The sequence below is a fragment of the Dermacentor andersoni genome, chromosome 2 (genome assembly GCF_023375885.2).
Source record: "Dermacentor andersoni chromosome 2, qqDerAnde1_hic_scaffold, whole genome shotgun sequence".
NCBI classification, from domain to species: Eukaryota; Metazoa; Arthropoda; class Arachnida; order Ixodida; family Ixodidae; genus Dermacentor; species Dermacentor andersoni.
Window position 1 is genome coordinate 161,308,073 of NC_092815.1, and position 72,089 is coordinate 161,380,161.

Sequence of the window (72,089 nt, forward strand, 5' to 3'; positions counted from 1 at the left end):
GGTGTATACTTCCATAAGCATATGTCCTGGGACACGCATATTAAACACATTATTACCAAACTTTCGAGGTCTGTCGGCATTTCGGCTAGATTACGTTTTTTTTTTTGCCACTCCATATTAAATAACTGATTTACAACGCGTTATTTTCGACCAACTTAAATAGTGCTTTCTTGTATGGGGCAAAACAACGTCATCCAATTTACAACAATGGGGTGCACTTCAGAAAAAAGCCCTTAGACACATAGCTGGAGTGCCCTTAAATGCACATACAGAGCAGTCTTTCAGGCGGTGTAATGTAGTACCTGTTCCTAAGCTTTATTCATATAATATGGACATACGATGTAAACACAGAATGAATACTAGGGAAGTTGAAGTTGAAGTTTATTCATATGAAAAAACATAGGTACATAAATGTAATATCGAGACGAGGGTCCCAAAGTAATGATACTGAAAACGGGACCCTCGGTTAGTAACTACAACAGAATTGTAACATAGTTGGCAGCATAACAGTGGATAGCATAATAATATATTAGTTGCAAGAAAAGCAAATCATAACGAAAAGAAAAAAGAACAAAAACCAACCAAACTATGCTCTAATCGATATAGTGTAACAGATATAACAACGGGAGTGGCAAAATTTATACAATCGTTAAAGGCAAAGAGCAAAAAAAAAAAAGAACGAACAAAGAGGGAAAAAAAATGTGGCGCAATGTGAACACTGCAAAAAAAAAAAAAAAAAAAAAAAGAATGGGTGATACTTATTAGTTAGGCGACTGAAAATACAAATATTTGTTAGGAAAAATTATCAGAGGTTAGCAACAAATCTTTTAGCGATGCTTTGAAACGCTGAAATGTAGGTAGTATTTTAAGCGAAGCAGGCAAACGATTCCAAAGTGTAATAGTAGCGAATGTAGATGTTTTTTTTACCATAGTTAGTACGAACTGATGGTAACAGAAAATTATCATTAGAAGCGAACCTAGTAGGGTTTGTATTTCTAAGGGAGCTGCTTTGAATATATTGAAAGGTCAGCTGGGAATCAAGCAATTTATAAAACATTATTGCTGAATTGTAGTTGAATAATCTTTTTATACATAGAATTCTGTGCTGCTCAAGCAGGCCCATAGCATTAGAGCGCGGTGAACTGTGGGTGATGATACGGATTGCTCGATTTTGTATATGCTGAACTGAAGACAAATGACATAGATATGTATTATCCCAAACGATTAATCCGTAGTTAATGTGTGAATGAATGAACGCAAAGTAGAGTGAAAGCAAAGCAGAAGGAGAAAAATAGTGTCGTGCCTTGATAAGTGCACGGATACCAAAAACGCATTTCAGCTTGACGTGATTGATGTGCAGGTAAAACTTCAGATGGCTGTCTAGGATAACCCCTAGAAATGACAGAGTCGCTAACGGGGATAGAATGATTGCCTAAGGTTAACGAAGGAGGAATAATTATAGATTTTTGGTGCGAATGGAATACTAAAAACTTCGTTTTAGATGGATTAATGACTGGATCCTTGTCATTACACTAATTCATTAGGTGGTCAAGGGTTTTATTTATTTTGATTACTAGAGAAGAGATACACTTATCAGCTATAGATATAGTTGTGTCGTCAGCATATAGAACGTAATGACTTAAGTCAGTGACGTCTGGCATATAATTAATGTAAAGAGAAAAAAGCAAAGGCCCCAGTATTGAGCCTTGTGGTACCCCTTGGTTAAGTTTTTTAGAACTGGAAAAGGTTTCACACGCATAACCAATAAATTCCCTATCAGACAAATAACTTTTTAAGAAGGCCAGGGCAGGGCCAGTTATTCCATATGCTTCCAATTTACGAAATAAAATCATGTGATTAATAGTGTCAAATGCTTTAGTAAGGTCTAAGAAAACTGAACCAACGAATTCATTATTGTCAAGACTATTCTTAATAAAATCAGTTAAGCAAAGTAGAGCTAAGTTGGTGGAGCTTCCAGACCGAAAACCAAACTGGCAGGATTTAATTATATGGAATTTTTCCAAATACTTGCTTAATCTCATCAAAAATAATTTTTCAATTACTTTACTTACTTAAGACATTATAATGTCGTTATCGCACTTGAAGATTAGGTCACCTATATAGAAAACAGGCATCAAAAAATATTGGAAAGTCCCGTTTTGTCGAACGAAATATGGAGAACAAATGCTTCAACACAGCATACCCGTACTTCAAAAATTTTTTCATGAACGAGAGGTCGATGTCACAACTGTCAGCAAAAACACACTGCTCTCGATGTTTGTGACGCATTCATGATACCATCTGTTCTATGGATGTGCTTGTCTGAAAACTAATATGCATCTCATTATGGGTATTTGATTTGATGCATATAACCCTGCAATTCTCTGTATCTTATTTATTCTTTTTCCTACAGAGAATATGTCAAACAGTACTACGTACCTGAAATTTTAATATTTAAATGTATGCTGTTTAGCTTTTTACGCTCCTTGCGATCACATTATGTGTGAAATGTTAGGAGTATCCCTGGCTTATTCTACTGTATGCCTTGTAAAGGGGGTCCGAACCTCCTTCATGTGAATTACTTTCACTTTTTAGTTCGGATTTTCCCCATTCAGCATGGAAATAAACTCAATTTCAATTTCAAGATCGACTACTCAATCGGGATGACTTGCTAAGGTTCCCCCAGGTTTTAACAGCCGGACTCACTTGTACTCAGGCTCACGAAAAATTTACTCAAGCATGCCCACTCGGACTCAGGCTAACCAAAAATCTACTTAGTCAGGCTCAGTATAACTCAGACTCAGATCTCTAGGATTGACTGGAGCTCACTTAGACTCAGACAGATAGGCCTTTACAGTTCTGGTATGAGTGAGCCTCAGAGTCTTGTCTCATTATTTGTCCGACCTATAGTGAGAATGCAAGGAGCTCGCTCATTGTGCTCATTGTTGCTCGCTCGTCCTTTCATGAAGCCTCCATTCAAGACCCTTTGCGCGGAGGACGATCAGAGGTACAAAATGGAGGAGCACTTCTTCTTTTCATGTGGCTGCTTATTAACGAACACGACCGGTAGCTTTTGTTGCACTGAATGTAATTAGGGGAAAAGAGGAGGAAGTGCTCGTGGGGAGGGTACTGAATACGAGTGAAAAATCATGGTGGCCGCGTAGTCGTTAATAAAGCGCCCCTAACTTTGCGATTACCGCAAATAAATATATGTATATTTATTGTAGATTCATGTACAGCACCCCTATATAAATACTTTGAGCGCAGCTTAGTTAAACAGGTTTTTGAAAATTCGAAAATAGTCGCAGATTTAGTCCTATACTTCCTAAACCAACAGGTTATATCCCCTATGCTTTCCTTGCTTCATTGTTTCTTGACTTCACATGCTTGATACTAAATGGATGACGCCGCTTTGTCTGAATCTTCACGTATTTCCCCATACCCACAATTTATCAGCGAACACGTATTACCCCTACCGACCTCAACACGAGCTCGAATAACAGTGGCCCCCATACCCAGAAACATGGATCCGGAATACAATAAAGCAAGGCGAAAGACACGCGCACAACATATTAGAAGAATGTATGAAAATAATCCCATGTACAACACAATATACACGGACGCAGCCGCGTATTCGAACGTACCCTCGAACGCCAGTGATGCCCAAAAGAACGTCCGGAGGTACGCAGTCGTCGCAATCGCCTTCACGAAAGCACAGCAACAATTTACGGCATCCGTCAGGGCAGGTACTCCGGCAGCTGCTGAAACTTTCGCCGTTGCAATGAGCCTCGCTCACGCGGAACGCACGCAAAAGAGCGTCACCATAATAGCAGACTCACAAGAAGCATATCGCCTGCTTCTCAGCGGCCACGTGACCAAAACATGTCACTCAATAATACCGACGAAATTCGCCCATCATCACCGGATCGTATGGTGCCCAGGTCACACAGGCCTTGAGGGGAACGAACTGGCCGAATCGCTAGCCCGAGGTATTATTAACCGGGCCGACTCGACCGGGACGGTCCCAGGTAGCCACTGTAATGACCCCAATCCAACAAATGCCCGGGAGATTCTCGCTCATCAGCGTGCAACCAGAAAAAAATACCCTCCCGCTCACCCACAACTCAGTGGAGAGGAAGCCGCCAGCTGGCGGAAAATTCAGACCGGGGTATTCCTCCACCTTAAATTACAAAATGACATGTTCCCCACTCGCTACAGGCCTGACTGCCCGTGATGCGGCGGCATACCAACAATTCAACACATTACATAGGATTGTGAATCACATCCGTTTATAAAACACACCACACAATGGAGCAATGGGGGGCACAGCTAAAGAGCTCAGATCTGGCCGGACAACAGTCCTTCATAAGACAGGTCAAGCGGGCGGCCGAGGCCAGCGGGGCCTTGGACAAAAGGGGCTCCGACCATTGCGCGTAAATAGTCTAAGGCAATAAATCTTTCTCTCTTTCTCTTTCGCTCAGTGCAAAAAAGAATTGCTAAAGAACCACACACAATGCGACAGTGCTAATGCTTTAAACACCAACCCCAGCGTCAATAAAATATTTGGTTTTCTTTAACAACAAGGAAAGTGCACTTGACGTGCGCGAACTGACAGCCCCTTTGCTCCTCCCCCCACTTCTCTCTCTATCTCATTTTTCTACTCCCCTTTCCCTTGCCCCAGTGTACCGCGCCTCTCCTGCTCCTTTCGACTTATCTCTCTATCTTATTTTTCTACACCAGCCCCGCTGTCAATAAAATCTTGGCTTTAAGTCAACAATAAGGAAAGTGCACTTCACGCTTGAAGTTTAGTTTTTACTCATCACAATTCCAACCTTGCAGACTGGTCTATTTACCTGGGTATCCACGCTAACAGGGTGTGCCAGGTAATGACGTTAAAAGGTGACAAACAAAAGAAAGACCCTCATCATCACCAAGACGTCGCTGCACACAGGAAGTCGCGCTATATTATGGTGACAGTTAGCCGTTTGACCAAATTGTTGAGACCCATATTTATTTCTGCTTTCCTCTCCCTACTTGAAGGCCATCCCCATCTCTCGGCCCACAAAACTGTGAAGCCACTTTCGTATTTCATGACGGCGTCTGGCCTGTGTGGACGCCTTTGACTTGGTGAGGCACTCTGCACGCGTGCGCGAACTGATCGCGTCTTTCCTCCTCCCCCACTTCTCTCTCTATATCATTTTCCTACTCCCCTCCCCATCCCCCAGTGTAGGGTAGCCAACGAGACGCATTTCTGGTTAATATCCTGCCTTCTCTCCTTCCTTCCTCCTCCTCATCCTCTTACTGTTCAATGACAGACATAATTATTTGGTGCCTACACGCTATTAAACGACCAATAGCAATATTCATGCCCACAAGATTTATCGACGTGAGTAAACGGATGAAAAGAGCAACGAATGGCAACGACGGCACGTAAAGTACTCGGGAGGACGAAACTGATTCACGAGAAAGAACCTGTTTCGAAAAAGATTCAGAAAGAAATAAAGGCCTTCTTGCTACTGCGAGTTAAACCATTAAAGACCAGCGTGACCATATGGTCCCGTTAGTCTTCACAGTGGATTTCAATTAATTAAGATTAGCAAAGCGGTACCAAAATCACCTTTGACGTGCCATTTGACAGATTAGAGTTCCCTTTATAGATACCAAGTGGCAGCAGCTGTCAGTCGTTTTGTGGGAGCCCCTCGCATAGGTGGGAATAAGTGTTGCTCTGCTAGTAGCGTTGCCATGCATTGCTGCAAGTTGTAAGTGTATTTTTTTTTTCACTAATTGTTTAAGCAATAGTCAGATATCCTTACCTCCGTATTGCCCTTTGAATATGTGACTTTCGATGAGCATTTGTGAAAGATTAATGTTTGATTTATCCATGAACGAACGTGTTATCTTGCGCGTTGCCATATGGTCACGCTGGGCCTTTAGACTACCAAACTTTTTATTTTTTAACTGCATTCTCATCTCTTGCACGTCTGCTGCCGCGTTCTCGCAGTGGTTATTTTTTATTTTATTGTCTGAAGAGGTAGATGTTGGAAAAAATAGTGAAGATAGTCGTATAGGAAGATGACGTCGTGTCAGTGATTTATATCGAGCCGCCAGAGGCTAGCACCTATTCGGATGAAGACTCGAGCGATGAAGACTCGGGTGGGCTCATTGACAATCTAAGCAGGTGGCAGCCATGAGCCGGCGCTGAAACGCGGAAAGCCTACCCGCTTCGGGTATAAAGTATGGTGCCTAAATTCCAAGAACAGATACCTTGCAAACATGAAAGTGTATCAAGGCAAGCAGGGGAGATCCCAGAACGTCTGAAAAATATGAAAAGGACTTCGGAAGAGCAGCGGCGCCACTTCTTCAAATGGTGGAAGAACTCGCAGCAGAGATGCACGACCTTCCTTTCTTTTTTCTATTTTCATAATTTATTCACAAGCATGACGCTACTCAGGCATCTCAAGGCACAGGGCTACGAAGGCGCGGGCACAGTGAAGCAGAACCGTGTTCCCAAAGAGTGCCCTATCGCTTGACCAGAATTCGTCAAGTACCAACCTCGCGGGCACGAAGATCCCGTGCTGAGCGACAATGGGATAATTGCTGTCCGCTGGATGGACGATTCTGTAGTAACGATCGTATGCACCATTCACGGCGTGAGCCAATGTCATCTGCAGACAGGTACTCTCGTGTTGAGAAGAAGCGAATCAAGGTGGCCCGTCCAAACACTGTTGCTCAGTACAAGTTTTATAGGAGGTACGGACCAGATGGATGCAAATGTAGGCGCCTATAGGATTGCAATCCGTGGCAAAAAGTGTTGGTGGCAGATTTTCACAGAACTTTGTAATGTATCTATCAGCAATGCTTGGGTGCTAATTCGTAGCACAGGGCTCAACGTCACGCAGGTGGAATTCCGCAGGCAAATTGCACAAAGCTACCTGATGCAATGGAACAATAAGCCTAGAGGACCTGGTCAACGCAGAATTCCAAAGACTGGTGATGTCCTGAATGGTACACGGTATTACCAAGTGGCCCACTTTGTTGAAACAATACCTAATGGCAAGTGGTGGAGGTGTGCATGAGATAATTGCAACAGCGCGGTGCACACACAATGCATAAAGTATGACGTCGGCATGTGTATTTCATGATTTATACCATATCACACTAAATAAGTGCTCGACTATTCGCTATGTATGTTTTTTGTGATGTTTCCTGGCTTGAAATAAATGTTTTTAACTTTGCGTATTTTGCTGTAGCGTAAGGGCTTAGTGTGACCATATGGTCACGGGCTATATTTCAAAAACTAATTAGGCAAGAGTAATAAATTCTTGCATGTGAGTTATCAGTATAAAGGTAAGCTAATATATTAGATTTATTTCAAGATAGCAAGAAAAAAATGAAACCGGTCCCTAATGGGTTAAGAGGATATTTCGGAAGCTCAAGAGCGTTGCTATGCCTGTACACGAAGACTTGCTGCGCGAAATGGTCGCGATAGCAACTTTTTAACGTGCCAGTTGAAATTCGCGTGCTATTTTTTTAACCAGGTTTCTGAAAAGATATGTATATAAGTTCACGTGTTTTAAACAACACGTCTGTTGCGAATCAGCGCTAGTCCTTGGGCTTCCCTTCTCCATCTGTGTTCAAATAGACGCTGCTCTTCACAATGAATTTTGCCAACCTTTTCAGCTCGTTCGTTTCTTTATGAGTCAATGACCTCTTATTTCCGGGTTCCATTACATTGTCCCCGTCTCATTTCAACATTTATTCATTTTGTCGTTATTTTTCTCATCGTCGAGGTACGCATTCCGTAAATGGCCGCAGCTTGCGAACCTTGCACAAGAGGCGCTGGTGCAGCCATGCAAGCTGACCGTTCAATCACGTCGTTTCTCTTCGCGCTATCGCCGCAGCACCCAAACAGTTATTCCTGTTTTAACCGCAGCGCTGTTCTGGTGACTTTCAATAGCTTGCTATGCTCGTCTTTCCTGTAAGGTTTCATTTTGTTGTCTTTGCTGTCGAGGTTTCTCGGCCTCACACACCTTATTGTTAATGCTGACCAGCTGCAGACGTCTAGATACAAAAGCATGATTGATCAGTTTTCAGTACAAACGCACCTAGGCCTCCAATGAAACTTTACACTTCTAAACACACAAGTTGAACTTTCTTCAAGCGTTACTTATTTCTATCCATCAATGTGGAGGGTAAAATGCGTCCGAACGTTTACCTACGGCACAAGGAACTCTCGAAGGCCAGCTTAGAAACTTCCTATGTAAAACTCGGTGTTCTGGGCAGCTTGGCTTGAATAACACTAAAGCAATAGAGTTACTTATCGGGGCTAAAAATCTTCGAAAAGCTTTCCAAAGTTGCCGTGAATATTGAGCTTTTGCGTTGTCGGCGTAACTACAACTAACCTTCTGTGAAAAGAAAAGGCACGCTATGAATCACGGAGTACACTGGCCGCTAAGTGCGCCAATCTTTAAAAAACATCTTTTTTTCCCGCGCAGTTTTCCAAGATGCGAAGTACTGTATCAAGGCTCGAATGACCAGTCTAGGTTGCTCACCTTGAGTAGGTCACGCGGAGGTATGAAGTAATTGGGGTCTCTTTAGCAAGTTGTTTATGAGGCGACCGCAATCAGCACAAACGTTATCTTGACCTTTGTTAACTACCAGGCAGACAGAAAATAAATCAGGTAGGTGCAACGTCACCTCTAGCATCACAACAAAAACGGCATGATAGATAGCCTACGATTTTAGTCACAACATTCTTGCAGTCTCAAGCGTAATTGTTTCGACAGCCCAAAGCAAAAAGAGAAAAACTAAGTAGTCTGCCTTGCTGCGCAATAATTACAATATCTCCTTATACAAAGCGCGACCAAACGTTTATTTCTCGGCCTGATTTACCGAAGAGATCAAGGGACACGAACACGGCCTGGTCAACGGCGAAGCAGAGCGAGCGCGAGCACCTACATCATTATTCTTTCGCGTTTTTTTTGTTGCTGGCGTCCCACATTTGTCACTACAATAACCTCCTTGCGAACAACTTGCTTAATGTCCTCGCAGAACTGGGTCAATCGTCGCGAATGCACCTGGAAGAATGCGTACGACAAGGTTACAGCGACGCCGGTGCGGTAACAGTTGCAGCCAAGTAAGCATCATGTATTCATGACTACAAGACGCATCCATAACCACAACGCACTATGATGCCCGGATGAGTGAAGAGGACACGATGTATTGCAGCGTGTTCGATCGAGGCTACACGAGTTCCTGTCCTACATGATTGTGCCTTCAGCGTCTGGAGCATGCGACAGACAGCTTGAAAAAGTAGACGCTCAGAAAACGATAGTGAAGTAGACAGTGTTAAAAGGCGGAAAACAGCTACAGAAATTCTGAGAACTGTCTACTAATGCGTAAGCATTGTTTGGTTCGGCTGTGACTTCGTTTCTGCTGAGTTTTGCTTACTTCCTTTTTCTAGCCTATTAGCGCTTACCCGTGGCCTTTCCGGTCACAAGGAATGCTAAGGCTTTAGTTGACAGTTGTCACATTTCTCGCCGCATCCGGTCCCTTCAATGCAATCGTACCAATTGAGCCGGAACGCTGGGCACGAGCGCGCCTCGACGGGGCGGAGCAGTCGAAAGGGAACGCCGGCTGCCGAAGTAGCGCGTGAGGCGTTCCTTGAGGGGAGTCTGCATCGCCGCAATGCCGTGTCACCCTCGCTGTCGTGCTTGTGAGCCTGACCTAACCGCGTTCCTTGTCCACGCAAGGTCTCGCCTTCATTCTGACTGCGCCTCCTTAAGGTTCAATGAAATCGCACCCAGCATCTCAGCACGCTTACTTGGCCGCGAGGTGTTCATAACTCGAAGGACGCTCAGCAGCGTTGAATTGGACTTTGGACACCCTCAAAATCTCAAGTTCGCCCACAATCAAGTTGCAAGCTGGCCCACCCCCAAATCTGAAGTTGGCTCAGCCTCACGTTTCAGTTTTCCCAACCCTAACTTTCGAGTAGGCCTACCCCAAAATTGAAGTTCGCCCACCCCCGAACTTCAGGTCGGCCACCCCCACCCCATAACTTCAAGTTGACCCACCCCTAAATTTATTTTGGCGGGCATGCAAATTTCAAGTGGGCCCAACCGAAATTTGAGTTCGTCCAACCCCAAGTTTCAGTCGGCCTACTCTTAAATTTGAATTATACGCATCCGAAAACAAAAGTTGGCTCACCCCCAGATTTCAACTTGGCCCATCCCCAAATCTAAGTTCCCCGCCCGGAAATTTTAGTTGGCCCAGCTCCAAATTTCAAGTTCGCACATCCCCAAATTTTAGTTCGCTCACATTCAAATTTCAAATTGGCCCACCCCCAAATTTAATTCGGCCCATTTCCAAATTTCAAGTTGGCCCACACCACATTTCAAACTGGCTTATCCCCAAATTTCAGTTGGCCCACCCGTACTACAAGCTTCCCCATGCATTTTCTCAGGAGCCAGCCCTATATGTATGGGTATTCGCTTTCAAGCATTAAATTCTTTCAGCTTCCGCTGTCGGCGACCTTCGAGCGACCTTGAACCAATAACCAGAACCACTGCTGGAGCACTCATGCGAGAACATCGGGGCAAGTTGCGATATCAGAACCAGGTCATCCGGGCAACCAGTCCAAATTTAAGGAAGTGTGGTCTCTGGCCCCCACCTTTTGTACAGGACATCCTTACATGCGCTAGTTACTGTCGAAACTAGCTATAAAGTATTGCTACCGAGTTCTTTCCAATGTTTGTTCACGATATCACTTAAGCTGCAACTTCTAGTACGCTGAAGTTTTATGACATTTCTAATAGCGACCTTGAAAAAGCAGATGCACGCCAGCGTACACTTCATTGTAATCTTTTGACGCAGAGACAAGGCTGCCTGTGCTGTTCTGAAAGCCAGCGGTCCGTGAGTTACATGGCGTAAATGTTGCGCCGCCTCGAGAGATGGAGGCACGCCGTGTGGCGCCTCCTTGAGGCGGTTTTCTTCTTCTAGATGGGCAGCGTGCTTGGTCTTCCTGTCGTCTTTTGTTGCCTGTTATGCCACCTTCAGCCGGTTTTCTTTTTCTAGTTGAGCAGCGTTCCTGTGGACCAGTGCACAGTAGGGCGTGGTGTGGTGGGCAGTAGTGTGGTGGGGTGTGCCTTGTGAACATGCACTACACCCGCTTTAAGATAGTGGCTAGTTTCATCTCCAACCAACCTGCTATGCCGGTTGCGATTTCTTGCTCGATTACGGGAGAGCCACCAATTTTTTCATTTTATTTTTGCTTTAGATTGTTCCTTATCGCTTAAAAGCTATTATTCATTACAGTTACACTATCATAAAGATAAAATGTCATAAGTTTGCAAATTACGCATTTTTGCGCAGATAGAAAGCAATACACTTCTCGCGTGACAAGGCTGGGGAGGTCACCAAAGAATGTTTACGCATTAAAAGCGTGGTCAGAAGAGCGAGTAGATGCCCACGAGAAACGAAAAAAGGTAATGCACACAATGACGAAATCTGAAGCCATAAATACAGCGAAAGCGCGAAGCGCTTCACGAGACGTCGCGAAACACGAAACGCTCGCGCGGTAACGAGTGCACGGACTCGCTTGAACCGTTCCACTCGGATTGCTCTCAAAACAAAGCGACACGGACCCGCCATGCTCGACGTGACCTCCGAGAATAAATGTAAAACAAAAGCACCGTGAGATGGGCGGTGCAGGGACAAAAGCAATCATGCAAGAAGTGCATTAAAGGAGCTGTATTTGTGAACGCGTGCGCGCGATTTCTGTTTTCGTATTCTCTCATCATGTATATTGCTGTTTGATACTACCAGAAATGTTTTTTTTTGTTTTTTATCCATGAGACGAGCATACACTGGCACGTGCTTGCAATCCGTGCTTCTCCGCAGTGTTTTTCGTCGCTTATGCCGTTGTTTACTCTCCACGGAGGATGTCGCTCTCGAGGCCATCAGTTCCGACGCAGCGACAAGCGGCTGTACGGACGAGTTGATCAATTTTCGATGCACTCTCACCGTTCGCGCTGAATGCAAGAACGCACCGCGGACAACAACCATGCTCTCCGTCTGCTTCTTTAGACGACCGGATATGCTTGTCTTCCTGTGAAAGAAAAGAAAAAAAGACGAATTCTTTCAAATTCGAGAGAGGTCTCAGTCGAAGGTACTTTGGCTGAAATGTGTTTTCCTTCGCTTTGTGCCTATTTCGACGAGAGAAGGGGTGGCGGCGGAGGCTTCCCTTCCGACGGAGCTTGTACGTCACTCTTGTTCCTTTGGTTGCCACAAGAAAATGTTGTGCTAACAATTGAGGTTGCCGATGCGGCGGTGAGTTCACAGAAGGCTTGCAGCTTGGGTTCTGACAGGACTCTCTTTGTCGGGATGAGTTGCTGGTGACGGCTTCCAGAACTTACATTGCTCAGCTCAATGTGGACTAAAGTTATATGAGAAACACATCGAAAGCCCCACTCATTGAGGGTGAAATAAATGAGAAAGAGATAACGGTAAACAAATCCTGGTCCAAATGCAACTCTTTTACTGGGTAGTCGATGAGTTACTGTTGGATGACACGCATTTTTATGTTTTGTATTTGCATGTTCAGGCCTCGCTTAAAAATAATGCTGGCGTGAAATAGCTAGGTGCTAAAAAAAATAAAAGAAAATACTACCTACAGCTGCCGTGCCATTACAAATATTAACCGTTTTATCAACGGTTCTATGAACCTTTAGTAACAATGGCGTACTACCTTTATCCTTATCTTATTGCTATAATCTTGGTCTATTATTTTTCAGTTTTTCATCGCTATCTCTACCTCAATATAGATCCATGATACATATTGTTTAATGCTAACAGCACCTGTTTTTCTTTTAAGGGCAATCTTCTTTTGTCTAAGGTACACACTAACTATGGAAAACGAGCTATTCTTTTTTCTGCTATATCACTGCGGAACTCCCTGCCTAGTGATTCAAAACAATTGATCTCCCTTTCAATCTTTAAAGATCAATTAAACGACTATATATCCGAATAAAAAAATTACTGTACTAATTAACTTCACATTGTGTTTTAGTATCTTCGCCTACTTTAAATTTATCGTGAATACGTTTTATCAGGGTATCAATTTTTGTTATTTCGTGTTCGTTTTACTTTACCTTTTTTTTGCTTCCTTTTGTAACTTATTTTTTATTAAAGGATCATGCATGACATCAGTGAACTTATTTTGTCTTTCATCTGCTTATTAAATTTTCAACTACGCTTTGTTACGTTCGCCTGCTTTTCTTCTCGATTTACAACTAATCATAAGGGGATCCTGACTGAAGTTGTTACTCTGGGACCCCTGTCTGCATAAAACTGTTCTTGTACTAATTTGCTTATCAATAAAATTGAATTGAAATTGAAATTGAAATTGCTAAACAGGTCATCTTCTTCAATAATCACTGTCAGCTTAAAGCGCTGATTGCGAAAAGTCTCATGCAGATGGTAAGAAAGACGTCCAAAGTTCGTTTGCACCCTAACAACGCAGAAGAGGTGACTGTGTGATGCGCTGGTGACTGTGGTGCGCTGTGATTAGCGGGTGGTACTTTGCCGGCACATCTACTTTATCGAACCGAAAATATTTCTGTTAACGTCTACTGGCTGTCTCGGGAATAAGCTTTTCGCAACGCTGGCATATAGAGCTTTGGCGAGTAGGAGTACTTGAGAAGAAAAGTGCTCTCTAAACGCATTTTTTATGCCGCTCCGCTGTAGTTAGTGGTTAGTTGTTTATTTTGAAGCAGCAAGACGTGTCGGTGTATCCGTTCATGAGCTAACCGGAGCTGTATTGTAAATATTGGAAGCTTCACTGCTTTGCACACGCTTGATAGTTTTTACCTATTCATCTACCAGGCGCACGTGACGTGACCACTAGCTAGCCTGGCCTGGCCATACCTGTAGTGGCGTCAAGGATAAACGAAGCAAGGGGGGAAAGAACTCTAGGCAAGATTACATATGTATATGGTGGGACTTAGCGTCCCGTAACTACAGTTTATTATGACGGGTGCTGTAATGGAGATCCTCGAATTAATTGTGGCTACTCGGGGTTCTTTGACGCGACTCGAAAGAATGACACAAGGGTCTTTGCATTGTTTCCGTCGGAATCTGACAGGCGCGGCCAAAAACGCGAAAGTTACCGCGGTGATTGTAGTCGAAAGAACAATGCTTCAGCTCTTCAGAAAAATTTCGATCATATAGCCAGGCTGGATTCTACCGCCATGTCGAAGCTGACAATGGCTCAGACCTCAACTTTGTAAGTAGATGGCTCCGACGTAAAATGAACCTGCAATAATTGTGACTTTCAACAATGTTTCTTGTGCTACACTTATAAGATCAGCACCACCGCAATGAGCACTTGGTGCTATCTGGAATGCAAGAAATTCTCCGTGTTGAACATGAGCTGTGTTATGCACAAACTATTGTATTTATGTCAAAATATAAAAAAACAAAATGCGCTACCGACTGCATTAAAGGGCACGCGCTGTACTAAGCGTGCACGATGCTCTTCAGCTGTGGTTCATGCAAACTTTTAGGTTTTCCAGGAAGTGGTTGTAAGCAGGTGACATACTTAATGTTGTTTCAGGTGTGTGTAACAGGTGTGCACGCTTGTACATCAAATTACCTAGAACAGATTGAATTTTGATTTAGGTACCGCGTACATTAGTCGAGTTCCTCCACCTTCGTCCTTTCAATAGGCGCCTTCTATACGCAGTTATAAAGAAACATACGTTTATCTCCCCCTACATGAAGTATGCTTTATTGGAATGTTGACTTCATGTGCATATGCGATCGGAACATGCTGTGCATTCATGCAGACACGTTCAAGCAGACATACACAAAGAACAGATTTTTCAAAAAAGGAGAATGATTTGTTTACAAAATAAACACAATGCAAAGTACCCCACATAGTTTCACTCTAGGTATTTACCACATAATGAGAATTTATATACCAAGCTCTGAGAGCCAAAAGTAAAAAAGGAACTGCAACAAAAAATAAAGAAAAATGTAGATAGGCAATGCTGATGCCTAGAGCATATAAATGTAAAACAAGCACAATGCATGAACATGCGCGAACTTCATGTGTTTGTCACAAGCAAAAAAATTTGGCTTCTCAATTCTCCCTTTTCTCGTTCATTAAAATAGTATTGTTTACAACCGAAATAATGCCATATAGCAGACAAGTACAATATCAGGAATAGAATACACATACATCCTAACACTTAATGTAAGGTCATGTATTCGCAAGTGCTTCTATAAATTGCACTATAGATAAGTTATCCAAGGATGAATTTTCACAACTAAGTGTTCGCAGCTTTAATGAAAAGATAGCTATCCATGACTACTGGGAAAAAAAAAACGAATGTACGCATTTGAATTAAAGAATTCTTCTGGGAACCCAGCAAAATAAAAAATATTTAGTCCTGCGGAGCTCATTTCCCATACCAGTCGTTGTGTTTCGGTGAACGCAGAGAAATGGGAAGGAAAGGGAATTTTTTATATATACATTGTCAATATGAGAAAAGGGCCACTTTAAATATGTATGCAATTTCGACGCAATCTCTTCGCCATCAGAAGCACATCAGATAGCTTTCGTATATGTCCACAGTTTCTTGTACTGGCAACTATTGGACCTCTAGGCGATTCTCGTACCTGGAGGAGAAAAATTTAACTTGATGTTCGACAATGCCAGAAACTGTTTCATCATGGCCCTGTTGGGGATATTTTGTTCAATAGTTGTTTAATGGCAATAAGAAAGCGATCTTGCACGAAACATGTCTCACTGTTAACCGTAAGCTACTGAGGCTGCAAGATAACGATCCTGAATGTTCTATAAAACTGCCCTCATTGTGGTGTGCCTAGAAAACCGACCTCAACTGCGCTTAATTGCACCTTGCTGGTGGATAAACCAGATTGTACTCCAGATTGTACTCCAGGTTGTGCAGATTATAGTCAATACCCTTGCGCTGCCCTGCTACTTCACATACGGGCTGTTTTTCTAGTGCGCTGCATCATATTGATGTTAGCACATTCTTGATTCTTTTTTAAAAATTTTGGCTCTCCTTTTTCTTTTCAGTTTCTTTATTCCAGTTCCGCAGCACAGAGAAGGCCACTTATTTTTACATCTTTTAAGCTGCCGGTATTCCTATCTTTCCTCCTCCTTCCTTTAAGAGCACGTCTCGACATTATAAAATTAAGTGTAGGTGATTTACTACCAAAAGCACAAATTTTCTACCACACACTTCGCATGCACATAACTCATAGGAGATTGTGAAAGACATACGAGTGTGCCCGACCTTTGAGGTTGCAGCATTTTATTGTAAATTTCATTGCAATTATTAGCAACGAGGCATATCCCCATTTAATGTCAATGCAATGAGTGCATACACCGTGTAAACAAAGTAATCAAGCCATGACAACAAAGGCGAACAGACGTTATGCTCTGAGCAAGCAACTAGAGCGAGGAAACCAAGTTCAGTGGTGTTTTCCTTGTTCGGCACAAACACATTTCACATACACTCGGCCTCTTTGAAGTGAACTCAATGTGCTTGGGCTTAGGATTGATTTCACAGTCATATTTCTTCACACATGCTGGTAGTAACTAAGCGGCTCACGTCGTCAGCTGGCACTAAGAGACACACACCTATGTTCCTTAAGCTTACTTAAACTTACTGGCATTCAGCTGCACTTGAATCCATTCACACTCACCTAAAGCAACTCGGTGACGTCCCACTCTTGAGAAATCAGCACAAATAAGTGAGGGGGCTTTCTAATGTGTGTCTACCTGTGGTGATATTATTACGATATGATTCCGCGAGAGACGAGCAGCCGCGAGAACGACGAAGAAGTTGGTCGGTGCCCTCGGCACGAGCGAGTGTGAGCCTGGCTGCCTGGCTCCAGTGTAAATAGCGTGTAAATAGCATCTCTCGTCTGTGTCTTTCCACACGTAACATTTCTGGTGGAGGTCAGCGATCCCCGTCCTCACCACGGAACTCTGAAGTGGTCGGCACACCGAGCTTGTCACCATGCCTCCCGGTGACGAACCCGCCTCCGCAACGGCTTCGGCTTGTCCGACTGCTCCAGTCGTCACGGTTGCCCCACATCGTGACCCAGGTGTGTTCTCTGGCCTGGAGGGACAGGATGTCGGCGACTGGATCAAGCTCTATGAACATGCCAGCGCTAATAACAGGTGGGACCCAACGATTATGCTCGCCAATGTCATCTTTTATCTCGGCGGCACCCCACGCGTGTGGCACCAAACACATGATGACGAAATAACCAGTTGGGACAGTTTCAAAGAAAAACTGCGGGAACTGTTCGGCGACCCCATTGCGCGCAAGGCTGCCGCGAGAAAGGCTCTTGCATCTCGTGTTCAGTCACCTACAGAGCCATACGTTTCCTACATCCTCGACGTCTTGGCTCTATGCCGTAAAGCTGACGATCATATGTCCGAAGGAGATAAAGTGGCACATGTGCTAAAAGGCATCGCCGACGACGCTTTCAATTTGCTTGTTTTCGGCAACGTGTCGACTATCGATGCCATTATAAAAGAATGCCGTCGCCTTGAACAGGCTAAGAGCCGCCGTATCTCAAACCACATTGGGCGCCTACCCAACACTGCTGCTACGTCGACATGTGAGGGTCGACCACGTCAGACCATCACCTGTGACGACGTCACCCGCATTGTTCGCCGCGAACTCGAGGCCGCCTCTCTGCCAGCCTTCTCCACGCCACATCCCGATCCGCCAGCAACCACCATTGCGATGATTCAGGCTGTCGTCAGACAGGAATTTGAAAACATGGGTCTGAACACCGTGTGTTCCACGTCTCGACCCAGCGTTCCCCAGTTATCTAGCAGCCCTCCTCGTACCTGGCAGTCCTTTTCTGCCACATCTCGCCGCAACCCGTCCGAATGGTGTACACCTGATGACAGGCCGATCTGCTTCCACTGCTGTCGTATCGGCCACGTCGCCCGTCACTGCCGCAACCAATGGCCACCACCTCCTCGGACTTACGCCCCCACTTATTCCCGCACCTTTGGACCTTCTGTACCCTATGCCACCCGCCATGAACCTACTACTGCTGATGTCCCTGCTCCGAACCTTCGCTACAGCCGCTCGCCCTCACCTCGACGCCACCAGTCTCGTTCGCCCCAACCCCGCCGCTTTTCTTCGCCGCCTATCGCCTCCCGCACCCAGCCGGAAAACTAGGCACTGCAGCTTCTGGAGGTGAAGCTGCGTTGTCGATCCTGGCCTGAAATCCTCTGCTCACGTTACCTACTAACCGAAACCTTCTTGACGTTGACGTTGACGGCTATCCTGTCACGGCACTCATCGATACAGGAGCACATCTTTCTATTATGAGTGCTGCCTTCCGACGACGACTGAACAAGCTCCTCACCCCAGCGTCGGCACGTGTCGTCCGTCTTGCGGATGGCGGTACTGTGCCTATCATCGGCATGTGTACGGCACGTGTCAGCATCGCCGGCCGCCACACTCCTGTACTCTTCACTGTAATTGCTCATTGCCCCCACGACCTTATTCTCGGCCTCGATTTTCTCTCCACCCATTCTGCCCTAATTGACTGCTCTTCCAGTACCCTTCACCTCGAGTTGCCGATGCTCGCAGAACCTTCTGACGCACCCCACTGCCGCTTACGCTCCACCGGCTTTCTTCGCCTGTCGCCAAAGTCCATAGCCTACATTGAACTGTTGTCTTTCCCACCAGTTCCTGATGGCGAGTACCTCGTCACTCGTCTACCCGACATCCCTATACAGTATGACGTCACCGTGCCTCACAGTATAGTTACTATTACTGCGAACCACACTCGCATGCCTGTCAGTAACTTTGGATTAGCAAAGCAAATTCTACCGCAAGGTATTTGCCTTGCCACCATTGATTGTCTCGGCGACCAGTACGTGGCAGCGTTATCGACCGCTGGTTCTCGCGACCTTAGCATGCCCATCGCGCCAGCCTCGGGCTTCGATCCCAACATAAAGAAAATGGTTGCGACGGACCTGTCCTCTACGCAGGCTGAAGACCTTTCCGAAGCATTATCGTCCTACCGCGATATTTTCGACTTTGACGATCGCCCTTTAGGCCAGACGCTCGCGGTCAAGCATCGCATTCGTATTGGCGATGCTGTGCCTATTCACCGACGACCGTATCGAGTTTCTGTGTCGGAACGCCGAGTAATTCAAGATGAAGTGAACAAAATGCTCGATAAAAACATCATTGAGCCTTCATCGAGTCCCTGGGCGTCACCTGTGGTGTTGGTTAAGAAGAAGGACGGCACGTGGCGCTTCTGTGTTGATTACCGTCACCTGAACAGCATTACAAAAAAGTACGTCTACCCGCTCCCACGTATAGACGACGCCCTTGATTGCCTGCACGGTTCCAGATATTTCTCGTCTATTGATCTTCGTTCGGGATATTGGCAGATTGCTGTTGGCGATATGGACAAAGAAAAAACCGCGTTCATCACACCTGATGGCTTATACCAATTTAATGTAATGCCGTTTGGATTATGCAACGCCCCTGACACCTTTGAGCGTATGATGGACTCCTTGCTCCAAGGTTTCAAATGGTCCACATGCCTCTGCTACCTCGACGACGTCATCGTCTTCTCGCCAACGTTCGACACTCACCTTGAGCGTCTCACAACTATACTTGATGTATTTCGAACGGCGAAGCTGCAACTTAACTAATCGAAATGTGGTTTTGGCCACCGACAAATTACTCTTCTGGGCCATCTAGTTGACGCTTCCGGAGTACAGCCTGACACCGACAAAACTCGCGCTGTCCGAGAGTTTCCGGTTCCGAAGACAGCCGCAGACGTTCGAAGTTTTGTAGGGCTGTGCTCGTACTTTCGTCGTTTTGTTCCAGATTTTGCGACAATTGCTAGGCCCCTAACTAATCTTTTGAAGAAAGGCGTACAATTCTCGTGGGGTACTGCAGAAGCCGCCGCCTTCTCTCGTCTCTTCACTCTTCTAGCCTCACCACCCATTCTCCCCCACTTCGACCCTGATGCCCCTACAGAATTACGTACAGATGCCAGCGGTCATGGCGTAGGTGCCGTCTTAGCCCAGCGTCAGCGTGGCAAGGATCGCGTTATTGCTTATGCGAGCCGCCTCCTAGCACCATCGGAGCGCAACTATTCCATTACGGAACGCGAATGCCTTGCTGTTGTCTGGGCGGTTGCAAAGTTCCGTCCTTACCTTTACGGTCGCCCTTTTTCCGTAGTCACTGACCATCATGCTCTTTGCTGGCTCTCATCGCTAAAAGATCCTACAGGCCGGCTTGGTCGATGGGCTTTGAGGCTACATGAATTTTCATATTCCGCGGTGTACAAGTCTGGCCGCCTGCACCAAGACGCTGACAGTTTGTCGCGTTACCCTGTTGACGACTCTGACTCCTCCAATATTGCCAGTGCTTCTTGCGTAGTCTAGGTATCCCAGCTGCTTCATTTCGCCGACGAGCAACGCCGTGACGCCTACATCAGAGCACTCATCGACCGTTTTGAACACTCTCCGGCCGATGCTACTCTACGCCTCTTCGTCCTCCGCGACGGTACTCTGTACCGTCGTAACCTTCATCCAGACGGCTCTGAGTTCCTGCTTGTAGTACCTAAACACCTCCGCTCCACCGTTCTAGAAGAGCTTCACGACGCACCAACGGCAGGACACCTCGGCGTATCTCGAACCTATGACCGTGTACGTCGCCGTTTTTTCTGGCCGGGCCTTGCCCGTTCCGTACGACGTTACATCGCCGCTTGTGAACTTTGCCAACGACGCAAGAAGCCTTCCCAGCTCCCCGCTGGTTACCTGCAGCCGCTCGACATCCCTGCCGAGCCCTTCCATCGTGTCGACTTGGACCTTCTAGGCCCATTTCCGGAATCTACATCAGGAAACAACTGGGTTGCAGTCGCGGTGGACAGTGTGTAAGTGCTCCAAGGTTATCCGCACGGGACCAAGTTTGTAGACAGTTTTCTTTTACTGAGTCCTACCCCACTTTTGTGCTGGAAGAATATTAGCTGTTTTTCTTCGTGCGCTTCATCAAGGCCTATGATTTTCGCTCGCTGCAATGAACAGACATTCTTTGTCTTATTTTCGCTTACCGGCGTTGTGATCTACTTCATGCTTGCACTGGACAGGCGGGGGTTCTGCTTTCTGTAGCGGCGTTGTTATTAGTGTCACCCTCTCGCGGTTTAATCCTGTATAGCAAAAAAAGGCGTTGGGTGGGAATAAAAAAACGTTGTAGAAATTTATTACGTTGAGAAACATGCCTTCTTAAGAATGGTCTTATTCATGCCTATGTTGCGGCTACTTGGTGCCGCATAGCTTAAAATCCACACTACACAGTTTCACAAAAGCGAAATATCCGTCTTGTTGATATGTTCCTTTCATTCTTTCATAGATTTTTTATATGTGCAGCGCTGCTTTTCAACATTACGAATCAACACAAGCATACTGCAAACCACAGATTTATGATTCTGTAATAAAACATGGGACGGCTACGCTGTACTTAAGATATTGCATGGTCGAAATTTTTGCCAGTGGTATAGAACTTCGCCCCTTCTGCAAGTAACGGGCATACTACTAATCTCCAAGGCACACCGTCACAAATTTTGCTTCTAGCGCAAACCGACACTTCGGAACTGCTGCGTAAAATATTGTTTGAAGTAAATGATTATTTGCGCATCAAGCATGCTTCGCTCTAAATTGTGCGTTAAACATTAGCTAACTCGACGAATTAAACAGGAAAGAGGGATACCTACACATATCCACACACTACACAGATGAACGTGCATAACATACCAGAAAATTCCTTCTACGTGCTTTAACTACGAGAAGCAATAATTTCATTTCTCAAAGTGCACGACGGGTATAAAATAATGGAAGATTTCATGATTAAAAGGCCACACAGGATTACTAGCGGCTCTATAATATGCAAGTACTAATGAAAATTCGCAGATGAAATTTCCACGATTATGACACCGAAGCTACGCAAGAAAGAAATCGCCAGCAATATTGTCATTGTAAGAAACATAAACGCCAGCAGGTGGAGCTAGTTCACACACCATAACTCAAGTACGCGAGTTTGCATTACTATACGTTCAGATGTTTAAACCAGCCGTATTCATTGTCTGCAAGCGTATACTAATTCAACTCTAGAAATTGAGCATTTACGAAACTTAGCGTATGGGAAGCTAAAATCGACCTAGCGAATCAACATTGGTTCAGAGCAGTACAGCACGCGCACCTGCGCACAGCTGATACAGCGCACACGACCGCCGCTGATCGCCCTTGTGTGGCAGTTGCACTCACACGAGTTGTCGCAGTTGCATTGGCTTCTTGCGGTTTCCGTTAAGATCGGTGGAATCGAACATTACTAAGATTACTGAGCTCGCTCATCGACCCAGCCAAATTACTCCACAGCACGAACACATTCGCATAACGTCCCCGGTAGAAAGAAATGACGATAATTGGCATCGAAAACAATCGATTCTTCCGCCGTCTCACGCCATGTTGTTTTACTCAACAGGCGCCGTCTTTCCTCCCCTCTGCCGCCCAACTCCAAGCAACACACCGAGGCGACCACTTATCTTTTGTCTGTTCGTTCTCTTCTTTCACTTCTTTCGTTCCTTTCTCTTTCGACACGGCACTGCGCAACGAAGATAGCATCACCCTCTCCGCTTCTTGCAGCTTTTAATTCTATAGTGTACACTTTTAGTGAAATCATGCATCACGTCCTCCGTATACGCCCTGTGTACTTGTTTCATCCCAGACCGGCGCATACCGCTGATACGCAAGACGTTATGCATGACTTGACTAAGCGTGTAGAATACGATAAACGTACGCATTTTGAACTTTATTAAGTTTCTAATCCTGAAACCACTGCTGTGTTGTCAGTTAAATTTGCAGCGCGCCTCCTGTAACGCTACGCCACTTCGATACTTGATTCGTAAAACCACAGTCTTATTCTCTTAGTGCATAAAATCTACAAATAAAATGTCGAGGCGTCACCGTGTTTAGAAAAAGGTTTATTTCAACATAGTATACAGTATACGACTGTATACTGTGACAACACACTAAACAGTATACGAACACTCTGTCGCAATCACAGCACAATTCCACCAGTACGGTAAGATATACAAAGTACAAAGCATAGCATACACGGCACGTTTTCGAAGTAGCCTCCGAGTCCTCACTTTGTTACATATGCACCATAAATTTTAAGGCTTCACTGTATACTCAAGCAGCAACTCTGCAACAATGCTGTCGCCAGGATAGGCTTCCCGGGAACCATCCTACGTGGACGAGGTGACATAAAAGTACTACCTCAGAATTTCATATATACCGGCCACAATATCACTATGATTCATGCGCTGGTAAAGCATCTTCACTAGACGCACAATCCACTTAACCTAATACTTACATTTCTGGCACAGAGAAACAAAACAAGGTATTTTGTATAAACTTTCTCATACGTCCTTGCTCGAAAAGCAATTTGAGCAAGTGCCATTGCGAGACGGCAAAGTACTGCCATCTCGCACCGATAAATGGAGTGTGAGGAGGAAAGTGGAGAGTCTAATGTTGACGTCAAAAACTGGGAAGTGGTGTTTTACGTCATTTAGTAAAACCAACCACATGCTGAGGAAAGGAGGATGAAGAAGGAGGAAAAGGGGAAGAGGAGAACATACGGGGGACAAAGACGACCGCGGTTCGTTTGGGTGCAAGGACAACTAAGGCCCAAACAATGAAACGTTCCTTTCGTTCGAGCGCTTCCTAACCTTACGTGAGGCCTCCTTACAGCGAAGGACCGATGGAGGAAGCAAGCGTACTCTGAAAGCTCCCTTCGCCCGTCCTCACGTAAGGGGCGGTTGCCGCTTGCCTGGGTTCGAGATTATCGCTTAAAAGCTTTAGGCTAACACCATTATTCAATAAAGAAATGTTCTATCGTCGCACAATTTTTAAATTGAAGAGCCAATACAGAGATCCGTGAACGCTTTCTCCTAGTTTTGTTTACTAAACGCAAAAAAGTACCACATCACAGTGCAAAACTTGATGTGCTCCAGCAACGCTGGAACGCCGGCGTCGTGCAACGCCTAGCAACGCCTAGCAACGCTATCATGCCACACGCGTGACTGAAACGAAGATGCCTGGCAAGACGTACCGTGCTCGCGCTTCTCCGCAGTTGGGTGACAGCGCGCATACGCAAGTAAGCGTCACGTAGCTAAGCAGTGAAGTGAAGCGCTCGTGCAGGGCCAGGAGCGGCGTGAGGACGCATGAAGGTAGCTTCGGAGCTACCTTACGCTGAGGAAGCATCAAGGAAGCCTTCACCGAGGGTCCCTCAGAAGGAAGCTTTCAGAATAGACATAAGGTGGCCTCACCGCAATGAAGGATTTCTTACTGAGGTGAGGAACATTTCATTGTTTGGCCCTAAGCCAAGTTGGCGAAGCGTTATCTCTGCTCGCTCTGCAGCGAAAACAGGGCAGCATTCCACCACCCAATGCTATCTTCAGTGCTACCCGCACTGACACTAGCGTTCATGCTGTGCATCTATGCGCATTCGTACTGGACAGCGGAATGGGCAGAAAAAATGTTCCGTTTGCAAGAGCCGGCAATATTTCCTACTATCACATCTCACGCATCATCGAATTTCGATGCCTGAAACGCGTTTGGTGGCGTTCCTCATCACGGAAGCGTTCCGATACAATTCGTGCGGAATCTTATAACGGCTCGGAAAGCGAACGGTTCACCTCGCCGTTTGCGTGACTACATGGACCGCTCCCAAGACGAAGGTGGAAGAAGGGGAGGGAGCGGCCAATAGTTAAGAGGGTGCCACCTCTAAAGGCCGCGTACTCGTAGCGCGCTAGTCAAAGAACTGCTCAATATTTCAGCTTGCTCGTTAAATATAAATATAAATTAAGCACTATCTGGCATGTCTTAAAGTATAAACGTGCGGTGGCAGGAATTAACACAATTTTTAAAGTAATTTATTAATGACATTCCTTTTCTTCTCAGTTGCGAGGTGGTATCGAAAGCGTAAATGAGTTTTCATGCAGTAGCGCTATGTAGTCTGCTACCAGGAACTTGCAGGATGCACGCACCAGGAATCCACTGTCAGGACTTCCTAAGTAGCGAGTGCAACAGAACCGTGAACTGGTTCTTAGGGTCGCCTTTACTAACTGTGTATGTAACCTTTGCTTCTCCTTTCGCCCTTCGCTATCGGCTCGGATGCGACTCGCACGCCGTCGCTATCGCTGCGATCTGCATCACGGCGCGTCGCGTGATAGAAGCAATGAAACACGAAATCGAATATTATGATACATGGGCTCTGCATTGCCTGGGCGAAGTAAAATCGAAGAGCGTGGTGCTGACGACACACTCTATACTGTTAAATCGACGAGGAAAGTGCGGCACTCCCGAGCTAGAGCACCAAATCACCGCCCAAGCACTACGTACAGATGGTTAACCAGCGAAGCTGAAACGTGCGGTCCCCGTTTTTATCTCTGGGTTAATCCACATTTTTCATTAAACAGCGGCTTGGTAGGCTGCCAGATTTTCGGTACGCAGTTGGTGCTTGCGCTCAGCTGCACGAGCCTGTTCTTGTGCCCGTGCTGCAGCATCTGTACGGCTTAACGAGCTCGTTCCCGGTTCAGCTCGTGGCGTTGCTGATCGAAAGCTGCCTGCTCCTAAGGAGCATGTTTGACGTGTGGCCTACCCATTTCGGAGCCGGAGAGAAACTGCTGCGCGTGCCGGCAGCTGCGACGGAGGGCAACGACGTCACTACTGGTGCCGTTAGTTCAACACTACCTAAATAAAATAGCACGAGGCCTTTTCACTCCGATCCATGACTTAATGTTATCTGACCCGACTGCCTAATCCAATGGGGATGCTCCCGAGTAGGCGACACTGATTTTGACGTCATCTCTTTTATCACGCCAGCCTTGTCAATGGAAATCTCAGCCACGTAGTATGACGTCATGGATCGGAGTAAACAGGTGTTTGCTATCTAGGTGGTGCTGGCTAATCACGCGCCTCTCTTTCTCTCTTTTTTTATTGCGCATGTGCACGGGATTGGGCGAGAGCAGTTTTCGGCGTACAGGCGACCGACAGGTGCACGGATGGATGTACAAATTGGCTAGCCATATACAGTTTCGCGGTAAAAGGGCACCCAATTAAGAGATCTCCACAATTTTCCTGTCTGGCTCTGCAGTTTTATCAACCGAAGGAAGTATACTCTGGAGCTGCTTGGGTTGAACCCTTTTGACTTCTGAATGTTGTTCTGCCAGACACTGGCGATAATACGGGGAATACGATCTCGGTATGCAAGTATTTCTTAGGATTTATAACTTTGGCAACCGGGTCACAGGAAAACTGACCCGGCCGTTCTACCGGCTGACACAGCGATTGCAAGAGAAACTTCGTGGACATTGTCAGCAACCGAGATCGAGGCCATTCCGATTACTGCCTCGCTTCCTACAGACCTGCAGGCTGGTGGCGATGAACCGCCGCGCGCAATTCTTTCCTCTCCGTGGAATGGCCATTGGTACGTTTGTACCCTAGTCTCATCTAGTTCGTAGCGTAGCCTGCAAAAGGTCTGCTTAAGGCTCATTCACACTAAGCCAACAGGACACCGATTTCGGTCTGCCCACTGTTGGAGACAGCATTTTTTTCCTTCAAGTCGGTGCCTCTGTCACACTGTACCGACGCCGAACCCTCCACCCACCGTCGGGAGACTTACGCTATTATAACGATTAAAGGTCTTCGCAAATTAAAATATTTATGCAGATACAAGGCATTTCACTTTTCGCGGGATGGGGCTACATTTCACCAAAGATTGCTTGCGCATTAAAAGTACTTTTTATTCGCCCATTCTGGGGGTATCACTTGCAGTAGGCGTAAGTTACCTGTGCTCTTGTCATACGGGTTGTAATTTCACTATCAGTGTAGCGTTTATTGGTCTTGCATTTGCTGCATCCGCATTTTTGCCAAAGCAATGCAAAGTCTCGTCTCCTACCCCTTCTCCTTGGCACACGCATCGTAATTTGACCACCTAAGAAGCATTCATTTGTTTTCGGTTTCACGCATCTGCATTCTTGCCACAGGAACTCATAGCCGCGTCTCCAACTACGTCGTAACGTGACGACGTAAACAGTTGGCGTGAGACGCTAGCTAACTATGCCCATAGATAAGCGTTTTTCATGCGCAGGAACGAGGAGTCCTGCTAGCTACGAAATTACAAGACACCAGCTGACATAGTTCTATGCTTCATCAGCGATGTCAAAGCTTACAACGCTACGAACTCAGCTCTAGCATCAAAGTCACCACGCTGGTACTATAGAAAACGCCCTTTGGCGTTTAGCACGAAAGCTCTACTACGCCATGTCTCGCAATGTCATTCATTGCATCACAATTACCTTCAGCCACTTCAGCCGCCGAATCGCAAGTATGGAAGGTGTGATGTCACGCCACGTCAGCCGCTGCGGACAGGCGTCGCATCTGCGCTTGCTCGCAGCCTCACCGGCCTCACCGCTTCGGCACCACGTGACTATAGGAAGATTTGTTGCAGAAAGACATCAGAACGGTTTTATTGAAATTAATGTTCATTTGCCAAGTGTTACACCAATCGCAAAACCTAGAAAACGACTCTTGAAGGCGATAATGGTCATTAGAAGATTTAATCACTTCATATAGAACGGAGTCATCAGCATAGAGACGGATGTTAGAAGAGCAGTGAAGTGGCAAATCGTTTATGTATGAAAAGGCTGCTTCGCTGGCGCTTGGTCACTCGCTCAGTTTCGCCATGGATGACGCACCGGCTGGGCCGTATCTGCGTGCGCTTCAGCGCAAGCGACAGGCTGAATCTAATCATCCTGTAGATGTAGCTAGACGACAGGCTGCGAAATCTCAAGCAAAGGCGAAGTTGCGCCTCCTGAAACACCGGAGAAAATGGAGGCCAGGTTAGCACTTTATAGAGAAGCTTACCAAGCGCGGAAGCGAGCCAAGATCGAAGCTACTGCAACCGCCGCTCCGGTTCAGCAACACGAACAACAAGGAGGAGGAGATGAAGCCGCCATGGATACAAGCGACGCGACGATAACGAACGTTTGACGAACAACACCCTTGAGCTGGCGGCAAGCTCGACTGCGACGGCCAGGCTTTACCGCAACTACATGGACAACCCGTTCGGCAGCGTGTATAATGTGTGTGAAACACTGGCCTAACTTTAATGAAGAACGGCGTGCATAGTCCTTGCAAAACCAAGCCAAATAGACCTTTTGCTCGGGATAACTACGTTTACAAGAGTTAAACTTCAGCAGGCGGACGTTAAACTTCAACACCTTTACGAGAGATGCGCCAGCACATTGACGCTAACCTCAAGGTTCAACCTGGTCATACATGTGCATGCCGACCAAAAATAGGGGACGACATAAAGCCTCGAGCTTTTCAATAATGCACTTCGTTCTAGAGAATTAGCACTTGTGCGTGCAGCGAATGTAGCAGCTACAACTATGACGCTTCGCAGGAGGGCAAATTGGCAGTTTTATGGTAGTGTGTAGTGGCTAGGAACGTTGCTATTTTTAAGGCGGATACGGTTATATACGGTGATTGTTGTTATACATCGTTGCAGGTCGGGAACCGAGAAGCAATACTCGAAACAGGAACAGTTGCTTACAGACATTCTACCTCTTGCTAAAAGAATTTGGCTGCGTGATCAGGCGAACCATCATACAGAAGGTGGCTCTGCGGTTGCAGCCTGATCCGCAGCCAATGACACTTGAGCGCAGAGATGCAAATTTGCAGCCATGTTTTGCATCAGCAGCAAGGGATAGAGCGTCGGTGGCACATTTTGCTCAACTGGAAAGTGCAGAGGCCCACAATGTTGCATCTTTAAAATTCAAAGTATCAGTATCTGTAAAAAGTATCATGATGTAATATGCTTGTACGCAGCTATACATTCTAGCCTTTTTCCGTTTTTTTGCATTCTAGCCTAATCACATTCTACCTTCAGCAATTAGGTAATGCCGAATATTAATTTTCGTTCCCATTCTTCTGCTGATATGGACATTTTTTCATCCCATCCATTCAACCGAGGCTTCGAGACTTCCCAAGAGCATATAGGGTAAAGACAACCGAGGTGTAACACCACAGCTTGCTCTGCGTACACAAAGTGGTATGTGTACTTGCAATAGGAGCCCCCAACCATACAGCAAATTTTAGTACCCCAAGATAGCCAATCAGAACCCCCCGACTGGAGCGCCCTGAATGGCACTCAGTCACCAGGGTCACAGACTGACCAGCATGCCCGCAGCAGTTGTGCTATGCAAGGAGGACTAAGGAGCATGGTCCCGCCATTGAACTTCCAGCCCAACAGTCATGCGCACTAAGGCAGGGGCGCCCAGCAAAAGGAGACAGGCAGGTGACTTATGAAACTTTGCTCCTCTGTGTGCATGTTGCATGCTGTTCTGATTATCAATGCTGCATGAAACAGAAATCACTATGGCATCTTCGCTCCTCACAAGTTAATTTATTGCTGTGCTAGTCATTTCTATGAACGAATCTTCCCACTTTGGTGGCTCAGTGGCTATGGTGTTGCGCTGCTAAGCACGAGGTTGCGAGATCAAAATGCGGCCACGGCGGCCACATTTAGATGAAAGCGATATGCAAAAGCAAAAAAAAAAAAAACGCTCATCTCCCGTGTGTTGGAGGAACGTTAAAGGACCGCTCTGGTGGTCAAAATTAATCCGGAGTTTCCCACTACGATGTGCCTCATAGTCAAATCGTGCTTTTGACACGTAAGACCACAGAATTTAATTCTATTCAACGAAAGCCTGCAAGCCCATATGCTTCTGTAGCTATTGGCGGCCTGAACATCATGCCTTTATTTTTGTAACTTTTTTCATTGCCAAGCCTATTCAAATTGATCACCGGTGATCGATGCTTTAGATCGCCGATTTCGCCATGTTGGAGCCATGTCTGATCCACTTAAAGCCATGCAGTAGTTAGTACAGGCACCGAACTTCCACAATGAGTTTAAATTTTTGCACTCCGGCGACGTTGTGATTAGTGAGGGACCTTTTTGCGAACTAATGTGCGTATGTTGTACCGAAAAAAGGCGTGGCTGTGATCTTCTGCCGTGCTCGAGAAAAAGGCATGCCGCTCATGATCACGCTACACTAGCATCAAAATTTTGTAATGAAATGACTTCCAGCAAGTCAATAATTAAATTATATTGCCGGCTTTGCCATCCAACTGTGCCGAGCGGTGACAATTGACTGAAAATGACGCCTGCCGTTCACTAGTGAGCTTTGGTTTGGAGTGCGAGTCGTTTTATTCCGCGAAAGTGTACTTATGAAAGTCCGCCGCATGTCCGAAATGTGGACCTGGCATTTTCAACCAGTTTCCAAGATTTTGCGTATCGCTTCTCTCGTAAAATACAGGCAAGGGGCGCTACCGGTGTCATTGCGCGGTTATCAAAAGTCGCTCCTATGGCGTCGTCCCGCGCAGCTGCGTCGCGCGAAAAGCGCCCTGTTCGAAACTATGGTGCACCCACACTTCATGTTATTGATAAGGACTCGAGTTATGATTCCGGAGATGAGAGCAAAGCAGATTCAAGGTCTGACGGAGATGATGTTTTGAGTCAGCATGGAACATCCGCAGCTGTTCACTGGACGACTTTCCTTTACGGCCTTGAGCGGCCTCCTTCCCTGTGCGTGCTTATCTGCCGATATTTTTGCACGACCTGAGGGCTCCACTGATTACCTTTAGGGTGCATACTTCGCTTGGTCATGATAAGCCGCCATCGGCAGCAATGAAACTTCCGTTCACGTCAAGAAGGTCGCCCGTAGCACATCTCGCCCCGAGACTACGGACCAGCGCAAGATAGCTCACAACGGCGTGGGATTTCTTTCTGCTCTTCTTCTCTACACAGGTGACTAATTCAATCTGGAAAAATGCGAACGAATATGCTTGGATGCATAATCTTGTAGCTGTTCAGCTACGCTGAGAGTGATTAGTCCTGGAAGAGGTGCATGACTCTAGACGAGCTGGTGAAGTACGTTCCTTGAACTTCTCATCGGACCATCCTCACAAGATGCCGGAAAGGCGGAACTGCAAAATGTGTTACGAGAACCACAAATTTGAACAAGAACCAGATGTTTTTGGCAAAAGTGCGGAGTTCACCTTTGCTTCACAAAATTCAGGAACTGCTTTACCGCATGGCATGAGCGATGAAAGGGTCTTAGTTTCCTTTTTTATCCGAAGAACGGCGGTGTACTGAGCATTGTTTTTTTTTTTTGAGACACTATTCATGAATTATTTATCTTAGAAACGTATATTCTGAAGTTCCTTTGACATTTATGTTTTTGTAGAAATCATGTTTTTATTAGCGTTTTTATCAACTGGCAACAAAAATGGCGCTTTCGTGAAATTTTATGTTTTACGTAAGGAATGTCTTTGGCAACGTATGTTTTCCGAAAAAGTATTTCATTATGAACAATATGCTATGCTGCAATGTGTGCTGGAATATTATTTGAAGTGGTAGATAATATTTCTTCCGAGACCTATAAAGTGGCCATTTTCTCGCGGTAATGAAATAATTAAGTTGCTAATCCCACTGATGTCAACCTCGCATTTTTCTACCGAGGATTACAGTTTGAAAAGTCCGCTGGAGACAGAGATGCTACACTGCAGAAGCTGCGCCTGGGGCTATAACCACAAAAACTCGCGCTTGAGGAGAATAAATTGTATCAACATATTGCTGGCAGGAAGTTCGATGTCCAAGAGCGGGCTGACAAAAAAAGATAGGCTTCGGATGGAGGAACTTACTGCAGCACGCAGGAAACGCGAAAAAGACCAAAGTACGTTTATCCCGCAACAAAACGCACGACTGGATGTTGTGAAGGATCTGTTGCCAAAGAGAACCAATTGAATGCATTTCGTCATTCACAAGATTGACTTGCCTGTAAAAATTGTGGATTTAGGAAGTATTTTGCGATAACTCCAAAAATTTAATCAGCTATTGGCAGCACGAAGAGTGAACTCTGCAGGTCTGGAGAGCCACAGTAACTATTGCTTCAGTGGAAGAAACAAGTAGTTTTTCACTGACCGCTATTCCTCATCCTTTACGCAACAGAAGGTATTCTTGCAAGATGGTGTCCGAAGGCGCATGAGCATCCCCATTTGGCTGCCTTAAAGGCAAGTGCGACAGTTCGTGAGTATAGTGGCTACTATATGCATTTAAGGTACATTCTGAAGGAATTGTTTCTGATTTTTGTTGTTGTCTGAGAAAGTAAACAAACACAGTGATCGTCTTGCCGAATCCCCATTCGACGGTCTGACGAACAGTGCTCTTAATAAAGTTGAATTCTTGCTGCTGTGGACTGAGATGTGCACCAACATATGGCTGCATGAGCGGATGGATGTACGTGGGATTACCATATATAATAAAAATATTGCCCTGCACCAACTGCCGGAGCTTATCGTACAACCGGAATTCTTAGAGCATCCCTGCGAAAGAAAGACGATTATGAGTAGATATATTCCTCCGCAGAGTTTTAAAGCGAACTTTAGACTTACGGGCACTGCTTTTGTATGAAGCTTTTTTTTTCTTTCTTTTGGTTCACTCGCGATATCAGGCCACCTCAAATATTCCTGATGTTTTTTTGTACAGCATGCTGAAAACACTTAACCATTAAAATGTGCGTTCGAATCCTGGAGTCAATAAAAGGGACTTACCGGCTTCACGCTTGCGGCCTAGGCATGAACCGTCAAGTTCGAGGTTACCGCTATATCCTGCGATGGTAAGAGTCTTTAACTGAAATGCAACAACCTGCTTTCGACGTGATTCTAACAGCGTATACATACGCGGGAATACCTTTCCAGGTCGGCAAGGTTCTGCCACTGCTGACTCCTTCAACACAGAAGGTGACCGCAGGTGGTCGCCCCATCATTATTATTATCCTAGTTACACAGTATGACAATAAACGATCACAAAACCAAAAGAGAACATGACAGAAGTGTATACAACAAAATATAAACAAAAATGGCTTTAAAGCGTACTTGAAGGTGTTAGCAATATAAAAGGCTAAAACTGTAATGGTGTATAACATCGCTTTTCTAGAAACAATAAAGCACATTAGCAAGGGCCTATGTGAGCTTTGTAAATTTGCTCCCAGAAGCATATCGTGCAACTGAGAATGTATTCTCATGGTTCACAGGTACTGCCGACTGCATATCTTGCTGAGGACACGATCTAGCCGGATCCCAGGTGCCCAGACAGCAAAAGACGCCGGCGTGCAGTGTCACGCGCTGGAACCACCGTAGGAGATGTCATTGTACAGGGGCGTACTTCTACTCTTGGCGTTCCGGGGTCCTGGAATGCCTGCAGTCTGTTTGAGAAGGGGCAGCAGACGTCCAGAATGAGTGCCTCCTCTCCATCGCTCAGCACGAGGTCGGGCTTGAAAGAAGTGGTGCCGACGACCTGGTGATCTGCAATGACGGGGAACTTTCCCAAGGCAGCTTTCTTGACACATGCAACAATGGCATTGTGGCGCTGCGTCATTTCCCGGCTCTGCCGCATGCAGTGGCAGTTGGCATGCGGCAGCGTCTCCTCCCCATACCCGCAGCGCCTTCATCGCTTGTCAGTTTCGGGTACCTAGATACCTGCACTGCTTAGGGGTGGGAGATTGAACCGGGCTCAATGGATGAAGCGCCAATCCATGAAGCGAGTTTAATGGCCGGGTCTCATGAATTGGGCGTTTGCCTGGTCCGCCGATATGCACACCATCGCCTTGCCCTGGTTAGATTTGTCTTGCAGAGTGCTGTCCCATTCCTTGGAGAAAGGAACCTGGACGGTTCTGATGAGATTGTGGCGGTTCCTTGCCGCCATGGAGGTCGCTCCACAAGTGAAGCGGGCAGCCTGATCTAGGAGCTCCCAGGCGATAGAGAGACGAAGGGATGCGTTCGTGGCCTCCGTGCACACAGACTGCAGCTGCATGGACGTTGGTCGAAAGTCGCCCTCCGTCTCACCCGTGAAGTAGGCCTACATGTCCTCGGTGTTCGCTGGCTGCCTCAGCTGCTCCAGGTGTCCTGCCGTTCGCTCCGGGACATCCATGTCGGTCGACGTAACGCGCCTAAAAACCCCGTTCACCCAGGACACGTCGCTCAGCTCCACCACAAGTGGGATCCCTGCAGTGCTAGCCTGTGTGCTTCCGTACACATATTCATTGAAAGATCTGGCTGGTACGTACTAGGTGTTCTTGATCAGCGGGCGGAGCTCTTCGCCCAGACGCTGCCACTTCCCTTTGCTGGCGATGCCCACCTGCATGGAAAAGTTCAGAGCTGGATACATAAACGTTTTGATGGCATCCAGCCTTTGGCACAGGGTGAGCATAGAGGAGAGCAGCTTTCTGGTCAAGTGGATGGTCTCGTTGACAGTGGAGTTGTCTGGTAACACTATGAACTTCGCGGGTCGGCTTAGAAACTTGTGCCCCTAGAAATCCCCAAGTGCCGCAATCGATTCGCAACCGACGGTGAAGGCGATGGGCTGGGTACCAAACCAACAGGGCGGCGACCAGACTGGTGTAGAGACCGGCATTTGGCGGCCCTAACTGGGGCGAGAGGGAAGCCACTGTATTCAAGCGAATCTACGAAGTGGCGGGCTCTATGGCCAGCCGCGTGTGATCATCGGCGTAGGCAAGGATGTTGTGCTGCCTATCGTCTCCCTGCACTGCTTGGATGACCGGATTCATCACCAAGTGGAACAGCAGGCTACTTGGAGTGCAGCTTTGCCTCAGCCCAGCTCTGATAGCGATATTCTCCGTAGTACCTGCTGCTGCCATGACCCAGGTCATGGTGCAGCTTTGCCTCAGCCCAGCTCTGATAGCGATATTCTCCGTAGTACCTGCTGCTGCCATGACCCAGGTCATGTTGGCGCGGTCGAAATTGTCCCCGTTGTTGGCGAAGGCCTCGCCCATGCCGGCACTGCTGACAGCGTCAACGAGTGCCTGATGGGCGACCGATCCAAAACGTTTGCAAGCTCGTGGAATCCCACGCACAGCTTCCTACCTCCTGTCTTGGCGTCGTCCAAGTGTCCGTGCACCCCGAAGTTTTGCTCAAATACTACATCGTGTGTCAGAAAGCCCTTCTGACACCTTGACAATACCGTATGGTCGCCCAACCACCTCTGCAGCCGGGTGCTAAGACACCCTTTATACAGCTTTGCAATCGTTCGACGAAGGGCAAAGGGGCGCCAATTTGTGGGGTCCTCGTGGTCGCCCTTCTTGTCAAAGAGAGTTGTCCTCGTTGATTTCCAGCTAAGGGGCGTGCGGTGCTACGGGAGGCATATGATGAATACCGCCGCCAGGAACCAACCCTCGAGAACCACCTGCTTCCAGTGGTACTACCTGAGGCGGTCCTCCCCTGCAGCTGTACTCTGCCATTTATGGAGCTTGCCTGCAATTTTTGGTAATGAAAGGGGCACATTCGAGCTCCTCGGTAGTTGGGGCTTTCGACTGCACGATGCCGCTGTCTACTGCCACCGGCGACCAGAGGTTGGTGAAGTGGTGCAGCAGTGGACCTTGGTCAATTGGGCAGCGCTATGAAGGGAATTTGATGACTAGTCACACCACACGGCGCCGGTTCCTCTTATACAGGGCCTGTATTTGCTGATGATCGTCGGGATTGTCCTCGTTCCTCCGAGATTGACGCGCATCCCGTTCTGGCAGACACAGATGTTTAGTTGCGGCCGCGATGGCACGGTCAAAGATGTTTTCGAACCGTGCCCCATCCTCAGGAGGCTCAGGCAACCGGCTCAATGCCCGCAGCTCTGCCGTCTCTTTTGCCATTACAAAGTCACATGGTCGTATGGTTCGCATGGCCCATGATCACATATTACCAGCATTCTCGTCCTGTCTTCCAACTTCATGGCTGCCGGAGTCCATACTTTGTGTTCCTGCCTCGTCGGGATAGGGCTCTCGCACGACCGTTGGCCCTTATATGCCTGATACTGGACCCCCAGCACTACCCTGTTCAGACAGCATCGAAGGCGCCAAGGGAGGAGCCCGGGCCACGGTCAGCTCTATCAGCACTGGCCCCTCCTGTGAGGAGCACTCCGCCAGGTCGCCGTCGCTGCACAGCTCGTGTGTTGCAGGAGACGCCTCGGAGAGCGTCTGGGCGGCAGCCTGCTCGGGGGTCGCTGCTGCCTGTTCTGGCGAGCCCTCAGTAGGGTCCTCGGTGCTGTCCTGCTCATGTGGGGGGGGGGGGGGGGGAGGCGCACTGTCGCCATCCTTCTCCGACACGCCATCAGTGCTGCCAGCTGTGATCACTGCTAGGATCGGATCACAGCCCAAAAGGCCGACCCGCGTCGGCCATGTCTTCGTTCGCAACGCCCTCTCTTTCTCGGAATTCCAAGCACTTGCATATCTAGTTTCCTCCCCTACGCTGTCCTGTGGTGGCGGTGCCGTCAAAACGTCACGCGTGTCTAGTTTTTTCCGGCTCTTCGGAGTGGCTGTGCCGTCGTCCACATCAATGCATATAAACAAACAGAAATAGAAGTTGCCGTTCGCTTGACGTATTGTGAACTATCTTCATCGGTGGTGTTTGCCAACCGCCAGCGACAATTCCATTTTCGTCTCTCTTCCTGCCGTCGCTCTTCATAGGTGCGCTGCTCCTCGGGAGTTCGGACAATGTGCGAATATAATGGAATCAATATAAGAATAACAGAGGTCATGCAAGAATGTGTGCCTACCTGTCGTCACGATGACAACCGATCAAAACAATGAATATGCTCGTACCTTTTTTCAAAATTCCGTGCCACCTCTGTGTCGTGTGCTAAGCAGCTTCCCTGGTTACCCACCTTCGCACAGTGGAATGGCTCATGATTTTTTCGCATTCCGCCTAATTGACATAATTACTCTTAATTATTCAACTTCTCGAATATTATAAATAAATGAAATTGTCAACGAAGACATTGTAGAGCAAAGTGAATAGCTCCAGATACAGATTTCTGTTGCTCAATACGTGGTACATAAACGTTCTTGAAGTTACGTGGGACATCCGGTATACGAAACTTCATGGCGAAAGCGAAAAGCAGTCTGGAGTAACCATATAAATGCTGTTCCAATAATAAACTTCCATAATGCTACGGAGCTGAATTAAATCGATCTAGTCTATTTAGATATAGGAACTAGATATAGCAGGTAGAGAGATTATACATGTGCATCACGTAGTCTGGATAAGTATGTTTACTCTTCGGTGCACATCAAGGTGCCTCCTCGCAAGGGACGAACCTGAAGAAACAATTCGTAGAGCTACGCGCGCGGATGCAACCAAGCATACCTCGGGCTCAGCATACTGTTAGTGCGGTTCACCATCGGTGCCGGGCGGACAGATCGCTCTCATGAAAACGATGCGATGATACTAATACATATCAAATGGAGGTGGTGTTGCGCTGTTGCTATGAGAGCACGTACACTGCGAATTGCTTACCAACTTTTGTATCGCCTATGAAGAATTTGAAATAATAACTATTCGTGTGGGTGATTACATGTTTTTTGTTTGCTATAGACCACCAAGCGGAAATCTTTCTAGTTTTCTTCTTCTTTTATGAACAGCCAATGTCATTTGCTTCAGAAACTGGCAAAAACTTGGTGTCTGCTGGTGATTTCGATACTGACTTTTTGACCTTTTCTGCGCCACAAAAGTCATGTTACCCATTTTGAGTTCAAATGGTTGCGCAAATTTAATCCGTGCGTCGACATGAATTACAACGGAAAGCGAAACACTGCTGAATTTATGCATCACTAATCGCCATTATGCAAAAACTGCTAGTGATGTAATAACGCGTGACTTTAGTGACCACGTTCTAATATTTTTTTCCGCTATCATAACATAAGGTTAAAGCGAACAAAAAGCACCAGTATGTTCCGTTCTAAATTGTTATACAAACAGGTTTAGAGAATCTTAGAGCTGGATTAATTTGTAGTAATATTAATCCAATTCTGGAAACTGCATTGAAATCACATATCGCAAGCTTATTTAGCTGTCTCGAATATATAAGGGCCATTTGCCAGAAAAGAAGTTTATATTGGGTAAAGAAATACGAAAGCCATAGATGAGCCCTGAATTGCTAAACAAATAATTTGTAAAAAAGCACTTTAACAGAAGTTTATCACGGCCAAAGGTCAAAGCATATTGATGGAATACAAATTGCTTAGAAAGAAACTAAACAGAGAAATGACATCGCACAGGAAATACTATTTTCATGATGATTTTGAGAGCTGCTCGAATAAAGCCGATATGCTGCGGCAAAAGCTAAATACTGTCTTAAATCGCCGCAGATCATCCCCCCGTGTAGAATAGCTATTTCTTGGTGGCAACTAAGTATCAGGCTGTGCTCTGGCAAATATTGTTAATGGTTACCTTGCGATCCATGGTAATGCTTGTGCATCAGCTGATATTTCCAAATTCATGCAAGATAGGAATCGATTTTCACTTTTCCTTGGCCCGCTTACAGAGCCCGAGGTACAGTCAGTTTTCCTTTCACTAAAAAAATAGCTCAAATTGCGGTGTTGAAGGCGTGCAGGTTCGTCCAATCAAATAGATGCTCGATATTCTTTGTCCATATCTCGTCTATACTTTAATATGTCTTTGGCGAGCGCTACTATTTAGGAGAATGCAGACAGCTAAATTTCGGTGCTGTTTATCAAAGGTGACGTAAACGACATAAAAAGTTATAAACCTATTTCCATGTTACCTATATTAACCAAAGGATTGGAGAAACTAACACATATGCAAATGTCTAATTTTTATTGATAAGCACAATCTCATCTCTAAAGCCCAATTTGGATTTTGGAAATGCCTGTCTACGGAAATAGCCCCACTTCAACAAGAAGAATTCATTCTATGAAAGTTTGAAAACTAGAATCTCGTGCTCGGCCTTAACGTTGAATTCACTAAAACATTTGATTGCACCCATCATTCCATATTACTTGAAAAGCTTGAAGCTTATGGTATTCGAGGGCACTTTCTAAACCTCACGAGATCTTGCCTAGATAGTCGATATCAATACGTCCAAATAAATAATGGCCGCTGAGAATTAAAATGAATCAGCAGAGGCGTTTCTCAAGGCAAATATTCTTGGCCCGTTTATTTTTGTAGGGTGTATCAATGACCCGATAAATATCTATAGAGATGTAAAATGCATAAAGTATGCTGACGATGCTATCATATTTCCTACGTCACCTGAACCTGGTAGCCTTCAGAATAAAGCCAACGTTGCTCTAAAAACTCGGCAAGAATAGTTAGCACCAAACATTCGACAATTTAATACAAACGAGATCAAATATGCGATTTTCAGGCCGTAATCTATGCAAATGAACTGTAGTCTTATCACCCTTTATTATGTACGCGAAACAATTGAAATAGTAAGTAGTGTAAAAATACTTAGAGCTATCTGCACACAAAATAAACTGTGGAATGCGCACATTGAATCGGTTTTCGGCAAGTTATCCTATGTTGTTTGTATGATGGCACGACACAAAGCTATCTTTCAAAATGAAACTTCTTGCTTACAATACACCTTTTTCTTCATTATATTATTTTTATCGGTATGTGGCACTACGACACGTACAAATATTGAAAGAATATATATATTGCAAAAAAGCGTGTTCGACCACTCTTTAATGTAACATATGTTTCCATACTTCAGATTTATTTTTGAAAGCAAATATAATTCGCGTGTTCAAGCTTGATAATTATAAATTAAGTCGGGCGTCCATACGGGAGGTGAAAGAAAATATAAAGTTTTTTTATCAGTTATCTAAACTCCATAAAGACACGCATTCATACGCCGCTCGTTACACAGCACAGTGCAAGGTGATCAGTGCGCGGGCAAATTATTCTACGCAACAAATGTCATGCACATTACCAATCCTTTTAAATTTAACTAATAAATCAGATATTCAGTTACAAACAACTTCTGTACGAACACTACGTGGACATTTCACCTATCCTTTCTCGCGCAATAAATAAAGAATATTATCGTGCCTTTTCTTCATTCTTTAACTTCTGTCACTGTTTCATGCAAAAGTGCTTTAGTTTTGAACATTTTGTATTTTGTACAGGCGTGCCATCACTGCCTGCTGTATAAAGCGGCCTTCAGTAACGTTGCTTGTTCCTCAAACGACTGTTACCCGCTGTCTCCTACATCGTTGATGGAAATAACCAACTTAATAATAATAATAATAATAGTTATTATTATTATTATTATTATTATTATTATTATTATTATTAAGATACTTCGCCCCGAAGACCTGTAGTGCGTGGTGCCGAAAATGGAGCTCTTATGTAGCCGCTCCTCTAGCTTCGGCTGTATGCTATGACTGTGCTGCGTGTGCCGCGCAGGCGTGTGACATTAACTTGGGGGTCCTACCGAAGACTGACGCAAAGATTTATTCGGAGAAGCAGGAAAGCTGATATGTCTAAGTACATCAAGACTTGCCATGAGTGCCAAATATTCAAGGCAAAATTCAGACTTCGAGGAAACATTATAGTCTTATCAACCTACTCAGGCACCCATTTTAAGTAGTTCACCTTGACTTTGCCGACCTTATAAAGAAAGGGGAAGGAAAGTATAGGAACCGTAAAAAGCCACACCCAGCCACAAACGGTAGAGCATGGTCTGTTCTCATCGTGGAAAGCCAGGCGGTAGAAGCAGTTGTAGATCAGGAGAAAGCGGAACGTAAGTGATACATATGAAAACACTTGAGTCCTAATGAGTAATGTACACTCACGTGACATCGAGCGTAACGCCGCTGTAGTCTCAGTTCGCGGAAGTAGACTCACAATTCACCGACCACTCCAACGTGCAACTCGGGTGGCTTCGCCGGCGTGGCCATTCCCGAAATTACCACGGTCATCCGGCAAACATTGAAAAAGTACACTATAAGAACATCATGCAGTTAAGGATCTGTGTTATAAAGTTGGGTAACGTGCATGATATTATTATAGAGTACAATCATCACAGTACCCCGGAAATTACAACTTGCTGTATGAAATGTACTGAGCGAACAGTTCAACAGAGAAAGGTGCTTTACGTGAACGGCAGAGACAGGACTCAGCAGGTGGGCTCCAGCTTCATGTTCTCCACACAGGGGGACACAAAAAGTGAGCAACATTATGGTATAACCAATGATGACGGGTACAAGAGAAGGAGTAAACGCATAACTACGAGATACGGCTCTCTGTAATAAAGCGTTAGCGTAGTGCGTACATTTTGACAACTTGCCGCTATTTATACAGTCCTTCTTGTCAAAATCTTCGAATTATAAGCGCTCGCATATACTACCATATACAATTCCAACCATGCATGCTTGCAAAGTGAACGAAACGATTTTACTAGCACGTTATTGAGGGTGCTGTTAAATAGGCTTATCCCTTGTCAAACTGAAACGGACGTCATACTGTCCGAACTGAATACACAAAACGACACCAGGAGGAAGCTCAAGCATGACATAAAGTAGACAAGAATACTGAGATGTTTTATTTAACGAAACGTCGGCTATAACTGTCGGCCTTAGAAACTACAGAGGAACCGACTCACAAGGGAAATAATGGCACATACTGATGCAATAGAGCCCATAGAAATGCAAGACTGTCGGCCCGTCTAGGCTTTGGACCTGTTATACCGTCGCTTCATTGCGACTTCATTCGGGGTCATTTCCGCATCTCAGCCTTGCGGTAAATAAAAGTCAGACAAGTCAGCACGTCGTGTCTTGCGACTTCAAGAAGGTTATTATTCTTCCCGCGTATTGTGGCACTGAAATGTAGCTCAGCGTTTAATTAAACTTCCACATCCGTACTTACAAACACAGGCCACCAGCAAAACTCTGTGATTGTGGACAGCCTCTCCGGAAGCAAATATTCTGTGTGATGCTTTACACAACGCAATGACTAAACGCATCCGACAGTCTTTGTACTGCCTTAGAAAAGGTGAATTGCACAGCGATAATTAGCACCGAATACATCGAAGGCAAAAAAAAAATGCTCCTATTTAATGAAGACTCGACGTTCATTCCGCACAAGGGCCTGCGCAGAAAAGCTAATCTAAGCTAGTTTCTCGTTAAAAATATTTTGCCTTAAGGGCTCTAGCTAACTAAGCCTAATTAGTAACAGGTAATTAGCAGTTCCGCGGACAAAGGGCCACAGCCATTCAAACTCATGAATAGCTAGGGCAAAGTAAATTAATATGAAGGCATTCCGGACCGTTTGAGGGCTGCATTTCTTGACTTTCATTTCAATTTATGTTTTCGCTGTCCTACATAATGTTACTTCGGTTACTTCAAAAGGCACATCTGTAGCAGGGTCACTTCTTTATCAGCCTGTGTAATAGATGGTCAAAACCGTGAAATTGTCGTCGGCCAGCTTCATTCCAGTTTTGACTTAGGATGCATCTAATCGATTTGTGCTAAAACAGTTGGCACAGGCCAACATGATACGAGAAGCGAGTAGCTTCTGCACCGCAAAGAGTGATCGCGCAGAACTTAATTGAAACATTTTTTTCTCTTAAAAGGTCAAAGTCTTTATTGATCACTCAAAAGACAAACTGACTAATAATTCGAGAAACACACTGACACACACAAAAATCAGATTACACTGATGTCCATGAAATTTACAATACATATTGTAATAAAATATACGTACATTCTCTAAATTTTTATCAGTATTGCAGTGTAGAAATATAATTTATTTTCAATTGGCCCCATCTTTTCAAAACTAATGTATACAATGGAAAGTTAATCATAGAACAAATGCGCAGAAACTCACAAAGTATTGACGATACGATGGAACTAAAATATGGACCACATTACTGGTCAGCAAACGCCTATCTAGCACAAATTGCATGCACTCATATGACAGAGCTTACCAGACGAGCTGCTAAGCACGGGGCTGGTAATGCAGATAAACTGTGCAAGAAACTTTTTTCGTGCCATATTCTAAAACAGCAGCTCATTTGATAACGTCCTGTACAACGTATGAATATTCCTGACAGAGTATAGTGCTTTTAGAAATGTGTCGTATGTTATCAAATGAGGCCGCAGGTCTAGCTTTGGTTATAAAGATTTCACATAAAGTTATTAAACAATGGGCTGCACCCCATTGTTTCTAAGCGTGTCTTGTCGTGGTTCTGCAGCAAAATCCCGCCCAGTCTCAAAGAGGTACAGAGGCGTATCATATTTCCTATTCGGTTGGCATCCTCACGAAAGCAGTTTCCTAATGCTGTTGGTATTGATCCGTTACACGTTCTCACAGATACATAAAATTAAATTTACAATATTACCTAGTGTGTAGCAAATGAGTATAAAACTGCAAGGAGCATTTGCATTAAGGTCTCGCACATCAAATTTCTTGTCATATATGGTATGTTTTCATTCCGCATAACGGCATGAATGCTATACTTCTGCGGAGCAGCTTGCATAATCAAATGATCAATTATTTTGACTGGTTGAAAATGCAATCTAGTATACCATGGCTCTAGATTTGAACCAAAAACCAGATGTGATGAATATAATGCATCAAAGGCAACATAGGCATAAGCACAGAGAGGGCAGTGCACGAAAAAGACAAAGAAACAAATAATAAATTGTGAAAGACACCATCTTATTTTACATATCCATTCCATGCACGTGGATTTTGCATGCGGATATGCATATACTTGCTCAATGAGCCAATTACCTGAAACCAAAGCTTTTTTCCTATTGAAGTGGTTACGGCCCACTAAAGTAAGAAAAATTACCGCGCTTCACAGAATCTTATCATCTCAAAATAGAGTGCACAGTGAGGCATTAATACAGTGCCTCACTGTGCACTCTATCCTAACTCCAGAAATTTACTATGTGGAAAAATGCTTAATTATAGTTTGCCTTATAAAATTTATATCTGCAAAAGCCATCAAATTAAGGGGCTTTTGCTTGATTAACCCTATAATATGTTCACATCTGCCAATCCATGAACAAGTGTTCCACGCAGATGCTCTCACTTCTTTGCAATGAACACATCGCTGCCTCCACTAGCATATTCGGTTGGCAAGTAGATAGTCACGTTAATCATTATCTCAAATACATGCCAGAGGCACTCATATGACTATTTCACAAAAGGAGAAACCGCAATTCTACATTTGTCAAATTAATTTTTCAATTGCAAGCAACTCTGTGGCTTCTAATTAAGACGTAAGGTGCGCACCACGGTGTACAGTTAAAGCTCTTGCTCCTTGCTCACGCTTCGGGAGCCGCGAGCGGTTCTGAGGAACTAGTTTCGTGAGCATGCACGTAAACGATAATGACATCTTAAACATGGGGTACTGTGCCCCAATGCTTCCGTTTTCTGGAACCCAAGAGGAAGCCATACTTGTAAAGTTAGGTGTGAAAACAGATAAAAGGGAAGACATGAAAATCTGTCTGCTTCATGTCTGCGCATAATATAGAGAATGGCAGTGGTCTGTGTTTGCACCCTTGCATTTACGCGCTCTTAAATTATGTCAGCAGCTAACCAAGCACGAGCTGCTGCTTTTTATACTGAACACAAGCATTATGCTCACTGCAAGTATTCATTATGCCACTAAGCAAATCTGCAATGTTATTGTACAACTATTTTTTTCGTCACGTCAACTATTTTTTTCGTCATCTGTTGAGAGACAGGATAAAAAAGCGGTCACTTCTCACAAAACTAATCAGGTTTTCTTTAAAACACAGTTCTAATTTTTCATTGACACTTGCTCCTAAGTGTTTGTCTCAGAGAGCATACTTAATCTTGACTTTAACATCAGAGACATTTAAAAAAAATACGAAGATGACTGCCTAGAGGATGTGAGAATTTTGATCTTGGCGTTTCATACGGTATTTTGAAAGTTTTGCTCACATTTAGTCAAACGATACACCCAACATACCCTCATTCTAGTCTTCTCGTCCAAACTGCATGGCAATGTATTTTGATTCTTTGGAATGCGCTCCTTTGCACCATGTGGAATCGTGCTGGACTGGCTCTTTGACATCCTTGTGTCCTTGCAGTTGTCGTCTTGCATTATATAAAGCGGGTGCCTGAAAAATATCGTGTACAGAAGTCAACGCGAGGATATGGTCTAAAAACATCAAGACAGTAAAGAAATAAGGTCAATTCATTAAAAAGAAAGTATTAGCTCTTAGTTTACCAACAGAAACGCATGTTAAACATCTAAATGACTGCAATAGTCAACTGCTAAATTTTCAAGTTTTAGATTTAAAGAAAAAAAAAAGAGATAACCGACAGTTGATCCTCGTTCAGCACCAATGTTACAATACTGCTACTAATAAATAGAATATTGGTCACTGTCAAATATCATAAGTCTGTCATTAGTCTGGTGTTTCACAAACACCACTTGTGACACATACTAAGCACGTGCCTAGTGCGCCCCCGCACCATCTCTGGTAGCACCACTGCTCAAGCCGTAATTTGAGGATTATATCTGCTAACTTGATGCTCAGTAGGAATAAAGATACGGTTCTCTAGTCCAATGAATATTATTGGATGGGACTATGAGAATCGGCAACAAGGCTTGTTATGCAAAGCTTACCCACATTTCAAGGCTAACAAGAAACAGTTCACTGCGGCCTGCATCTAAGCTTACTAAAAGGCGTCAACTTATATTCATTTATGAGGTAGGCGATGGAGTTCATTTTAGCCAGACTCGACTGTTGCTGCAGTTTGAAATCTAGCATATTACATTGTTAAAGGTACATAAAAGTTGCGGTTAGACGGCAATTATTAGTTTATTAGACCAACTTTTTTTATATACGTGTGACAGACGACTGGTAACACAGAATTAAGGGAAAGTTTTCTTTTGATGCTTTATTTCTCCCCAAAAATATTAAAGCGATAAGCACATTTGGTCTGCCATGCAGTAGCAAAATGCAGAAATTACACTTGTAACCCCCAAGAGGAGGAGTGGTTTAACTGTTCATGTGACATAACTCTCAAGCGCCAACTCATAATTCTCAACTGTACAGGCATGCCCAAAACAGTAAGCGTATGCAAAACGCACGTACAACTGTAATTCCATAAAGTAGCCATTATATTCGATTCCGATGCATAATTCGCCACTTTACAATTCACCAAATTCTTACAAATAACACCCTTGCACATTCGCACCGTCCTGCACGTAACTTCAGTGGTCGCAGAACACCCCTGGGCGAAAGACACCGTCAAACGCAGGGCTTATTCTGCTGAAAGCATGCCGCCAGCGAAATGACGCCTTCTGTTATGTGACTTCTTATTTTGGCAGCGTTCCATGCACACTAGAGTGCCAAACTGAATAAATTTGAACATTCAAAACGCACGCTAAGCACGCTCCGCGTAGGCTCGGAATCATGGGCTGCTAAACAAACTATCTTATGCGTCCCCTCACCTAAGGTCTTATTGAACATACCATGGTACTGGCAGCGTTTGCGATTTTCAAAGCTCTTACGGATAGCGGCAAGTGATAAAATGACACGCATTTATGGCGACGACTGGCTTTTTCGATTGACATCGAGAGGGACAGTGCGCTTGCCTAGTCCGTTGTCAATCGCGTCGGCTAAACGTCGCGACTGCCTGGCGATAGCATGTCATATGCGCTAAATGTGCACGCAAGTTAGAATTCACTAGGGGACTTGTTATATCCAACGAATGACGAACGACTGTCCTGTTTCCGCGGCAACGCGAGATGGCTGACATGAGGTCTCCCTTGGATGGCCTTCTTTCCGGCTCGCTGAACGGATCACCTTTCTCCAGTGCTCTGCTGTTCGGCGATGTTGTGCGCTCTCGTGGTGGAGCAACTCCGAGTGAAAAAGTAAAGTGTCGGCTCTTCCTTGCTTTGCACTGTGGCTGTCTGTTCTCTTAGAAGCAAAACGGTGTGCTCTTTACTCAGCGTGCGTGAGTGATACATCGCCATGTTCGGGGCCAGCCTCCTATAGTTGAAGCAGGATCTTACGTTACGTCTAGTTCTCTATTGCCGCAAGAGTTGAACGGGCATTCTACTCTCTCCCAGAATGGCACAGTGAAAAGAAAATTTAACTATCTCCTTGCTTACGCAATGACTGATGCCTTTCTCTCCCCTCGACATTTTGCGAGAGTAAAACAACGCTTTGAAGAGTAAGTCGGCCACATTACTCCTGCGATACTGTCCCTGTTTTTTATGACATAGCGTGGTTCTGCCTTAATAATATTCGTGCGGTCATTTCGCTAGTACTGATGCTGAAATCGATAATTTCCAAGGCAGATTTATTGAAATATGTATTTTCCTACAAAGACCACCTCTTGATATGCTTAGGGTTGAATGTATGTTTAATTTTCATAAAGGAAAATCGAGAAAAAAACGCGTCTGATATTGCACTAGTACGTAATGCGGGACCTCGCAAAAATTATTCATGCGCTCGGCTTGTAATGAGGATTCTTAAAAAAAAGAAAAGAAGAAGTTTATGCTTATTGCCAAGTGGCTATTCCAGAGGGAATCACAAGGCTGATAAGCTTACTTTTTATTCTTGCCTGCAGGAAGCAGTAGAGGTTTTTTCCCTAACAATGTGTAGTACAAACGCACGTAAATTTGAAAAGAAATACCGCAGAAGCACCAACAGTGTACCACGGGAAGAAAGGACACAAACTCAATGGGAGAAATTTAAAACCGTGTAGACGTCATGTGGTCGCCGATGGCTGAAAGTGCAGTTATCTTACGTGGAGAGATTCCACACTATAATTATGACATACCTGCTCTCTGCGGAAGACAACATGGTAGCCAGCACATAATAAAGACGATCTATAAATCTTCATATGCCGTACAGAGGATAAGATACTGTAAATAAATAACTGCAGATTTTAGAATCTCTTGCTTTCAAGCAAGTAGGCGTAATGTCCTTTTCAGGCGACAACTGCTAGACGTCCTCTGTTTCTGCCTGTGTATTTATGCTGTTTATGTATGCTTATACGACAAATAACACTTCCCTGGCAACAAAGAAACTTGTACGCACAGTATTTTCATGTGTACTCTCAAGGGGCCAGAAGAAGAATAAATGTGAGGAACCGTCGCGTATGCATAAAGCAGCCCGATCGGAGAAACGGCCAGCGCGTGTTGTCATTCGACTTCTTCTTTTCATGTCTGATTGTTTTCTCACTGAACCACGGGAATCATATAAAACACTGTGGGAAGCCCTTCCTCCCAGTGACTTTTGGTCCCCTCTGCGGCAGTCACAGCGGATGAAGCCCAGCGTGACCACTTGTTTGTCAATGTCACTTTTCGATCGGTCGGAATGACGGCTTCCAAGAAAGCCTCGAACAAGCAGCCCACTATTTGCCTTTTTCCCTCCGCCTTCGCGCACGTGAAGAGGAGCCTTGCGGCCACTTACCGAAGGCCAGGAACTGGCCAGACAAGCATAACCAACGCAGACGACCAGGATCGCCATCTGCGTTGGTTACAGTTATCCGTCTCTTTAGTTACGGTAACCTTGTCCTTTTTTTTGCCAATATTTTTCTGCCGCTTCCTTCCACCTACCAGAGTGGCGGTAGTGGGGAAAGGAACGCACCATGGTTCGCTAGACATCTGATTGATTCTGGCCTTTGCTTAGACAGGGCTGAAGAGCCGTCAGTGTACAGAACCGAAAGAAGGGACCTGCAACGGCGCGTGTGTCTGGATGGATGGCCGATGCACTTCGCTGCGCTAATGAATTAACAACAGTGCGGGACTAGGCATAGAAATAAAGCGCTGTGAAAGGATAGACGGATTTTGCTTATGTTTAGATAAAGGCGCAGCCTGTGTACAGCGCAGTTGTCAAAGCGTGTGTTTTATTGATCGACAGCGCATAGTCGTATCCTGGGCACCATGAGTGTTGTTTACTAAAGGAATAATGAAGTGATTAGAATTTGTTCGAAACAGCCTATTGGATCAAAGCTCTTAGCTCGTGCATGTTTATGGCAAAATATTAAAATGGAGTACAAAAAAAAAAGCGAGACGATCACTTACCGAGGTCGAAGAAACGTAACGTTGCAGGAGCCAACTGTCGACAGGTGGACTTGTATTCGTCAGAGCAGCAACTGCGTTCTTTAAGAGTATTTTGTACGTATAGTCTTAGTCAATACCAGCCTAAAACAACGCATATAACGCGGAAAGTTGATCGACATTTCGACGCTTACAAATGCCGCACTCCTAGGAGCCTACTGCGCATGCTGCTTATTTTCGGCGGCAGGCAATTAAACGTCCTGATTTATTGCAGAGAAGGGCTGCTTGGAAAATGTCATGCATAACGCCACATATTTATGCAGTATTTGAGACCAAATCTGTCCGGCTTACTAGGTGTCTCAAATATTATGCGACTCAGGATCATGTGGCGCAATGGACATTTTTTACGAAGAAATAATTTTGTTATGGACAGGTGCCGCCCAGAGACATGTTTCACGGGGTTTCATACACACAGCTTAGAGCCACGTTATAGGAAATTGGTAACACTCATCACGCGAACACTGAAACACACATTACACGATCGTGAACACACTGGGAGTCGAACTCGGGTACAGCGCGTGACACCCGATCACTGTAACGATTACACCACAGCACTACGCTCACACGGCGGATTCGCATAGGTGTTTGTACATACATTTGTGCTTCCGAGGCTGCCGTTTTACAGCGAAAGCTGTATATGACTAACCTTCCGTAGTTTCTTTCGGCGTCCGGCAATAGAAACAGAATTAGCGATTTATAACAAACCCATACGGGTGCAGTGCGGTGGCGCAGATGTCAAAATACGGAACAGGTTAGAACGCTCGCCCTGAACAATAGCGTGATGTCAAGGTTATCGCAGTATATAAGCAGGAGAGGTATTGGCGCTAGAAACAGCTACGTTATCGATGCGGCGGGCACGTATAGTTCGTACACCCGAAGAACAACATGCTTACGAGGAGCGCCGGAGGGAACAGCAACGAGAATGTAAACAGCGCCGGCGTGAAACAACCACCGACGAAGAACGTTCCCGCGATGCTGAACGAAAACGACAATCGCGAGCACGGGCACATTCGAACGAGCAACGACGCCAGACTCGGAATGCACAACATTACAAATGGCAGCGAAAGCACTTCGCTTTTTGTTTGAGAGCTTTGACTGTCGTCAGCTTTCGCTGCCATTCCATCTTCACAGAGTGGCATGGTTGTCATTTTTTATGTCGATTGGTCACCGTCGGCGATCGTGTGTGGTATACATATACTGCGTGTAACTGTTGCCGATGCTTATGTGGTTGGCGATAGTAAATACGCATTGAACTAGGTAGCACTATACGACTACCTCTTATAACAGCTGTCGTTTGCGGTGGGGAGGCTAAAAAGGGGTAAGATAACGGAGCATGGAAGCGGCGTGAAAAAAAAAAAAAGTATTTCGCCAGGCGAATGTTGTTTTTCAATGTTTTCTCTTTATTCGATATGCTGCGAATTGTTCGCCGCACTCGCTGTTTAGCCGGTAACTTGGCTTTGTCTGGGAAGCTTTCAACAATCGTTCACTAGGTTCAGTCGAATATGATCCGCCGCCAACATGCACACCTGTAAATATAGGTAACTGCACTTGCTTCAAAGTTGCGCTGCCTCGATCGACGGTATAGCGGCAATACCGCTCCACGATTTTGAGACGTCTAGTAGGCGAGCGGGATTTTGCCGGCACGTCAAAATTTTTTGAAACGACCAATATTTCTGTTGACTTCCGCTGGCCGCAACAGGGATGCCCCGCCCGTAAGACTGACAGATATAGCGTTTGTGAGTACGAGAAATATGCTCTCGAATTTTTCCTTCTAGGCGGCTCTATCGTAGTTATTGATTCAGTGTTTATTTTGAAGCAGCAAGGCGTCAGCCTACCGTAACTGTATTGTAAATATTGCAAGGTTCGCTGCTTTACACGCACTACCTTGTTTTTCCCTATTTGCCTGCCGGGCTCATGTGACGTTGCGACCAGCTACCGTGGCCATACCTGCAGTGCCGTTGATGTTAAAAGAAGGAAGGGAGGAAATAAATCAAGGCTGGGTAAAGGATTTGTATTGTGGGACCTAGGATCTCCAGACTGCTGTGGATTACGAGAGACGCCGTAATGAAGAGCTCCGGATTAATTGTGACCACCTGAGGTTAAAATACGAGCACTCGAACGGTGACACAAGCGCTTTTCTATTGCCGTCGGAATGCGACAGGCGGGGCCGAAGCTCTAGAGCCACCAGGTTGCCGCGGCAACTGCCGTCAAAATAACGATTCATCTGCTTTAAAATGCATAACGAGGCGCGATTTTGCCTGCGTATCGAAGTGGACAACCAATCCATTCCTAGCCTTTCAAGTCGATGCCTCCCACGCAAACTGAACCTGGAATAAACGCGATTTGCCCATTGTCTTGCGCTACATTTGCATGACCAGCATCACCGCAAGGAGCACTTCCTGCTCCTGGAATGGAAGAAATTGTCCATGCGGAAGACTAGGCGTATTCATGTACTGACTAATTTTAGTTTATATATGTATATATATATATATATATATATATATATATATATATATATATATATATATATATATATATATATATATATATATACATTGACATTTTTTAAATATATGTATATGTACATAAAAAAAAACTAGCTGTATTGAAGTGAGCGCGCTGCATTAAGCGGCTACGATGCTACTGTGTTGTGTGTCATGCAAAGTCAGGTGAACCAGGCAGTGGTTACAAGCAGGTGAGATGGACTGCACGTTTGCATACTCAATTACCTCGAAGGAAAAATTGAATCAGGACTTCAGTATCGTGTACAATAGTTGAGTTCCTCTACCTTCGTTATATTTGTGATATCAACTTCGCCGCCCATAATACACATGTATTACAAACATAAGCTTTTCTCTTACCACCTGAAATATGCTTTAGCGGAATGTCCGCTTCATCTGTGTACGCAATATGAAAGTATGCTGCACATTCTTGCAGACATGTTCCTGCAGAAGTAGACACGGAACATAGTTTTCAAAGGAGCATGATTTGTTTACAATGCAACAAAGTGTGCAGCACAGTTTCACTGTAGGTTCTTAACACAGAATGAGGATTTATGTACTGTGTGAACGACGCGGTCCCTCAGTTCATGCCAGCAGGCCTCAGTACTGGCCGGCTGCGCCCAGGACCGCCCAGCCGAGCCTAGAACCACCGCTCGCTCTCACGCGTTACTTTGTCCTCCACTGGGGAAAAAGACGAAGAAGTGGCTCTTGAGCGGAACCCCGTTTTCTACTGCTCTCATTTTACGAGTATTTTTGCGTGCTTTCGGGAGACGCCGCTCCCGAGACCTTCGGCGATGGAAGCGGAGTCCGCTAGACGCCCGGAGGAGACAGACGTCACAGCGTCAAGTGCTTCGAAGAAGCACAATCACCTCATGAGCGAGACAGGCAACGAGAATACCACGCTGTACTATTATGCTTCAGACGAGGATTTATAGTATGACGGTGATTATTTGACGGTTGTGAGGCAAAAAGGGAGGAGGAGAATCGTCACTGCTTCCTCGTCTTCATCAAGGACGACGGCTATGGCAAAGAACAATAACGCGGCTCATACCATCCTCTTACCCGAGACGCTGACCGACGACCTGAATCGGCTAAAAAGGCAAGCCATATCTATCACACTGGAGGCTCTTGTTCCGAATGAGATTACAGATATGAGAATCAACAACCGTAAGAACATTCTCGCGGTCGATGTCAGGGACAGAGCAGCGCTGGATATCTTGAGAACAGTCAAAGTGCTGGGAAAAACTAATGTTCACACCATAATACCCCTGGAGCGCGATACTTCATCAGGTGTGATTTATAATGTCGACGAGTCTACAACAACGATCTGCCTATATTGGTTAAACCCGCCACAGCAGATGGCCCTATTATTGAAATCCGTCGCCTAGGAGAATCACGTTGTGTGAGGATAACTTTCAAGGGAAGAAGTTTGCCGTCACACGTGAAAGTTGATTTTTTCGTCATCCAGTGCGACCGTTTGTTCCACGACCACTTCTGTACCGTAATTGTTTGAAGGTACGACATGTCAATGGCATATATGCAAAAATTAGACCATGTGCCCAAAATGGTCTGAGCAGCACAGCGCTGATGCTTGCCGTGCGACTGATTTCAAGTGTGCGAATTGCTCTGGTCCTCATGAAGCATCGTCGAAAGACTGCCCGAGACACAGGACAGAGCTGCAAATCCTAAAACAAATGGTGAGAGACAACTCAACGCAAAGAGAAGCCGCCGCCAAAGTGCGACGGCGCCGTGCCCGCCGCAGGTGATCTTCGTCCACTAGAAATACTGAGACCGTTGTAAGAAAGACGCTACTTCCAACAGCTGATGCTCCCAAGACGCTCACCCACACTAGCAACACGGGGTCTGGTGACGCATTGAACACGTCTTCTGCAAACGCCTGGCCTACACTTCCGAGATTAAGTCCTCCAGCAGAACAAAAATCTACGGTGGACTACCAACGCAACAATGACGGCACAGATCGCGTGCGAGGACAAGACAAGCAAGTAATCGCTATAATGAAGTCTCTAATGAAAATCATTCACGCGTTGATAAAGCAAATGACATGCAGACGCCATCTGCTCGGGGTTTACTGCAAGTGCTGGACAGTCTGGATCCGCTTCTTGCGAGCCTCGAATAACAAGCACAATGGCTCTACCGCGTCAGCCGTTCTTCAGAGAAGTCAAGGAAGCGTCTATTATGCAATGGAATGCCCGTGGATTGAAATCTCGTATTGCTGATTTTCGCCATTACATTTTCACCAACCGATTCCCATTATTGTCATATGTGAACCGAACCTACAGAAACCCGTTCGAATCTCAGGCTATGAACCTTATATGTCATCGATTTATAATGAGATTAGCAAGGCGATCATCTCCATAGGGTCTGAACTGACTTACATTGTTCATCCAGTGCTGCCACATGACAGTAATCAGCATGTCTGTTTGACCGTGAAAAAGCGCAACTTTCATTTACTCTAGTGGGCGCTTATCTTTCTCCATCAAGTCGTTTCAACAGACAGAGACTGAGTGGCGTTATAGATGCGACTCCTGGTCCATGGATTGCTGTTGGGGACTTTAACGCACATCATTCACTTTGGGGAAGCGTCAAGGTAAATTCCAAAGGAAGAAACCTCGTTTCCTTTGCCTGTGACCATGAACTTTGCTATCTAAACGATGGCAGTCGCACGTTTCTGCCCGGCGGGGCGTACAGTAGTTGTTTAGACTTGGCTTTTGGCTCGCGATGCCTCACTCGCCGCGTCCTTTGGTTCGCAGATATAGAAACCAGCGGTAGCGACCACATTCCTACCTACCTGAAGATTAAAGGCCTAACCAAGTCCGTCCCATCTGGTTTTAAACAAACGATAGATTGGCCCGTGTTTAAATCACTCATGGAAGATGCGTGCCACGAAGGCTTTTCGTCCACACTAGAAATCGAAATCGCCAAGGCTATGCAGGGTGCTATGCGTTCATTTCGGCCATCGGAGAAATACACAGATTTTGATGCGGAAATACAGAGCCTCCGTGCAATCTGCCGGCGAGCGGGGCGACGGTACTGACGGGCTAAATTGGTTTACGACCTTAGAGAGGACAGACTTATTCAGAACAAAATTCAACGTCGTCTTGCTGTGCTGCAATATCAACGCTGGAACTTCTTTTGTGAGTCTCTTGATCCGTGTAAACCTCTGTCGGTTGTCTGGAGAATAGTCCATGGACTTCGAACAGCTCCTCAACAGCGCCGGCCCATTTAAATCTCTAGCCCTCCATCAAGGACGCCGAGAAGTCGACGTAGCCGAAGAGAACTGCGAAAGGATGGCGGGTGGAGCGTTCACCCAATCACCTTGCGCACCTATTTCTATTATTGTCCCCCCTTGCTCCGGAGATCCTCGTATGGACGCTCCTTTCTCCATCGAAGAACTGGAGGCCGCACTTGCTGGGTACAGAGGATCTTAGTCATCAGGACCCGATGACATCACATACTCTGCGCTGGCAAGCCTTGGTCAAGAGGCCAGAGATGCACTTCTGGCGTGACGGTCTGGTCCCTACCACGTGGAAATACAGTCGCCTTGTTGCACTCCTCAAGCCTGGCAAATCTCCATTAGAATTGTCATCTTACCGTCCGACAGTACTGGCCAGCTGTGTTGGCAAGGTAAGAAAGAGAATGATCCTTACACGATAAGAATGGTGCTTGGAATTTTACAACGTCTATCCAGAGGTAATGGCTGGCTTTCGACGGGGACGCGGACCTTGTAACATATGTACAGCACCAGAAATATCTGAAGCGAATCACTGCGGCCTTATTCCTTGTTGTTAAAGGTGCGTACGACAATGTCCATCATCATGCGATTCTGGACGCCTTTGAAGCTGCAGGGATTGGTGGACACGCCTTTCGCTGGATACGCAGCTATTTGAATGGAAGATGTTTCTTTATTTTGACCGAGGACCATTCAAACCATTCAACTCTGCGTATATGCAGATGAAATTTGCATATGGGCTTCAAGAGTGACACGTCTACAAGTCCGTGCACGACTTCAGAAGGCTTCAACAGCCGTGTCAACATACCTAACGAGGCAAAGCCTGGAGGTTTCCCCTGAGAAATGTGCACTCGTTGCCTTTACTCGCACAGCGATGGCCCCGTATGCTTTGCACATGAATGACCAAACTGTACGATACAGACGAACGCACCGCATTCTTGGCGTCATCATTGATAGGGACTTAACTTGGAGCCTTCATGTCTCGTAAATGAGAAAGCGTTTGCCCGCTATCGTGGACCTTCTTGCATTTCCCGGCGGGAAGTCCTGGGGCGCAACCACACCATCAAAGCTGCAACTTATAATGCACTGTTTTGGGCTTCCTGCGGTACAGCTTATGCAGTTTACTTTTGCTAGGAAATACTGGCGCTACAAATATCCGCATACTTCAGAGTGTGCAAACACAAGCACTCAGAACTTGTCTCGGTCTCCCCAAAACTCCGTCATCGATTGCGACAGTGGCCATTGCCGGACGCACTCTTTTGACCGTCTATATATATATAGATGTCCTGAGAAGCCATATCCGACACCTGACTCGGATTTGCTCACACCATCTTGCTTGCTTGCCAGCGAAAAGACCACATTCAACGGTTGCCAGCAGTGTTGTAAGACATCAGTCCTACATGCCACCAGAATTTACGCCTGCTACACGAATATCAGGCCCATTGTGCTGTTTGCACCAGCCGCAAGTGCAATTGACAATTCCAGGAATCAGAAAGAAAGCTGGAGCGCCGTTGTAAGCTTTTAAACAAGCAACTTTGGAACACATTCGCGACGTACACAGATTCCGGCAACATGTCTACACACATGGTTCCGCAAAACTCACCAGCTCAGCTGCTGCAGTCATCATCTCGGCAAAATCTGAAGAAATCAAGTTAAGAACCTCATGTGTGACCACATCAACGGGTGCTGGACTTGCGGCACTGCGTGCTGCACTCGATTTTATTAATCAGGAACCACCACAATAATGGACAGTCTTTAGTGACTCCAAGGAGGTCCTTCAGTGCATAAAAAGCTCAATGCGCCACGGACGCCATGAACAACTGGCCTCAGAAATTCGACACATGTGTCATTGTAGCCAGGTGAAGGTACATAATATCATCTTTCAATGGCTTCCAGGACATTGCAGCATCAGCGGGAATGACCAAGCCGACAAAGCCGCCTGATCTGCACATGAAAGTGGTCAACGTGCCTTGATTCCGCTTTCGCGAACAGACGCTGCGGCTGCGCTGCGCCTGATGTCCCGCGAATGTACTTTGCCTCTGTGGGACTCGAACGCTTTCACCATGTGTCGTTTGCGTTCGTTGCCTCCGGACATACTGATGCACCTGCCGCCTGTGTTACTACGACGTGAACAGACCATGCTGTACCGTCTGTGGCTAGGCGTTGCATTTACGAACTCGTATGCTTTCCTTATAGGAATGGCCGACAGCCCCACGTGCGCCACATGCAACATCGTTGAGATGCTCGCACACATTATCTGTGTGTGCCCGCGATATATTGCCCCGAGACAAGTGCTGTGCAGAGTACTAGACCATTTGGATAATCCTCCACTATCAGAATTCAAATCTTTGGGTCAGTACTCCCTCAGAACATCAACGCTAAAGGCCTTACTCGCGTTATTAAGGTTTCTGCGATCTGCGGGGCTTCACGATAGACTGTAAGAACGCCACCCCCTACCGCTCTGTAGTGTACGCGGTTTGGTCGTGCTCGTCTCTATTTGTTTCTGTCTCCTCCTTCCGCTTTCTTTCTCTTTTTATCCCCCTTCACCCTTCCCCCGTGCAGGGTAGCCAACCGGAACTGCCTCTGGTTAACCTTCCTGCCTTTCTATGCATCCTTTTCTCTCTCTTGTTCTCCACTGCTTCGACTGCTGGCTCCAATACCGGAGTTCCCATAATACCAAGCTCTGACAGTAAAAAGTAAAAGACAAACTCCACAGGGAATGCAGCAGCAGATAGGCAGTGTTCACGGCTACACCTTTTAAAATGTGAAACAAGCATAACGCATGAACTTGCACGAACTTCATGTGGTTGTGACCAACAAAAGTTGGGCCTCTAGTTTCGTCGCTTTCTCGTTTATTAAATATTTTTTTGTTGAAAACTAAAATTTGTAGCATAGCAGACAAGTACAATATCAGGAAGAAAACACACGTGCGTCTCAAACAGAGTGAGGTTACATTTTTTATAGGTTTTGTAATGAGTGACTTGGCGAAATTCTCATAGCAGTTTATGTTGCTTAGAAAAACAGCGACGATAGTGCAGCGCGACATGTCGCTTCCAAGCGCGAGCTTTCACGACCAAACAGGACGAGCCAGTGGCACGTGGCGCACGTTCAGAGTATTTCAAGGAGTCGGCTTCAATTTCAGTGGGAGAACTATGCGATATCTCCGGTGGATTGCATGGGCATATGAAAGAAGTAAATAGACGCGTGCAGTTTTATAAAAGCCAGGTTTACGAATGCGTACCCAGCCACTCTATAAAGAAGTCGATTGTCCAAAGGCTTAGTGGATCTTACCTTACCTAGCCCATTATATAGGACTATGCATGAGAATGGACTAGTGAAGGTAGTTTATGTTGAGTTAAAAAAAAAAAAAAGCCTTTCAAGCGAAGATTTGTTTACTTCTTCGACTTTTCCAGGGCTGCTGTCGCTGTTTTGCACACCACATCGGGGATGATTCAGAGGATGTGTATACATGACAGGAGCACGGTACAGAGGAAAGCTGAACCGAGAAACCCGTTCGGACCTTTCCAAGGGGTCACCACAATACACTCAGGAGCTCCATGTGTTTAAACACAATACCCCTCTCGACTGCTGTAATCATTCGTGACACCCAGCAAAACCATTACAGAAACTGGGGTGCTTACCTTTGCACTCACGTGCTAGTGCAGAGAAGCAGATGCAGTGGTACCCAGCAAGTCATGAAAGGAGGCAGGTAGCCCAAACGCAGTCACGAAGCGAGTGAATAGCAAACAGCATTGCCACTCTTCGCTCGCCGCTGGCATACCTAGGGGACAGGGCAGGATGTGGAAAAGGGGACGTAAGAAAACAAGTGGATGCTACTACTGGAAACGGCAGCAGTTGCGGACAAATTGGATAAATTTAAATTCATGGCACGATACGGCACGTCTGTACTGTTTCTGAAATGTAAACGCCGTGTATGTTATTCGTTAAGCGAACAAATGACATACAGCGCGCAGATGCAAAGTGTCATTAAAGCACCGGCGCCTCTATAGACGATACCAAGGGAACCTACGCCCATCAAATCAACACTTCTGTAGATGCTGCGGTAGTTTTTGTGGCAGTGGCTTTGCTTGAGGTCGCGGGTTTGATCGCGACCGCGGCAGTCGCATTTCGACGGGGGGAAGACGTGGAAAAAACGCTCGTGTACTCAGATCCAGGTGCACGTAAAAGAATTCCAGGTGATCAAAACTGAAACGGTATCTCCCGGTGCTGTGTGCTTCATATAATATTGTCGGCTTGGCACTTAAAACCTCATAGTTTAATTAAACTCCAACAATTCTGCCACGATGCGTTGCACCATGTGAGGCAATGCCATTGCTAAGCTTCTCGAAGCCTATGAACACGAGCAGGACAACGCCTCAAGCAAACGCGTCTCGCTGTGTGTTCTTTGCATAACGTAAACAAACACGAGTGGTACACGTAAGTAGCATTTAACATAAACTTACCCCTCTACTATTGCAATAAACGCTCATGAACATAAAATAAATATCACCGCCAATTATAGTCAATCAATGCTAACCACAAAGAGAGCTTCGCTTACATTGGTTCCCACAGTGCGTGGTATCTGCATAATTTTTCTTTGAACTGCGCTGAGGTACACTGGCATTCTAAACGTGAATGCATAAAAACAGGCTGTATGTGCGCGGGTGAGTTAACTGCTATTCTTGCTACAAGGCGAAGACCATTGAGCACGCCCTTCTAGACGGCAGGGACGGCGAGTTCCTTTGTGACCTATTACAGATAACTATTAAAAAGGACTTGCCGCTGGTTGCACATGGCATAAGGTTTTTGTCAGTACCTTTGCGAAGATGATGTACCATTTAATTAGATCATGCTCGTTGGTCTGTATAGCATTTCGAAGACTCGCTGAACGGTGCTTAGTGCAGCTGTTGACCTTAAACTAATTCGTTTGTACTTCGGAAATCCTAACGCTATATTTTTTGAAGTATATAGAAACCAAACTTTGTACCAGAATAGCTCGACCAATAGGAGTCACTTGAATGCCTAAAAAATTTTAACACATATGAATCAGCCAATGACTAACTGGCATGTGCAAATCTCTCGTAATATTGTAAGTATGACGGTATTCTGAGGAAACGCAGGCAATAAAGAAAAAGAGTCCCATGCCTGCGCGGCAGCACAGACATGGGACAGATAGAGTAAGCTGGAGGAGCGGCTCCGTAGGAACTCCATTTTTGGCAACACGCTCTAGACGGCCTTTGTGGCGAAGCCTCTTCGTGTCGTTTCCACGAGAACGATCTGAAATGTCCACCCGGCCTCGATGGGGAGCTGTCCTGCTCTCTGCGCAGCGGTCTGCTGAGCCCGATGCTGCCTGGTTGCAGCCGTACCTTGCGAAGAGGCGCCATAACGTGTACCGAAGAGGTATCTAGACTACACGGCACACATGTAACATCCCTAGACGCGTGGTACAATACGATGCAGCTGCTACATGTCGTGACACCTGGTGGAATACACTGCAACTGCAATGCAAAGTTTGCACCTATAGACGCTACGCGGCGGGCATCTTGCGACAAGTGGTACGATGCCATGCTGCTGCTGCTGATGATGATTTATTGGCATCCCGTTTGACATGGGCGGTGACAAATAGTCACCTATAGCCTGCTTGATTTAATCAGGTATGCGATACATGTTTGTCATTCTAACATTCTTTGCATACATCTCCATAATCTTCTTTTCCTTCCTCAACACTTCTCTATTTACCGTGTACAGCTATTTATGCAACAGCTACATGGTGTGCCACGTGGTGCAATAATATGCAACTGCAATGCAAGTGTGCACGTATCGACGCTGCGCGGTGCGCATCTCACAGCGCGTGACTCCTCACGCGCAAAGCCACGTGTATAGGGCATGTTTCCGCAGCAGCTATCAAGCGATGGCGTGGTTTTATGGTATGAGTAGCTGCCTCCCGCGCAGAGGGCCTAGGTTAGGGCCCGTGGGAATTTATTTTCTTCTTATTTCTCGCGATAGCTGCGATGAACACCGCCGGCGACTGCGGACCACATCGACAACCGAAACCGCTACTGGAATGAGCCCACAACAGCTTACACTGTAAAAGACACACGCGGATCAACTGCATTACTAGAAACTACATGACGCAAAGATTATTTTACTGATCGTGAGGGGAAGAAGACGACGACGCTCGAGCCATTGCTGCCGGTGCTAGTTTTCCGTAGTATTTGGGCTTTTTGACCCGTTCAACCCTACTGGACCACCAAAATTTTGGCTGGGATCGACGCCGGAAGTGAAGAGGACCACGAGGACCCCAAATTCAAGCCGGTGGGTCTAATATTCTGGATTTTATCGGCATTTGAGTTTGCCATGTGGCCGACCGGGCGGTAAGCCTAACAAAACCTAGAGCAACAGCGGGGCCCCGCGGCCTCCCCGGCCTCGGCCCGAGGTAGAGAAGACCCAGAGCGATGTCCCGAGCAAGCAACCCCATCTACGACCGACCCTCAGCGACAGGCCCGACAAGATTTTCGGCCGAATCTCAAGAAAACATGGAGGAAGACCTCCAAGACACCACCGAGGCGGCTCCCGAGCAGCAGCTAGTCCGCGGCGGACCCGCGGCGGCAGGCAGCCACAAAGCCCTAGGAAGCAGCACCCCGTCGACACAAAGCTCACAAGTAAGCAACAATGGCGGAACCGACACAGATTGGGAAATCGCCATGTCAAAAAGGCAGAAAAGACGCCAACGCAGCGATAACAAGCAGCAAATTTTGGCGGGAACGCCGGGGAATAGAAATTCCCCAGGCGAGGCGAAGGTCACAGATGGTGCGCCAACTGCGCCAGAGAAGAAGAGAGAGGGAGGAGGAGCGCCGAGGAGGAGACTGCCGCCGCTCCCCAGAGACGACCTTAAAATAGTCCTACGGCCGAGGGGACTGGCTGTTAAAAGCCTGCAGACGCACCAGGTGGCGCGAGCGGTGGTTGCGGCCACCGAGGAAGGATGTAAGGCGGAAGACCTCATCATCCGACTGCGCAACGGATCCAATATCATCATCATCAGCACCGACAACGAAGAGGCGGCCCAGACGATTAGGCGCATCACGCAGCTGAGCTTCGGGGGCAAGAACTACGCCGTCAACGCCCTCGTGGCGGCGCCGGAAGGCACGTTGCGCGGGGTCATCCACGGCGTGGACCCGGGGACCTCGCCGGAAGAACTCAAGACCAACCTCAGAGTCCGCACGCAAGGCGTGAAGATCCTTGCAGCCAGAATGCTTGGGAGATCCAGCACGGCCGTCATCACCTTCGACGGACCCATCCTCCCGAAGCAGGTGCTGTACTACGGTGGGGAGATGTGGTGCTACCGGTATCGGCCAACGAGGCAGGTGTGCTACGCCTGCGGCCAACAGGGGCACCGAATGGACGTCTGCCCGAACCCGGAAACCAGGACCTGCAGGCAGTGCGGCTGCCAAAACCCGGAGGAGGTGCACCAGTGCACGCCCAAGTGCCTGCTATGCGGCGGCGACCACGCGGTGGGTACGAGAGACTGCAAACAACGCCTCAAGTCAGCGAGCGAGCTGCGATGGGGCACCCAGCAGCAGCTACGGCGCAGCAGAAGCCGAAGCCGAGGAAGAAGACCACGATGGTTCCCGGACGAGAGCCAGGACCCGGGCCGGAGCGGATCGCGGAGCCGCAGCCGCGGCAGGAGCCGAAGCCGAAGCCGAGGGTCCGTCCGGGATGAGTCATACCCACCCATGGGCAATACCGACAAGAAGCAGCTGCAGCAGAAACAGCAGCAAAAGAAGAGCGGCGAAGGAGTTAAGGTGAGCTGGGGAGACGGCCCTCCCAAATCGCTTTTTGCACCGCACTCGAACAACACACAAACAACACAAGACAGACAACTAATTGAAGAAATCAAAAGTCTCAGGCGCGAACTCTAGCAAAGTCGCGAGGAATCGAGACAATTAAAGAAACAGCTAAACGACTTAATCAGGGAAAAACAAAAAATGAGGGCAGGTTATACACCGACTAGCACACCTTCTCCGCCACCCCAGACCATGGAGCTGGCACAACAAAAAAACGAAGAGAGGAACCCCATTGACGACATCAGAAGTCTCATAATGAATCTACAGAGCCAGATGCAAAGTCAAATGCAACAGATGCAAAGCGAAATACAGCAAACACAACAAAAGTTTGCCCTGCACGAGCAGAGTTTCCGAAATTACGTAAAGAACCAGAATACGCAAAGAACCACCAACGACGCCAGAGACAGACTATACAACGAACGTAGGTTCGGCGCAGAAACCCCCAACGCAACCAACAATAATCAGACATGGCAGAACGGAAACAACAACACTTAGAAATTTGGCAATGGAACTGCAGGGGGTACAAGCGCAAGCAGGGCCTCCTACAGCAATTCATATACACCAGAGGAACCCCACCAGATGTAATCATGTTGCAAGAAACAAACAGCACCCCAACGCTCAGGGGCTACACATGTCAAGAGAGCGGCCGCACCGCGACCCTCATAAGCAAACAAATAGTAGCCATAGCACACAAAGAGATAGAGGATACCCAAATAGAGCACGTAATCACGGAGATAATTCCCAAAAAGAAAAGAAAAGCCAAGAGCACCTACATCGTAAATCTATATAGCCCACCCAGACAAACAAAGGGGAACATTATTAGGCTCTTTGCGGAGGCGAAAAAGTTAGCGGGGCAGAATACTCTAATCATTGCGGGCGACTTTAACGCCAAGAGTCCGAGATGGGGCTACACTAACGAGGACAAAAAGGGGCGCGGCATCTGCACGGCGGCAGAGAACGTGGGGTGCGAGCTCCTAACCGACGAGAACCAAACGACCAGGCAGGGGAATAGCGTCAGTCCAGACACGAGTCCCGATCTAACCTTTATCAGGGGCGCCAAACAAGCGGAGTGGGAAAACCTGCTCGAGAACCTTGGGAGCGACCATCACATAATAAGGATCAGCACGGTGGCGGACAACGTCCGGAGGAAGATTGGCACGGCTCGGCTGACGGACTGGGACGCCTTTAGAGCGCACTGCATGCAGCTCGAAGGCAGCATCGTTTCGGCGGAAGAGTGGAGCCAACAACTCAGGCGAATCCAAGACCTATACACGAAGGAAGTAGACAGGACGGAACAGACGCCGGAGGTGGACAAGCGGCTCCTCAGGCTATGGGAGGCGAGACGCGGGCTCACCAAGAGGTGGAAGAGACAGAAACTCAACAGAAAGCTAAAAAAGAAAATTGCGGACATCACCAAGAAAACGGAGGAGTACGCGACGCAGCTGGCCAGACAGGGGTGGCAGCAATTTAGCAATTCGCTAAACGGCACCCTCAGTACGGCCAGAACGTGGCAGATCCTCAAGGCCCTCATGGACCCGAGCAAAAACAAATCCGAAGGCAGCAAGTCGATACAGAGGCTAGTCCACCAGTACGAAGGCACGGACGAACAACTCCTTGAGGAAGTCCGGGTCAAATGCTACGGCAAAGACCAGGTCGAGAGCTACAAGGAAGAATACCGCGGCGAAGAAAACCCTACCACGGACCGACCCATCATGAGAGAAGAGGTCGTCGAGGCGATAAGATCGGCCACCAAGAACACGGCGGCGGGGGCGGACAAAATCCGGAATTCGCTAATCAGAAATATCGGCGACGAGGCCATCGACCAACTTACGGCCTACCTCAACAAGCTCTGGCAAGAAGGAAGAGTTCCGGCGGAGTGGAAACACGCCGTCGTCGTAATGATTCAGAAGCCAGGGAAGAAACTCCAAATAGAAAATCTCCGGCCGATATCCCTAACGTCGTGCCTAGGCAAGCTGTACGAGAAAGTGATCACGAAGAGAATCCAGTCGCACTTGGAAAACGAGCGATGGTACCCGGATAGCATGTACGGTTTCAGAGCGAACCTCTCAACGCAAGACGTGCTAGTCCAACTCAAGGAGGAAGTGCTCGAGACGATGCCGAAAACGGGCGAAAACGTCGTCATGGCCCTCGACATAAAGGGGGCCTTCGACAACGTGAGCCACGCGGCCATCATGGAGGGCATCAACAACACCAACTGTGGGAAGAGAGTGCACGATTACGTCAGGGACTTCCTGAGCAACAGAACGGCAACGGTGGGGCTGGGCGATCTGAGAAGCAACGTCTTCCCCACGCCGTGCAAGGGCACACCCCAAGGATCCGTCATATCGCCCGTCCTCTTCAACGTGGCAATGATTGGCCTGGCAAGAAAACTTATGGAGATCCGAGGAATCCAGCACGCGATATACGCCGACGACGTCACGATCTGGGTCACCCAAGGATCCCTCGGAGAGAAGCAAGAAAAACTGCAGGAAGCGGCGACCTGCGTGGAGAACTACACCAGAGAAAGGGGACTGCGATGCTCCACGGAGAAGTCGGAGCTCCTCAGGGTCGGCAAGCACCCAACGCAAGCGACACTGGAGGTGACCCTTGAGGGACACAACATCCCGGAGAAGAACATGATTAGGATCCTGGGCATGTGGCTACAAGGCAGCCGGAAGTGCAGCCACACCATTAGCCTGCTGAGCAAGGCGGCGGAACAGGTGGGCCGCATGATCAATAGGGTATCCTAAAAGAGATACGGAATGAAAGAAGACGACACTCTCAAGCTAGTCAACAGCCTAATTGTCAGCTGAGTCACGTACTCCCTGCCGTACCACGTGACGACCAAGGCAGAAAGAGAGCAAGCAGACACCATCCTCAGAAAGGCGTACAAGACGGCTCTGCGTCTACCGAGAAACACGGCGAACGAGAAGTTGCTCCAGCTGGGCATCAGCAACACCTTCAGTGAGCTCGCCGAGGCTCTGCTGGGTACGCAAACCGCGAGACTGAGAGGCACCCCTACGGGACGAGCGCTCCTGAGGAGGTTGGGTCGGGATACGACCGGACTGACAGACAGATACGCGGACGTACCGGACCACCTCAGGAAAACCATTAATGTGGGACCACTGCCGAGAAATATGGATCCCAACCTACACGAAAACAGGCGAAAAGCTAGGGCCGAATACGTTGAGAGAACGCTAGCCCAGCTAGACAATACAGTATACACGGACGCCGCCGTATATCTACACGGAAGAGAACGCGTGGCCGCGACGGTAGTGGTTAACAAGGAAGGAAACCCGATCACGTATGCCACGGCAAAGGTCGCTGGCACAGCGGAGGCCGAGGAGATTGCCGTAGCGCTGGCGGCAGCGGAAGGTTATAGAACAGGCCGATCTCTCAACATACTGACGGACTCAAAAGAGGTGTGCAGGAACTATACGAGAGGCAGAATCAGCAAAACTGCCCTCAGAATACTCAGCGGAGCCACCTCCGCCGAGAAGGAAAAGCCCAGGCACAAACTGATCTGGATCCCGGGTCACTTAGGCATAGGGGGGAACGAAAGGGCAGACAGCCTAGCTCGAGGTGCAGCGTTCCGAGCTGGGTGGCCGGATGCCCCGGAGACCCACCTACAGGCTTGCGAGGGGGAATACGCAGAGACCCTGAACTTACATAGAGGAACTAGAATTAGATATCCGCCACCACACAGAGACCTCACAAAGGAGGAAGCGACCAGCTGGCGCAGACTACAAACAAACTCCTTCCCCAACTTACACGTGCTCAATAAGATGTTTCCGACACAATACAGGGCCACCTGCCCTTGGTGCGGTGCCAAACCTACACTCTGCCACATCACCTGGGAGTCCGAACGCAACAAAGCATTCCACAAACACGAACACCCGAGTGCGGAGCAATGGGAGAGTCGGCTCACCAGCAGCGAGCTCAGGGCCCAAAGGGCCCTAGTGCAGCACGCGAGCGATGCAGCACGACTCAGTGGAGCCTTGGAATAGGGGCCCACCCTTGCTGAAGAGGAGTCTCCAGTCGCCAGCGCCAAGAAGATGAAGACGACGGAGACCTCGTAACCGCGAAACTCTTGAAAGACTCAAAAGTTTTCACTCACACTTACTGATCGTTGCGGTGTGTTTTTGTTATTTTTTCTAATTATGGGGTTTTACGTGCCAAAACCACTTTCTGATTATGAGGCACGCCGTAGTGGAGGACTCCGGAAATTTTGACCACCTGGGGTTCTTTAACGTGCACCTAAATCTAAGTACACGGGTGTTTTCGCATTTCGCCCCCATCGAAATGCGGCCGCCGGGGCCGGGATTCGATCCCGCGACCTCGTGCTCAGCAGCCTAACACCATAGACACTGAGCAACCACGGCGGGTTGTTTTTGTTATTTTCTTGAGGTTCTTGTTGACCTCCATTGCTAAAAGCCGTTCGCTGGATGCGTACGGGTTTAGCCCTAGTTGCTGCATTGACTGCTTTGCGGAGGATTTCGAATGTTTTGCTCTTGGGTGAGGGAGATGTATTTACAGGGAGTGTGGTACGTAATCCGGCTTACAAGAAACACGCGCGCGAAACTGAAAATACTTCTGGGTGACACAGAGGGATAAAATAATGTCCCCCTCTTGCTCAATAGTGGTATCACAGTGAAGTAGCCTTAGAAAATAATTATTTACTTGAATGATATGCAGACGGTAGCCCCGCATGGAACGTATTTTCTGTTGAGTGCAGTGGTCGGCGGAATAATTTTACTGCCGTCATGTGTGCGAAGTGAAATAAACTCTAGCCATCGACCGTGAAGGTCAGTGGTACGGAAAATTGCCATGCGCAATACTCAGTTACTGAGAACATTCTAAGAACAAGCGGCTCAGGAGGTCGACTTCATGAAGCAGTTATCGCAAGAGTAGACACATAGCCGCACAGGCCGAGAGTCATTTCCTCCCACTACCGCTTACTTATACAGTGCATAGAACAGAGGCAAATTGTGAATAACCTTGCGCCTACTTATGCATAAAGATTGTGTTGATTGTGCAAGCTCACAATAAAAGGACCTGCCGTGCTCGGCCATATATTTCAGCTTGATTATGCAAAGTGGTGAGAACGTTAGTTACTGGTGCAGAAACTGGGATTCGAAGAACGATCTTCAGCTTACGTTATTTGCCTACATCTGGGGCGTTCTCTAAGACTCACTGAGCAACAGCGTTTCATCACGTACTATATGCGTTTTCTGAAGTGGTGTGCAAGCGAGTGGAGCAATTACGGCGGGCTGTTGGCTGATCAACAGCATGTCTACTCTTCGTTCTAAATGTCTTGCGCACTTTATAGCCTCTCGGCTTAGTTGACAAACACTTGCGCAAGCGTAACATGGTGACAACCACACGACGGTTCAAGAAATGGAGCGTTGGTATGCAAGCTACACAAACATTTAATCTACCAAATAGCTTAGATTGTTCATCCGCTAATTAATGGTACCGGCGAACAGACAGTGCAAAGTTGTAACCAGAGTAACGTCCCACGATTACCTGAAGTTATATTTTACTGCGTTTTCAGTGCTTTTGACAGGATACGTATCTGGCGTTTTATTAACATGCAAAAATTTCACCGACATGTGACGGCACGCAATAGTTACACGCTCAGCAAAGCTTTATCGCCTCTTTGGGCACAACAATACATTTATCAGGTGGGTGTCACGACGTGTTATTAACGCACTGAAATGCTTTGGCGAATAACCTTGATAGCATTCACAATGCGGAACTCTTCTGAAACAACATACCAGATATGTTTACCTATGATTCCAGAAGAGGCATTCATAACATTTTCTTTGTGCCTGAAAAGTCACTTCCTTTTATAACGTAGATTTATATCTATATATTAAAGTAAATATTTACAGAAGTTGAAGTTATTGCATACGTTCGTTTTCTACCTTCGAGGCATGTTTCAGCCGTAAAATTTCTTTATTTTGCTTAGTGAAGCTGCCTCACAGTGCAGCGCACATTTAAATATATTTCGTACGTCAATTCCGGCTGATCAATAGCATGCGGCGTCGACACGTTGATGTCGCGTGGATGGCGGCGATGTAATAAAATAACTCGTCGAGCAGTGAATGGTGATTCTAGATGTAGGCGCAGAAAAGAACGAAACATACCTAACTAGCTTTAAGCATGCCACACCCCTCGTGCCGCAGTAGGAGATGCTCATTCTGGAGACATAGAGGAACGTATGATGATGTGACATTGTACAGAGATCACCGGGACGACCTTGATTCTGGCCTGGTTCAACGCACTAGTAGCATAGACGCGTAAACAATGAGGAGTGCATGAGATGACCGTGCGATGATGCATTCATCGCTAGAGGAATCCATCCAGCGCACGGTATGCGTTGTACAGGACACGCGCTGCTTGTTGATTATCAGAAAGGACTACCAAGCTACATGGCGTCTTTATATTCATACGGGAGCGTGCCTCGAGCACGGGGCTATAAGATAAGAATACCTACATGAACTAAGTACTGCTATCAGCTACAAGAACACTTTGGATATCAGAAGGGTTCCGTACTGCAAATTGTTATGAAGGTTCTTCGCCAAAGCATTTCAATGTGTTAATAGCACGTGGTAACATCCACCTGATAAATGTATTCTTGTGCCCAAAAAGGCGATAAAGCTTTGCTGAGCGTGTAAGAGTTGCGCGCCGTCACATTTTGGTGAAGTTGTTGCATGTTAATAAAACACCAGAGCTCTCTCCTATCAAAAGAAGCAAGGAAAACACAGTAAAATGTGGTCTCGAGCATTCGTGAGACGGTAATTTGGATACAGATTTGCACTGTGTGTTTGCCGGTACCATTCGTAAGCGGATCAATTATCTAACCCATTTGGTAGATAAAGAACAAATCTACGTCTACAGTCAGTTGATTACTCTCCTACGAATCGCTATCGCCGGTGTGAAAACAACTGTTGCTGAGACTGTGGTACAAATACGTAAAACATAAGCACCGGTGCTTATGTTTTATGTATTTGTAGCACTGTCTCATCAACAGGCGATTTCATACCGGCGATCTCGATTCGCAGGACAGCAATTGACTGACTGTTGACGAGGATTTGTTCATCGAATGTCGAAGATTCACGTCTACGCCGCAGTGGCAACGCTTTTGCAATAAGACCTTGTGAAGTCAGGGTCTTGTAGGTATTGCGCAAGCACTAAGGTTCCGGCTATGTATGGGCGCATTCCCAATGGCACATACCCAACGGTACAACGATACGGCAGTAAAAACGTACGAAAACAAGAAAAAGAAAGCCGTTGAATATAATGCGCAATATTATTAGAGGCCTGTACGTTTTAGAAATACCCATGAGCTAACGTGAAACGTGCTAGGTTTAGGACATAATTTATGTTGTTGATTATGCAGAACATATGGTCTCGCTGATCAACTGCGGGCCGTCCGGCACGCCGAGGAAGCCGCCCGTTTCCAAGGAGTCGAGGCCGCCGCCTAGGCTGGGGTGCTTATGGCCCCACCCCGTCAGAATCGCCGAACTATTCAAATAAAGTTTTCATTCATTCACTATGGAGAACCAATGTGCGCTCACATGCACTGCTTGTCAGGCAACAATTAATGCTATATAAGCCGGTGTGCTCGAGATTGTACATTCATAGCCTGAACGACACAAACGAACTAAACACGCAGGAAGAGGCGAAGGAAACTTCGTTTTAAAGGACACTGAGGACACTGAAAAGAAACTGCAGCGGTGCTGCTTTTCTGTCACTATCATTATCATCATCACCACTACAATCGTCGTAATCAATAACCTTTCATGTTCACCAAAAGACGAAGGAATCTCCCAGAGATCTTTAATTACCCCTGCCTTGCGCTGGCTAATTTCAAGTTATCGCTGGAAATTTCCTAATTTGATCACAACCCCTATTTTTCTGCAGGACTCTAGTGCGTTTCTCTTTTCTTGGCACCCATTCTGTAACTCTAGTAGACAAATGATTACCTGCCCTACTCATTAAATGGCTGGCCCAGACCCAACATTTCCTTGTAATATCAGCTAGCGTTTCTATAGAGGTATGTCTAGCAGGACGGCAGGTGTGCAAGGCGTGCGATTGGCCTGCTGTATGGCCTGGTGCAACGCACCACAGTACTTTTTGTTGTGATAGTTATCAAGAAAGTGCCTTAAAGAAAGTTGTAAAGTGATGTCGATGCATAATCAGCGGACGTTAGCATGCCATAACGCTATTACATCGCAATCGTTCATGCGGACCATAAAGGCGTGTGAGCCTGCGAAGTTATGAGATCGCACCGCATAGGGTGATGCCTGTCTGCATCAGATGATGAAGTAAACACAGACACACAGACGCTATGTCGTCATGACCCGACGTGGTTGCTCAGTTGCTATGGTGTTGGGCTGCTGAACCCGAGGTCGCATTTCGATGGGGCAAAATGCGAAAACACCCGTGTACTTAGATTTAGGTGCCCCTTAAAGAACCCCAGGTGGTCCGAATTTCCGACGTCCTCTACTACGGCATGCCTCATGATCAGAAAGTTTTTTTTTTGGCACGTAAAACCCCATTATTTAATTTTTTTATGACGTCATGGAAAAGTGACAGCTATGAAGTGAGCTTCATACAAAGGTCGGCGGACACTCACTTGAGACTAGAAGCTGTTTTGGGCGTTTGTCGGGCTATGGGGTCAGGAGGTGTCAGTGCTAGCGTTTTATAACCGCTCTAGTGTAGAAAAAGAACCTGTAGGTTTCACTTTCTTCTTTTTTGTTTCTATAAAGGAAGTAAACCAACCTTGAATATTCTAACTTTCTTACCCTGGCGGCATTAAAAATTAATGGAAATTCGCATACATCGTGTATCTATAGACAGTCCTTCCTGAAAGCTTTCGGACAGAATATGTAGAAAAACACGAAAGCTCCGGTTTAAGTTGGGAGATGAGTTCCAGTCATACCAGTATTCGACCATACGGTGGAAAATAGAAAATTCTCTCCGCTTTTTCCGTGTTCTTATCTGTATCCGCGCACTGATATCTATGGCGTATACTTCCTCCACGGATTCTCTCTAAGCGATCCGCGAAAGACATATTTATCCTTGGTACATTCGACTAACCCTTCTTCTTATCCATTTCTGTCTGACCATTACAAATGACCGTGTACGAAGGACGTGGGCTGCAACGTGTATTCATCTGACGGTTGAAACTGTCCGTGTTTTCATTAGAAGGACAGAACGTGGTGGACGTATCTTCAATGAGCGATTCATCGTGAGAGTTCGCAGTTCTCCTGACATCTATTTTTATGTCCGTGGCTTCCTTGACTCCTTCGCCAACTTTGCCAGTACCTTCGCACTGCAACGTATATTTGCCGAATTCTAGGTTCATGATTACGCAAGCTTTCTTTTTCTC